Source organism: Pongo pygmaeus, chromosome 2, assembly GCF_028885625.2.
Source record: "Pongo pygmaeus isolate AG05252 chromosome 2, NHGRI_mPonPyg2-v2.0_pri, whole genome shotgun sequence".
Taxonomy (NCBI): Eukaryota; Metazoa; Chordata; class Mammalia; order Primates; family Hominidae; genus Pongo; species Pongo pygmaeus.
The window spans coordinates 136039156-136111244 of NC_085930.1; the positions used below are offsets into that span (position 1 = coordinate 136039156).

The window sequence follows — 72089 nt, forward strand, 5'->3', positions numbered from 1 at the left end:
CCTGGAGAGGAATGAATGAGTGGGCAGAGGGAAGCCAGGAGAGTCTCTAATGAAAGCTCCTCCATCTAGAAACTGAAACTGGGGATAAGCATTCCCCTGTATAGTGCCAATTACATAGGAATTTCTGCCAGATACAGCCACAGAGAAGACCATACATCCAAATTATTGACTATCATATTGCCATTAATAAAAATAAATCAGGGTTTTCTACTGACTTAGAAAGATTTCCACAAATTAATATTGAATAAGAAATCAAGATGCAAATATTTTATAAATGACTGAAAATTATGAGTGTGTATATTCATACATGTATATTGCTATATATTTGTGTAAAGATAGCCCAGAAAAAAATAAGGAAGGATACATGGTAGGTTGTTATTGTGGGTTATGTTTTGGAGAAGAGAATAGGAGAGGAGGAGGACAAAGAGGAAGGAAGGAAACAAAGGAGTGAGGGAGGGAGGAAGGAATGAAGTGTGCTTGCTATGAGTTCATTTATCCAATTGTTTATATGTGTAAGGAAAATGTTAAAAATAAAAATTTTTAATATTTTCATTTATATTTTTCAAACATTGGCAACCAAGGAAATGGTATCATGGAAACTGCTGTCTATGATCCCCACATCCTCTCAGGTCCCTAGATAAGATCATTTTTCAGTCTTGTGTCTCCTGCACATCCCCTGAGCCTCATTCCTAGGTAAGTTTAAGATGTATTTACTTGGGTGACTCAAGTAACTCTGTATGGAGTCAACTTTGCTGCTAGAGCCTGCCCTAACTTTGTACCTCTGTAGTAGGATCAGGGTTCAGCCAGTGCCAAGAAATCCACCTTACCTCCTGCTGGGCCTCCCTGATGCCATCTTCCTGACAAAGACTGAGCTCTAATCAACAGTGGTGATAACTATCTTATTCACCACCATTTCCCAGTCCCTAACCCAGAACTTGGCACATAGTGGACCCAAATACTAATAAACAAATGAATCAATGTATGAATAAACTATGTAACATCAGACACTGAATAACAGATCCAAACCCCTGAACATATTCCCCACACCTACCACTAAGCCTGCTCTCCTAAATTCTAACACTACCTCAGTAAACACATCTAATTTTCACATCTCAGGTGCTTCTGATTTGAGCTGATACTCTTTCTTCAGACTTTTCATCTTGAAAGAGAATATAATTATCAGAGAAACTGAGTTGGGGACTTGGGGTGATGGGGAAAAAATGATGGATTTTGTTTGGATCATGTCAAAATACAATAGACACCCAAGTGAAGACGTCCTCTTATCTGATAGTGAACAGAGGAAAGATAGAAATATAGATTTGGAGGATCTCAAAGATGGCAGAAAAAGTCACAAGGAATCATTGCAGTCTCTGACTAGAGACAAAGAAACAAATACTCACCTATGTCTGATTTCTGCATATAGCCCAAAGTCCCAACTAATCTACTGGCAGTGGCTTTGATAAATTGCCTATGCTGTTCTCTATAGATTATCTGTTTATAGATAACTGTTGGCTGTCCAACTCACTGGTCACTCTTCTTGAAACTAATAGAATTTTAAATCCCATGACCTGGCCTTCTTGCCACACCAAAAGATTGCATTTGAGTATGTTTTTATTTTTGTAACATCTACCAACATTCACCCTAACCCCTAGAAATCATATTATCTTCACTATATGTAAAAGAAAAAAACGCATTGACACAGTTGTTAGTACCTGAAATCACACAGAAAAGCAGCTTACTAAATTCAATTGCACTTTCTTTGACTCTCTCATGTTTCTTTTGACCTAGCTTCTTGAATAACAGTGCTGTATCTGTTTCACTTCTCTCTTTCTATACAATAAATCCCTTGCGGGCAGGAAATACTCCTTGTATTGTCTTGTATTGTTAGAGTGACTGCTTTACTTGCAGGATGGATGAATGGATTAATTTTTTGTAAAAGATTAGATAGTCACTGGCTTTTATCTCTCAAGCTCTAGAAGAACTACAGATAATTCAATTTTACTAGAGGCAGTAAAGTGTTATTTTAAGAAAAACTGATCTTTGGAGCAGAAGGTTTGGAAATTATATTAGTCTCTTACTAGTTATGTGACTTTGGCCATGTCACCTAATCTCACTGAGCCAAAATTAACTCATCTGTTTAAAAATGTTAATTATACCTGTACTTTCTACCTTGGAGGGCCATTGTGGGAATAAAATGAGGTAACACGTGGGAAATCATTTTCAAACCTGTGCTATAGCTCTTCTTTCTCCTTGTCTCCCTCCTCTCTTCTCCCCTCATCTTTTGTAAAGATGAAGTATTGCTATGTTGCCCAGGCTCGTCTTGAAGTCTTGAGCTCCAGAGATCTGTCCTTGGCCTATCAAAGTGTTGGGATTACAGGCATGAGCCACCATCCCTGGCACATTCATACAGGGTATTGCTATGTTGCCCAGGCTGGTCTTGAATTCCTGGGCTCAAGCAATCCTCCTGCCTCAGCCTCCCAGGTATCTGGGGCTTAAAGGTGCATGCCACTGCATTCAGTTCCCATTCATGATTTTAAAAACAATGTCTTATCAAGCCAGAAAGGGCAGTTCCAAGGGAAGGGAAGTTCCTCAAAATTATAAAGGTCATCTACAAGAAAATCTATAGCTAATATCATACTTAACAATGAAAGACTGGTTTCCACCTAAGGTAAGAAACAAGACAAGGATGTCAGTTCTCACCACTCCTACTCAACATTGTCCTGGAGGTCCTAGCCAATGCAATAAGGTAAGAAAAAGAAGTTAAAGGCATACGGTTTGGAAAGAAAGAGATAAAAATATCCCATTCACCAACAACATAATTGTCTATATAGAAAATTCCAAGAAACTTTTTTAAAAAATAAAAAATAAAAAGTTTCTATAATTAATAAGTGAACTTAGCAGGATTGCACTATACAAGCTCTACACAAGAAAATCATATTTCTTTTTCTGTAAGCCTCAGTTTTCTCATCTGCAAATTAGAGAAAATAATAAAATTTGCCCTAAAACTTAATTTTAAGAGATAAACAGTTAATGTATGCAAATAATTCAGCATAGTGCCTTGCATATTGTAAGTGCTTGATAAAAGCTGTCACATCACTATTATTAAATATAGGAAGGCAGATATGAAGGCCTGTGAAGTTGATGTAAAAGAGAACTATGGGTTTTGTGGACTAAAATTTCAATATGAGATCAGTAGATCTAGCTACCAAAAATAGCTAAGGCAATCTTAGGACTGCATTCTGAGATCTCCAGAATAAGGACATACTAAGCACACATATAAGACCCTCAACTTGAGTTCTGTGTTCAGTTTTGAATGCCATACCTTAACAGGTACATTGAGAAAACCAGTGGCCTCCTTAAGGAATATGAGCAGGAGGATAAAGGTTTAGGAAACTATGCCATGACGACAGCAAATAAGGCTGAATGGCAGTGGCTTATCTCCATTGGCTTGACAGTTGGCTTGACAGTTGGCTTGACAGTTACATGATAGTAGCCCACAAATATGCAAAGATCTGTCATATGGTATGAAGATAGACATTCTCCAGAAGACATTCTGTGACCAGAAGGTAGCAAGTATACACTTATTTAAATATAATACTATAAATAAAAATGAAAGATCCTCCCAAATTGGGCTGGTTACCTTGTGGGATGGGATGAACAGAAATATGATCCCCATATTTATAAATGAGGAAAATTAAGACTAAAATTAGGGAACTTGACCAAAAGCTCAAAGCTAGCCAATATACAACCATGATTTAGATCTTGGTCTTTTGCCTCTGTATCCAAGGATTCTTATGCTCTTCAGCAAGTCAAAGACAGGGGCTAGGACGGGAGTCCACAGTTTTTGGCTCAGCTATTTAGTCAAGTGGCCTGGGCCTCATGAGTGAGAAAGGTGGAAGCCAAAATGCAACGTTTTGAAGCAACTTTCTAACTATGTTGGAGTTAGTCCACAGTGCTGAGTTTAAATGCAGAAAGGTGCAGAATTTAACCATCCAGCTAGTTAGAGCTATCCACCACATGAATGTGGGATAGGGTGATGGGGTGTGAGCAGATGCTATTGATGTTTTTTGCCGAGTGTTTGAAAACCCACTATGAATATTGATGCCAAGAGCTTGTTGCTGGCTTTTAAAAACAAACAGAAGATGGAACAGCCATTTTTTTTCTCAATACAAGATACTGTTAGCCAAATACAGAATTTCAGTTTGGTTAAGAAACACAGGTCCATCACACATTTACTCCTATTGTGAAAATGTGGTTGTTGATGCTTTGGAGAGTGAACTCTCCTGAAAGTGTCATAGTAACCTCAGCATACAGAGGCCCAGGCAGCCAGGCCATATGTGTGACGATGCCTTGTCCTGACAGCTGAATCAGCCAATGAATGAATTTTTAAATAATTATTCAATCTCTTCCAACAGAAGCTCATTATCTGCTACCATTGTCACCCTCTATCTTGCCAATGAATTGAGTTTTCAGTTCAGTAAAAGCTTAGAATTTTCCTACTCATGCAGGCAGATTAAAGCTCTCAACTAACTCAGGTGTAACTTATTTAATTCACCATCCAACTAATTACTGCAGATGCAGATAAACTAGGCTAACGGGAAAGAATCCACCTCCTAAAACAAAACAAAGAGCAAGTAAGCATGTTTCTCAATACTCAGCAAAGGCTGTGTCAGATGGCAGACATTTTTTAAAAACAAACAAAAATATGCTCCAATGACTTTGAAAATCAATGAATTACAAAGGGAAAAAATATAGTATGGTCGTTGTGCATTTAGGATCTACTTGGTTCAACTCTGAATGTCATTTAACAACAGAAGTAGAATCAACTGTTTTAATCAAGTGAAATTTGAATTCTCACACAATTTCATTTTAAACCAAGTATTTTTTATTACCAATGAATAAACTATGTAGACTAGAATGAAGGACATTTTTTAATGTGCACTCTCTGCCCTTTAGAGAAGTTAACTTTGAAATGTAAACTTAATTGCATGTCTTTTACTCTAAATAACATTAATTGGATGTATTTTATTTTAGTAAAAATGTATGTTTTGAAGGGAGACAACAAAAAAAAATCAGACTTTGTTTTGACAGGTCATTTTCTCAAAATATATATTCAGGAAATAAGTTATTTGAGCATATGATCTGAAAACAATAGAGAACCAATTTTAAATGTCCTGTTAATTCATTTTTTCATTTACAAATGTTATAGACTGAATAAAAGTAAGTGGTGCTGGGAAAACTGGCTAGCCATATGTAGAAAGCTGAAACTGGATCCCTTCCTTACACCTCATACAAAAATTAATTCAAGATAGATTAAAGACTTAAATGTTAGACCTAAAACCATAAAAACCCTAGAAGAAAACCTAGGCAATACCATTCAGGACATAGGCATGGGCAAGGACTTCATGTCTAAAACACCAAAAGCAATGGCAACAAAAGCCAAAATTGACAAACGGGATCTAATTACACTAAAGAGATTCTGCACAGCAAAAGAAACTACCATCAGAGTGAACAGGCAACCTACAAAATGGGGGAAAATTTTTGCAATCTATCATCTGACAAAGGGCTAATATCCAGAATCTACAATGAACTCAAACAAATTTACAAGAAAAAAACAAACAACCCCATCAAAAAGTGGGCAAAGGATACGAACAGACACTTCTCAAAAGAAGACATTTATGCAGCCAAAAGACACATGAAAAAATGCCCATCATCACCAGCCATCAGAGAAATGCAAATCAAAACCACAATGACATACCATCTCATACCAGTTAGAATGGTGATCATTAAAAAGTCAGGAAACAACAGGTGCTGGAGAGGATGTGGTGGGACTGTTGGTGGGACTATAAACTAGTTCAACCCTTGTGGAAGTCAGCGTGGCGATTCCTCAGGGATCTAGAACTAGAAATACCATTTGACCCAGCCATCTCATTACTGGGTATATACCCAAAGGATTATAAAACATGCTGCTATAAAGACACATGCACACGTATGTTTATTGTGGCACTGTCCACAATAGCAAAGACTTGGAACCAACCCAAATGTCCAACAATGATAGACCGGATTAAGAAAATGTGGCACATATACACCATGGAATACTATGCAGCCATAAAAAATGATGAGTTCATGTCCTTTGTAGGGCATGGATGAAGCTGGAAACCATCATTCTCAGCAAACAATCGCAAGGACAAAAAACCAAACACCGCATGTTCTCACACATAGGTGGGAATTGAACAATGAGAACTCATGGACACACTGGGGCCTGTTGTGGGGTGGGGGGAGGGGGGAGGGATAGCATGAGGAGATATACCTAATGTTGAATGATGAGTTAATGGGTGCAGCACACCAACATGGCACATGTATACATATGTAACAAACCTGCACATTGTGCACATGTACCCTAAAACTTAAAATATAATAAAAAAAAGTTTTCTAACTTAGCAGAGAATGGTATTCTTGCCTATGAAAGAGAATCTCCATACAATATTATTCTATTTTACTAGTAACTACTACACAGTAACATTACATTCATGATACTCCTAGTAACCCATCACTGTGAAATGATTTTGGAAATATTTTATGGCCTCATTGTACAATAACTACACCCATTTTTGAGAAGTATAGCCAAGGATAACATCCATGGGCAATACAGAAAAGTTCAAGTACTCGCTCCATCATTTACTCTCTGTGTAACCTCAGTGAATCCCTAACTTTCTAAGCATCAGTTTCTTCATCTGAAAAGTAAGAGTATCACTGCCGTTTTCTAACATGTAGCACAACTGAGCAGAAACAAGCCTTGATTACCCAAAATTCCATTAAAATAAGCAGGATGTTGGAAGACTAGACATTAAAATCTCGACTCATTATCAGATTATAGAAGTTCATTCCTTCTGGATTTCTACATACCATATAACAAAACAAAAAGGGATGCTTGAAATTAGCATTTTGTGATAACCTCAAAATTCTAAACCAGATATCAGCCTCCAATTCTTGAACTCTCTCTCTTTCTCTCTCTCTCTCTTCCTCTCTCTGATTCTATCTGTGTTTTCTTGTGCAGGTAAAGTCAATAGCCTCCCCAGTTATGGGCCAGTGAAAGAGGTGTATTTTTAAACCCTCTTTGGTTTAAATTTGCTTCCAGCTTGGAGGAAGAAACCATCAACAACAATCCATTGCCCTGGAACATGGATGCCAGGACCCTTCCTGGAGAACCTAATTTAAAATTTCCTCAGCAACCATAACTCATGATATTTCCCTAAATGCGTTCTCCAAAGTTAAATCCCAAAAGGGAAGCTAAGAGAGAGGAAAAAAAAAAAAAAAACAGGCAAGAGGCTCAGTGATTAAATTGTTTGGAAAACTTTACATTTTTAAAACTTTTTTATGCCCCTCATGAAAATTCTTAGTTCTTCTTAGTTTAAATGAACAAATATTTGCAGAAAATAAATCTGTTTAAATTTGTTTAACCTAGTATTTCCCAAACATATTTGACTTTGTCCTCATGGTAGCTATTCAGAAATCCCAATTTAGAGGAAGGCAAAGCAAGATGGCAGACTAGAAACTTCAACTGATCATTCCTCCCACAAGAACGCCAAGTTAACAACTGGCTACACAGAAAAAACAACCTTCACAAAAAACAAAAATCAGGTAAGCACTGGCAGTACCTGGTTCTAACTTCATATCACTGAAAGAGAGAGCCACTAAAGAGATAGAAAAAACAGTCCTGAATCGCCAGTGCCATCCCTTCCCAACCCTGGCAGCAGAGGAGTAGTGGGGAGAGTTTCTCTGGGTGCTGGGGGAGAGAGAACACAGCAATTGTGAGGCATTGAACTCAGTTTTGTCCTGTTAGAGCAGAAAGAAAAACTGGACCAAACCCAGCTGACACCCACCCACAGACAAAGCATTTAAATTAACTCTAGCCAGAAGGAATTGCCATCCCAGCAGTCCGAACTTGAGTGCCTGCAAACCTTGCCACAGACGGCTGCAACACTCTGTGTCTCCAAGCAAATTTGAAAGGCTGTCTAGGCCATAAAGACTGAAACTCTTAGGTTAGCCCTAGTGCTGAACTAGGCCCAGAGGAAGTGGACTGAGGGGGTACATGACATACGGAGACACCAGCTGGGGCAGCCAATGGAGTGCCGGTATCACCCCTCCTCTAATCCCAGGCTGTACAGCTCAAGGCTCCAAAAGAGACCTCTTCCTTCCACTTGAGGAGAGGAGAGGAAAGAGTAGGGAGGACTTTGTCTTGCATCTAAGATACCAGCTCAGCCACAGCAGGACAGGGCACCAGTCAGAGTCTGAGGCCCCCATTCCAGGCCCTAGCTCCCAGACGACATTTCTAAACAAACTCTGGGCCAGAAGAGAACCCATGGCCTTGAAGGAAAGGACCCAATCCTGGCAGCATTCATCACCTGCTAACTGAAGAGTCCGTGGTCCCTGAACAACCAGCAACAATACCCAGGTACTACATTGAGGGCCTTGGGTGAGCCTCTGAGACTTGCTGGCTTCAGCACTACACCAACTGTGGTGGCTGTGGGGCAAAACTTCATCTGCTTGAGAAAAGCAGAGGGAAAAGTAAATGGGATTTTGTCTTGCACCTTAGGTAACAGCACAGCCACAGTGGGGTAGAACACAAGTGGGCTCTTGGGGTCCCCAATTCCAGGACATGGCTATTGGATGACATTCCTTGACCTCCCATGGGCCAGAGGGGAGTCTACTGCCCTAAAGGGTGAGTAATGAGCCAGACAGCATTCATGACAAGCTGACTTAAGAGACCTTGGGCCTTAAGGGAACATCAGCAGTAGTCTGGCATTACTCCTCATGGCTTGGGGTGGCAGTAGCTACAGGGTGAGGCTCCTTTGCCTATGGAAAGGGGAGGGAAGAGTGGGAAAGAATGCATCTTGTAGTTTTAGTGCCAGCTCAGCCGCAATACAATAGAATACCAGATAAACTTTTAAGGAATTTAGCTCTTGTCCCCGACTCCCAGAAGGCAGTTCTGGACCCACCCAGGGACTGGGGGTCCTTGCCACCATGAAAGGAAGGACACAGGCCTGGTTGACTTTGCCACCTGCTGACTGTAGAGCCCCAGAGCCATAAGTGAATATAGGCAGTTGTCATGGAGTGGCTACAGCAGGCCTTGGGTGAGACCTAGTCCTGTGCTGGCTTCAGGTCTGACCCAGTGCAGTCATAGTAGTGGTGGCCACAGGGGTGCTTGTGTCACTTTACCTCCACCTTTAGCTAGCTCAGAACAGAAAGAGAGACCTTGTATGTTTGGGAGAAAGCAAGGAAAGAGAACAAAAGTCTCTGCCTGGTAATGCAGATCTCCCAGATCTTGTCCACGACTAACAAGACAGTACCTCTACAAGTCTGCAAAAACCACAGTGTTACTGGGCTTGGGGCGCCCCCTAAAGCACAGCTTAGACCACAACACACAAGTCATTTCAAATATCTGGAAAGCCTTCACAAGAAAGACAGCTATAAATAAGCCCAGACAGTAAAGACTACAATAAATAAAGAACATCTACTAGCATCAACACCATTTAGGAAAACATGACCTCATGAAATCACTAATTAAGTCACCAGGGAACAATCCTGGAGAAACAGGGATATTGTGAACTTCAGACAGAAAATTCAAATAGCTGTCATAAGGAAACTCAGTGAAATTCAAGGTAACACAGAGAAAGAATTCAGAATCATATTAGATACATTTAACAAAGAAATGGAAATAATAAAAAGAATCAAGTAGAAATTCGAGAACTGAAAAATGCAATTGGCATAGTAAAGAATGCATCAGAATCCTTTAATAGCAGAATTGATCAAGCAGAAGAAAGAATTAGTAAGCTTGAATACACGCTATTTTAAAATACACAATCGGAGAAGACAAAAAAAGAATAAAACACAATGAAGCATGCCTACAGGATCTAGAAAATAGACTCAAGAGGGCAAATCTAAGATTTATTGGCCTTAAAGAGGAGGTAGAGAATAAGATAGGGATAGAAAGTTTATTCAAAGGGATAATAACAGAGAACTTCTCAAACCAAGAGAAAGATATCAATATCCAAGTACAAGAAAGTTATAGAACACCAAGCAAATTTAATGCAAGGGAGACTACCTCAAGACACTTAATAACACTATTCCCAAAGTTCAAGAATAAAGAAAGGATCCTAAAAGCAGAAACAGAAAATAAATAAATAACATACAATGGAGCTCCAGTACATCTGGCAGCAGACTTTTCAGTGGAAAACTTACAGGCCAGGAGAGACAGGCATGACATATTTAAAGTGCTGCAGGAAAATAACTTTTACCGTAGAATAGTGTATCAGGTGAAAATATCCTTCAAACTTGAAGAATTAAAGACTTTCCCAGACAAACAAAAGCTGAGGGATTTCATCAATGCCAAGCCTGTCCTACAAGAAATGCCAAAGGGAGAACTTTAATCAGAAAGAAAATGATATCAATAAGCAATAAGTAATCACCTGAAAGTACAAAACTCACTGGTAATGGTAAATACAGAGAAAAATACAGAATATTATAACACTATAATTGTGGTGTGTAAACTACTCTTATCCTAAGTAGAAAGACTAAATGAAGAACCAATCAAAAATAATAACTACAACAACTTTTCCAGACATGGCCAGTACAAAAAATATATAAATAGAAACAATAAAAAGTTGAAAAGTGAGGGAGCAAAGTTAAAGCATACAGTTTTTATTAGTTTTCTTTTTGCTTGTTTATTTCTTTGTTTATGCAAATAGTGTTAAGTTGTTATCAGGTTAAAATATGGGTAATAAGATAGTATTTGCAAGCCTCATGATAACCTCAAACCAAAAAATATACAATGGATACACAAAAAATAAAAACCAGGAAGCTGAATCATATCGCCCAAGAAAAATCACCTTCACTAGGGGAAAACAGGAAGGAAAGAAGGAAGAAAGAGAAACCAGAAAACAAATAGGAGCTAAAAATAAAAACAATTGAATTCATGGACATGGAGAGCAGAAGGATGGTTACCAGAGGCTGGGAATGATAGTGGGGTTGGTGGGAGGCTGCAGCTAGGGAGGAGATGGGGATGGTTAGTGGGTATAAAAACATAGTTAGAATGAACAAGACCTACTATTTTATAGTACGATAGGGATAGGGTGACTACAGTCAATAATAACATAATTGTAAATTTTAAAATAACTTAAAGAGTGTAATTGGATTGTTTGTAACTCAAAGGGCAAATGCTTGAAGGGATACTCCATTCCCTGTAATGTGCTTATTTCACATTATATGTCTGTATCAAAACACTTTATGTACCCCATAAATGTATACACCCACTGTGTACCCACAAGAATGTTAAAAATAGAAAATAAAAACAAAATTTTGAAAAAGAAGTCTCACTTTAGTATTCCACCAAACACATTTAGGAAATTCTTGTCCAATTACTTGGTGCCCAGTATCACTGGAACCACCATCACACAGCCACTATATAGATCAAATGACGATTCCCAAGGGAAAGAGTTTTTCAAAGTTACAATGTGTTTTGGTGATGATTCAGGGAAATTTAACAAACAAAAGGAAGACAAGCAAGAAAGGAAGTCTACATCAAAATATGAAGACTCTTAGCCATTATATGCTAAGCCATTACAAGGGATAGGAACCTACCCAAAGAGACTTAAGCAAATAAGGACATGTAGTAGTAGTTCATGTATCTTAAAAATTCAAAGGTAGATTAAGCTTTGTAATGTAAATATTATTACCAGGCCTCTTATTTTCCTCTGTGTTAGCTTCATTCTCAGTCAAGATCCTTTTCTATGGCAGTCTCTGACCACTTCAAACTAACAGTCTACCAGTTCAGAAGCCCCAGAAGAAAGAGCCCAACTTCCCAAAGGTCTAGCAAAAGTCCCAGACCTGACTTGAATTGAACCAATTTGGATCACCCACCCATTCCTGAATCAATTTCTGTAGCCAGAATAGACAAAATAACGGATGGAGGATGGGCCTGGCAAGAAATGGTTCCCCAAAGGAATCTTAGGGTGATGTTACCCGAAGAAAGTGGAATAGATGCTGGGTAAACAAAACAACCTGGGTATCCAGAATATCCATCAAAGAAGGCCTACCTGTGTGTATCTCCTTGGTATATACAGACCGTAAGACAATACATTATCTACTAAGCTTTTCTGCCTCATGGCGCTGTCCTGCATCCAGGACTCCCTGTGCAGACTTCCACAAGAGGAGAAGCACAGGTTTACCTAGGATTAAAAGCCATATGAAAGATAGCTATGCCTCTTATTCCAGGCTAGGAGGCCAGAATTGGATGTGTTTATCAGGACACTCATGATGCTTAGTCATGATTTTTAAGTAGTCTGAGCCATGCTTCAGGCATGTTCTGTAGAGGTAAGTGATTTTATTGTCAAAAAAAGTAACCTGCTGACATACATTAATGACGTGTGTGTGTGTGTGTGTGTATTCTTCTGTACCCTTACAATGAATTCCAAACTTCTATCATCCCATGAACCAAAGAGAAAATGACAGATGTTATTTTTTGGATAATCTGCTGTTCTGCTGAATGCTTTAGAGATTCTGAAGTTTAATCTTAATGTAAAATATTCTCTTATCATAAGGTTCCAGTAGTAATGGGGAAGGGTAACTAAGTAATGCTACGTAGTAAAAGAACATGGACTTTGGAACTAAATATATCTTCATCTACTCATTCAACACATATTTATTGAGCAATTAAGAGGTGCCAGATATTATTCTGTGTGCTATAGATAGATACATCAGCAAACAAAATACAAAAATACCTGCCCTTGTGTAGATTACATACTGGTGGGACTTGCATTCAAATTTCAGGTAATCAACTTGATCATCAACTAACCATATAAACTTGAATTTTTTTCATCTGTAAAGTGGAAATGAAAATCCCTTGCTTTTAGATGAACAGTAGGAACTGCATGGGATGATGCAGAACATGTCTCTAGCATGTCATCTAGGACACGGGTCCCCAACCCTGGAACCTCAGACCAGTACCAGTCCTAGGCCTGTTAGGAACCTGGATGCACAGCACTAGGTGAGCCGCGGGCAAGCGAGCATTACTGCCTGAGCTCTGCCTCCTGTTAGATCAGCATTGGCGTTAGATTCTCAGGAGAGTGAACCCTATTGTGAACTGCACATGAGAGGGATCTAGGCTGCACGCTCCGCTCCTGATGAGAATCTAACTAATGCTTGATTATCTGAGGTGGAACAGTTTCATCCCCAAACTATCACCCCGAGCCCACCCTGTCTGTGGAAAAATTGTCTTCACAGAACTTGTCCCTGGTGCCAAAAATGTTGGAGACCGCTGATCTAGGACATAGTAAACATGCAATAAATGGCAGCCACTCTTGTAGCTATTATTCTAATCTGTACAAATGGTTGAGTATCCACAAAAGACCTAAAGTAATGTTTTTGCAATAAAAAGAGAGTACACAAAATTAGATCTAAAAATCATAAATGAATTTTCCCAGTAGACAAAAAACATTGATAGTCATAATGTTTCTTTACATTATTGAGATAGTAAAAACAGTATGCAGAAACAAACGAATGAGAGGCAGAAACAAGAATCATCCGCCATCAACATTCTGGAACATTCACTTTTTAGGACAGTCCTCTGACCTCTGCTCGACCCCACCACTCTTTGCTGTCCCGTGATTTTTCCATATAGTAAATAGCATGTTATTTCGGTTCTGCCTGGCTTTTCACATCAAGAGTTAATAATCGGAGAACTCAAGGTTTAAAAAGTATGGTTACTCTAAAAGAAAAAAAGTGAGAGAGAGAGAAAAAAAAAATGATACCATAAGAAAACTGTTTTTCATGGCCACATAACACCAGCAATAGAACACTAATGGTTGTTAAATCCTACAAGTGAACAGATTATTGAAAATTTCAAAGTGGCAGCTTTGATTTGAAGATTCACCTCATTGACTATCTAATTCATTCCTAATGACATAATCATTGGTGAACAGTAAACGCAATTCAGAGGGTCAGAACTCTCCTATTAGTCATTAGCTTTTATATCCAGAGTACTGTTTTACTACTGAGCCTTGTATTTTACTATTTAAAAGAAGAAAGTATCACAATTTTTAAGGTGATGATAATTAAAGTGCCGCCACAAACTGCACGTGGTTATTATAGCACAAGTAGCTATTTGAGACACACACAAAATACATTTAAATCTGTTTCACATACAAGAAAATTTCTCAAATAAAACTCAGCTAGAGATAAATTAATTACCTTATTATGTTCCACAAGGAAAACAAGTGTTAGATACCCTGCTGCATTGTTTGTGGTAAGCAATCAATATTTTACTGTCTAACCATATTTAACTTTACATGCATATTTAAATCCCTTTCTACTAGGAATTCTAATACAATACTCTAAGCATAACTCATGGCCATATTCAGGTGAATTAAAGATTCCCTGAAATACACAACATGAAGGAAGTAGTATTTCATCTGCATCTGTTTCTCTTATTTATTACCTAATCCTTCAACCCCCAATTCTCCCTACAGTTCTTTATTAATTTAAACAAAATATGTTCAATTTGACTTTTCTTAGTAAGGCACAAATCTGTACACTTACCCTATCACAAACCATTAATAAAGACCAAAAAAATTATATATAGTGAATACTTATATCAAAATCGGTTTCTAAAATGTTATGAGACTAATTAAAGAATTGTTCTTCCTTGTACTAGGCTCCTTTGAAAGGTTTGCTTATAGATTCAAGCAGTTCAAATATTGATCTGTTTCCTGTATTCTGGAGATGGATGGGACAGAACTGTAGTGTTTGGCTTTGCTATAGTTAACCTGAAAGCTTTTTAAATGTGCCTGAGAATTGGTAAGTGGCAAGTTCAAGAGCTCTTTAAACATGGGAGATGTCGTCATACCTACTGTTTGTTTGGTTTTTTTTAAATTTAAAATTTGTGATCAATGCCTCTATATTTCAAAATCCAATCATGGAGCTAATGCTAAAGAAAGCATAGTGGTTAAACAGAAACCATGCATAATGATGATGCTGGGTCCATATATATATTAATGTGATGAGTCCTAGGAAAGGGGAGGAAGGGAAACCTGCCTTTTGTGTCAACTTGAAGTTACTGGACTTGATTTATCTTATTTTGCAGTTTATAGGATTAAAGAGTAATGTTCATTTTGCCCTTACATTTAATGTTTAAATTTAATAAATGTTTTCATCTTCGTGTCCATATGTCTGCTACTTCCCTTTCTCAAAATTTCAAAGTTGAATATTCTCTTAGAGCTTATTTCTCAGTAAACTCAAAAATTTACACTAATATTGTATATTTCCAAGGGTTGCCCACAAATTCACAGAGTAAATCAATAAGTCAATGTCCCTTACTGTATCCATCCCAACTGTGCACAGAACCCTCCCCTATCTCATCTGGAGAGACAGCAAAGAAATGAAAGGCAAGGTTTCCATCTAATGAGGTTGAGTGGACTTGGCACCCCAATATGAATGCAAGCATTTATCCAATCATATTAGTAAAAATGGACAAGTTATTTGATGAACAGGATAGCTCTGAGCAATGTCATCATATAATATTAATTATCATATTTTATAACCCCTAGAGGCAAAGACTGGCCGTTTTGCAGACTTTTTTCCCAAGGGTTATAAAGTTCTCAATCTAGTGCTTTTTCAAAAAAAATTAAAGATATTTTTATTGGAGGAGTAAAAGAGAAGTGTGGAGTTTAGTCAGGGCAGGAGGTTACTCTTTCTCTTTTTCCATGTCTAAAAACATACAGGTACGGATTATGCCAAAAAGCCTTCAGTAACAATTCATTGTCAATCCTAACCTAGGCAATGCTCACAATTATCAGATTTTGTAATTCAAAAATAACTGTAACATATTACATGAAATTGAGTTCTTCTGAATTCTCAACTATCTAAAATTTTTAGGAGGAAAGTGACCCATCAGCGGTGTTTTTTCACGGCACTTGAAATAATTTCTCAGTCCTTTATCCTTTATTTACAGTAAATTTTTCTTTGTTTGCAATAACTTCAGCAATGAAGATCATGAATAAGGGAAAATGCATACCTTAAATTGGAATCTCTCATCATCCTTTGCCAAAAAGCCTCTAACATCTGACCATATTCTATGGACTTCTCACTTCCCACCATAAATTTCTGACCATAATTCTCCATCTCTCTATAACTCACCATCTCACTATAGGCTCTCTAATCTACACATAATGGTAACTCTTAATATTTCCTCACTTTGAATTAATCCAATTAACTTTAACCCTTTTGCTGCCCCATCTGGTTTAATCCCACTTTGCTAATAAGTGAGACCCGGATATTGCCTGAAAAGTTATAATGAGTCCCAAGAAATGTCCAGGTAGGGTTCTAACAAATTTAAAATGAGATGCAACTCATTTGAACCATTTTCATAGAGCTCAATAAAAAAAAAAAATCACATCACAGTCAAAATTGTATCGGTAAGTTATTACTTCAATGCTCCGTCCATATCTCTTGGGATCGTTTTTGAAGAAATGCTCTCGAACTACTGAAACACACTTTTGTGCATTCTAATGACTGAGACGTTCAGGAGTATGAAAGTCCAGCTCTTTTGCCATAAGTTTTGGAAAAGCTGCAGTTGTAAAACAAGAATTGATCGTCATAAAAAGGAATAATCAGAAATGATAAATTTTGGCAATTAAAAATATAATTGCCACAAAAAATTTGATAGAAAACATGGGGGGTGGAAGAAGAGAAAATATCCCAAAACACTGAGAAAAAAAAAAAAAGAAATGGGAGACAAACAAAGAATCAGTTGAGGAGATCCATGAGTGAGATACAAGAAGAAACTAAGAAAATAAAGGAAATAAAACATTGGAGGCAAATTTCCACAGCTGAAAAATGACAGAAGCCATGAGATTAAAGGCAACTGCAAAGCGCCTAACAGGATAACTTTAAGAAGAGCCATCTCTAGGGATAATTTGACATTTCGGATCACCGAGGACAACACGAAGATCCAAAAATAGTCACCTAAAAAGAACAGGTTATCTATATAGGAAGGAGAAGCACAAAGACATCAGACCTCTCATCAGCAACATTAGCTGCTAAAAGATAATGGAGTAACCCTTTAAAGTTATGAGTAGAAATTATTTTGAACATAGAATTCTATTCATGCCAAAATAGCAAGTAAAGCCAAAACAAATACATTTTTAGACAAAAAGTTTACCTCCATCAGTCCTTTGTAAAAAGTAACTTGAGGCTGTAAACAGAAACACAAGAAACAGGAAGACACAGAATCTAAGAAATATTATTTCTAAAGCAAAAATTCGGTGAACCCATACCCCAGATGGAGAGCTATGCAACAAGACTAGAGTACGGTTGTTCCAAAGTAGAATGGGAGGCCAGGAGGATCCAAGAAAAATGTCTTCAAAAAGAAAGTATATTTTATTGCAGTCATTTTAAAATAAAGGAGCAGGTTGAGCTTAGCAATTAAATTCAAACATATGTTTATTTTCTCATGGTGAAGAGAGGGAAAGAATGTCAATGGAAGCTCCAAGAAAAATTACTAGTATCAGAAAAAAATTATTCAAATATTAAACAAGTAAAATATGGCATGAGTTTGAACAATTAAGCTGGGTAAGGACATTAAAGTGGAGAGAAAATACATGTAGTGGATATTTTCACTGAGTGGATATTCACTGTATTGGATATTTTCACTGATATTTTCAAGGCTGACTCACTTATCGCCCGGCTGCTGGCAATAGCAGATGCTGACTGCTCACATCTTTGTTCTTGGCTGGGAATTTCTCTCATCCTCAGGGAACTGTCTAGCCCCAAGGTTTTGTTCCCTGTAGAATTGTCTAAGATCTCAGTTGCAACCACCATGCACATCAGCTCCTTCCTCTGCCCAATCCTGTCTTCCTTACAATGTCTCCTTCCTCAATTCCTTGCAATCTTTCCTTTCTCACTTCTTTGTGAGTGAATCTCCCAAGAGCACTCCCCATGCAATTCTCCATCTCAGAGTCTGTTTTTAGGGAACCCAATCTAAGACACATGTATAAAGTCACAAAGGTGGAAGGGGCATGGGCATTCAGAAGATTGCACACAATTCTCTATGACTGAGCAAAGGATTCATGTGGAAAGCCAGAAAGAGAGGAAATTAAAAGACATGTTATTTTTGAAGCAAAAATTCAATGAACACGTATCCCAGGTGGAGAGCTATGCAACAGGACTAGAGAGTAGTTGTTCCAAAATAGAATGGGAGGTCAGGAGGATCCAAGAAAAATATCTTCAAAAAGAAAATATATTCTTTCCTTTTACCAGTGAGTGAAGGCCAGTGAGTGGTGAAGTATGAGTACCACACTATGGAATCTGCATGCAAAGCCTAAGCTGTATGACCCTGATTAGTTAATCTCTCTGAACCTCAGTGTCCTCCTCTGTAAAATGTCCAAAAAATCATCGGCTCTTGTGAGAAAAATGAGATAGTGTCTATGAAAATGCTTTGTGATGAGATTCAACTGTAAATTATTATTAACAGACATCAGCCTATAATGTTTGAGCATGGTTTCAGGCCTGATAAAGTAGGCTGACTGTGAGTCTATTTATAAGAACTAAGAGAACTTCATCCTAAGGGAAAAGGGAATCAGATATGCATGACAGTCTGATAACAGTGGTTATTGGAGGAGGGAGTGATTCTGAGTTATGAGTTGTCACCTGGATTTACTTACCCTACCCTCACTTTCCTCCACCCCCAGTCTCCATGAAATTCATTTGTGTTTGTGGTGATGGGGGATGGGGGAGAAGGGAAGGGAAAGAAGAAAGAATCAGGGAGGGAAAGCTATGGATGAGAAAAGGGAGAACTATTGCAGTAGAGCTCTTTAAGACAATTGGCACAAATAGCTCTGCTTCATGGTATAACCCAAAACTGGGAGAGAAACATTCTATCTGCTTCTGCCAGGAATATCATGTGGCTCTGGCACCCTAAGGACTCCAGAAAGTATGAGGCCCCATTGCCACCTAAGAACTCCCATGCATCAATGGTAGTGATGCTTAGCAACAAAGGTGGAACCATAAAGGGCAGCTTGGCTGTGGGCCCAGTGAAATGTCAGAGGGGTGGAGGCCTAAGCAGAAGGAGGCAATGGAAGAAATGGTAAGAATATGGGGGCCATATGTGGTACTCATCAGAAACCATGTGGGACTCTCAACAATAAATGCAGGACCTTTTCCAGAAGTAAAGGTCTTGCAATTACAGATGAGAGGAAAACCAAAGAAATATGTGTTGTTACTGTTAATGTCATGCCATTTCAACCAGGACTTATGTCGCCTAGGGAAACATAATAATTACTATTATTATTTACCAGATAATAACAATCTGTATAAGAAAATGCCCTTCATTTCTTACTTACCATTGCCTAGCCTAATCCCCTGCAAAAATAAATTTATGACTACTTCATTATATCAGGTTTTCCTAAAATTAGAACATAAAAGATATTACATTAAGGCCTCACTAATGGCACATCAGGTTCACTATCAAAGGATGACTAGTGAATTAAGTGAAAGTCCAAAGATGCTGGAATGTCCCAGAAGCACTCAGACATCCATGTGTATCATCTATAAATGTATCTAAAAATTCCTCTGGAATTGATAATATTTCCCATCTGCAACATCTCCTTGTGGGGGTAAATGTCATATGCTACTACCCTTTGGGTAAACAGTGTATCTCTCCCTGAGCCTGTCTAAAACTCTAAAGAGTGTTATTTATCATCAAGTGTGTCTTTCCACAAGGCATACTGAGTATCCACATTTGCTAATCATTCACAGCATGCCCTGAGCTGCACTAAAACCTGGATCAGTTTCTCCTGTTCAGCTGTAGTGGGTTACAGCTGATGTGGTACTTCCTTCTTACTGATGTTGCTGACAACAGTGCGCATTGACCTCTGTTATTAAAAAAAACAACAAATAAAATTTTGTAATCTAACCATATTCCCTGCAGATTCAGAGAACACATCGAATTATTTATCTCCTTATCAATAAAGTATTTGTCTGTCCCAAGCAGAACTTCTGCCAGTGAAGTCTCATCTGTATTGTTCCTGACTAGACATCAGGATTCACTCGAGTTTGCGGTCACTCTTTTCAGAAAGTTCAGATTGAAAAATAAGTAAATAAATAAATCATAAATTTAAAGTTTGGAGAATTGTTTTTGTTTTTAGGGTCTAAGGGGAGCTTTCAAATAATTACATAAACCAAAAATGTTTTTAAAATAACATTTTCTACGTCTTTTTTTTAGCTGAGAAAAGTCCTAATTATTCATTCCCCTTTAACATGTCTTTGCAAAAATATCCGAACTAATTTCTTGTAATAAACACAGCTAAACTCATGGTTCTTTTCAGATTTTTTTTTCTCTCACTAAAAATTTTCTTAAATGTGGAACAATATTATTGTCCTCAACTGTAACAGGATCTATTTCTTTTGTGTCTTTTAAGCTGTTTATCATTTGCTTCTCTATTTCAGATGGAATTAATCTTCTACAAACAGATTATGCTCTAAGATGTTTTACAGCTAAAAGCTCCATCAAGACTTTTTCACAACTTGTTAATGGAACAAAAAGCAACCAGGTAAGTGCATTCCAGGTGCTGTAATAAATGCTTACCACTGCATTCATTGAAGGCATCAGTGTTGTTTCACAGACATCTAGGAAGCCTTTTTGTTTCATATATCATTGAAATATTCAGGACCTTTTGTATGAGCCAGAGATATTCTTAGAGTGTTTAGCATCAATAGCAATGAAAACTGGCATGACAACATCTTAAGCAATCTAAAATATTGTATGGGAGTTCCTGCCTCCCTTTCATTGTAGGGCTACTAAAAATAAATTCATTTCATCATCCCTTAACCAACACACACACACACACACACACACACACACACACACACAACCACCACACACACTAATTGCCACCGCTTAGGCAATTTATTACTTTTAGGGCTAAATTCTGCCTTTTTCTTTGACAGAGATACTATAACTAGATTTAATGCATAATGAAAATTTTAAATTTCAATTGACTTATACCCGGTGGATCTAAAACATCAATTAATTGAACATATTATGCATTATGTGTGACTTCAACTCAGAATATTTTACAATGGAAGATCCTGCTCAGCGACAGCTTCTTATTGGCAAAATAGATAAGTTCCTATCAAAAGAAATGAACTTGGCCTTAGTGAGACTCATTTCTCTACTTCAGGTTGATCAGGCCAAGACTCTTGAAATCATCCATAAGTTCTCTCTTTCTTTCACACCAACAGCCCTACTTTAATATAACCAGAATCCATTGTCTCCCTATCTCAACAGCCACCATCTGATCCTAGAGTCTTCAAGCTGGTCTCCCACCTTTCCCCTTTACTCCTCCATAAACTATCCTCTACCAAAAGCCAGAATGTTCCTTTAAAAACATAAGTCAGAGCCGGATGCAGTGGCTCATGCCTGTAATCCCAGCACTCTGGGAGGCCGAGGTGGGTGGACTGCTTAAGGTCAGGAGTTTTGGGCCAGCCTGATCAACACGGTAAAACCCCATCTCTTCTAAAAATACAAAAATTAGCCCAGCATGGGTGGCAGGTGCCTGCAATCCCAGTTACTCAGGAGGCTGAGGCAGGAGAATCGCTTGAACCTGGGAGGCAGAGGCTGCAGTGAGCTGAGATCACCCCACTGCACTCCAGCCTCAGTGACAAAAAGAGAGAGACTCCATTAAAAAAAAAAAAAAGTCATACTATGTCACTCTTCTGCTTCAACATCTCCAGTGGCTTCCACCTCACTATGAATAAAAAGCCAAAGACCTTATCATGGCCCAGAAAGCCCTTCCTGGGCTAGGACCCTATTGCCTTTCTCACCTCATCTTCTATCACCCTTTCCCTAACTGATTCCAATCTAGCCACACTGGCTTTCTTTCTGCTCCTCAAATACTCTATGATACCACCTCCTATTCTTTCCTCACGCTCTTTGCACTTGAGATACTCTCTGCCAAGAATAAATTTCTGCCAGATATCCATTTGGTTGGCCTTCTCACTTACTTCAGAACTCTGCTCAAGTAGCACCTTATCCGAGAGGTCTGCCCACCATAGAAAAGAGCTTATATACCAGATCCAATTTATGTGCCTCCTCAGATTCATTTGTCCTACCTGTTCCCAGACATCAGCCATTTGCCCTACTTCCTAGATGGAGTAGCTCCACCAAATGCAATTAAAGCTCTTCAATTCTTGTGATCAAACCGCTGGTTGACACCTTCATCTGCTCATCTCTTAGCTCTGCTGGCTGAGTTGGCTTTCCCTGTGAAGAGAGAGTCAGCCCTCTACAGCTCCTGAGTCCAGGTCCAAACCAACTTGGGCCATGAAGGTTCTGGCCTCCCCAATAGCTTCCCAGAGAGACCAGATAACACAAACCAGAAGTGGAACATCGTGTTAGGAAAGCTTTGATCGGTGAGAAACAAAAGATGGGAAGAAAGCAACATAAACTGCCCTCCTTTCCTCCCTCCAGCAGACAGTTTTAAAGTGTAAAGCTCCATATAGCCTCTCTGGAAATGTCCTTAGTGATCAAGCAGCCAACTATTCCTTCTGGGGCTGTGACCAAATGTGCCACCTTTTATTCGCTTCCCTGATTTCACTGCTTTATGTTCCCTTTTCCCCTACTTTGGCTGCCCTGGAACCTCATCTCCTAAAATTTTTAGGACATAAGGTGTATCTCAGGCTCTGTGTTTTAGGGAATCTAAGATATGCTTACACACACACACAATCGAGCTATACTCAAAACCCTGATCCTGCTTTATTTCTCTTCTCTGTTTATCACTTATCTTTGTGTCTATTGCCACCAGTAGAATGTAAACTCCATGAGAGCAGAGACTATTTCTTTTGCTCACTGCTGTTTTCCAATGCCTATAACAGTGACTTGCACATAGTGGGCATTTAATAAATATGGGTTTAGGGTCAGGCACGGTGGCTCACACCAGTAATCCCAGAACCTTGAGAAGCAGAGGCAGGGGGCTTGCTTGAGGCCAGAAGTTTGAGACCAGCCTGAGAAACATAGCGAGACCTCATCTCTACAAAAAAAATTGTTTTTAATTAGCTGGGCAGAGTGGCATCCACCTGTAGTCTTAGTTACTCAGGAGGCTGAGATGGGAGGATCACCTGAGCCTGGGAGTTCAAGGTTGTAGTGAGCTATGATCCTGTGACTGCACTCTAGCCTTGGTGATAGAGGGAGACCCTGTCTCTAAATATGTGTGTGTGTGTGTGTGTTTAGACAATGAATAAATGAGAATTTTGTTTGCCTTTGTGGAATTATGCACCATTTTACATTCAAAAAAACAGAAACTTAAGGAGTTCAGGTTTTTATTCATAATCTACTTTTCTATATCAATGTTTCCACATGGAGTATTTCCTGATCTTCTCACTCTCCTAAATTTCACCTAACTTCATTGGTTATCTCTCAACTCAAAGTTCAACTCCTCTTAAAACCCACTTTCCCTAATTAGGCTCCCTAGTGACATAAGTATTTCCTTCCATAACAGTCATTTTTTTTCAATCCCCCTAGATAGTGCAAGTACACCCTTAAGAGTATACTTTATGCATTTTACCCATTCTTACAGACTGCATAATATCCTAAAATAGATTCAGAATGTCTTTAGCCCTTTCTCTACCACACATCTTCTCAGAGATACACACAAGGCTGTTCCCTCCCACATCTAAACCCCTCCTGCTAATCCTGTCAATAATAACTACTAATTGCTGAGCACATACAATATGCCAGGCAATCTGGTAGGCATTTGATCCTCACAAAAACCCTGAAAAGTATAAAATACCTTAAAACTCACTCATATTGAAGTGTTTGGGTCTTACTATATTCTCCTCTGAGTTATTAGGCTGGATGAAGCTGACTTAGTCAACAGAAATGAATCAGTCTGGCACAACTTTATTCATCAAGGAGCAAGTGATTCCATGGGAAAAGCAAGCCTACCTCCTTCCTTATACTCCTCAGTTTACAGTCCTGCCCAAATCAGTGATCCATGGCTTTGTAACTCTCCTGGAATGACTCCATGAGAATACATCCTATCTCTTTATGTAATTTAAAGCTCCTTGAGATCAGACATGTATTTTATTTCTTGGTTGTTTCTGGAAAACTGTACTGTTTCTTGAATCTATTTACTACCCCTGGTGTAAACTCTTGATCAAACACACTATAAGATAAAATCAGTAATAAGAAATTAGCCTTAAAAATTCAAAATTATCTAGAAGACCATTTAAAATATGGATTTAGATATATTTTCATTAACAGTTTCATCCTATGTGTATATTGCATCTTGACATATTGGTTAATGATTATGGTATGCATATACAGATCTTTAAAATAATGGTAATGATAACATGAACCAATCACAATTAACAAACTACTTCAAAAATAAGAAAAAAGAGAAATAATATACTCTAAAACATAGACACAAGCCTGTGCAATTTTTCAAAGATGTTTACGTTAAGTAAAACTCAACTCTTTACTTTAAAAGCCTTCACTAAACATGTAAAGTTTCCTTTTTTTTTTTCAGACAAAGTCTCGCTCTTGTCCCCCAGGCTGGAGTGCAATTGCGCGATCTCGGCTGACTGCAACCTCTGCCTCCCAGGTTCAAGCAATTCTCCTGCCTCAGCCTCCTGAGTAGCTGGGATTACAGGCGCCTGCCACCTGTAATTTTTGTATTTTTTTTAATTTTGTATTTTTTTAAGTAGAGACGGGATTTCGCCATGTTGGCCAGGCTGGTCTCAAACTTCTGACCTCAGGTGATCTACCCACCTTGGCCTCCCAAAGTGCTGGGATTACAGATATGAGCCACTGTGCCCAACCGTAAAGTTTCCTTTTAACAGTGAAAATCAAAAGGCTACATTTTATTATGAAATTCTAATTTTTTGCTTCGGTGAATGTTAAAATAATACATGCAAAATAATTTGGTACAAACTAAAATGGACACCTTTGTCAACAAATACAGGATTTTTTTAGCCAGTTTAAAATCTTTCAAACAAGGAAGTTCAGTGGAATTTGAATCCATTTTCATAAGATTTATAGAAACCATTCCTGAGATTTTATTTTTAATCAAGAATTTGGACAAATTCTACTGTTTTACAAAGTTTGTTATGTAATTTGAATGGGTCCAAATATTTCTTTTTTACCAAGTCTCATCATATGATTTTCACTAGGTTGTGTTTCAATAATAAAATGTATGAAGAACTGCACTTGTTTCAAACAGCCAAAGGTAAGATATGCAGATAAGATGTATTCCCAGGAGTAAATAACTTCTTTAACAGTAAAGCTGTGTAAGTAACAGAGCGAATCCTTTGACCAAAATTTTAAAAGGATTTGGCTAAGTTTCCTGAGACAGATCACATGTGACATCCTGCTATATACAGGCAAGCATTTGCAGCTAAGGAACTGGAGCCAGAAGTGCACAAAATACTGCAAGATGTCATCAGTTTAGTTAATTTTATGTTTAAAAAAACTTTAAAATAGTTAATTTAATTGTTTAGAATAAATTGAGAGAATAAATTAACCTCTCAATTTATATTTACTTATGGATGTATTTTCTACAGCACAGAGGTTTGCTTGTGGCAAGGTATTAAAAATTAGAACTAAAAACGTATATTTACAAAATAGACAAGTGTTCCAAATATGCTAACCTTGTCTGTGATAACGGGGCTATCCATAGCATGCATGCTACCTCTCAAGTATTTTTTTAATATTAATAAACGTGGTGGAGCAACTGGCTTGAGCGATTGGAAACAAGATGCAGGACCCCAACGCAGACACTGAGTGAAATGACGTCTTACCAAAAAGGACATCTTGCCCCCCAAGGAAAGTCTGAAAGAATTGGAAAAGGAGGTGGAAGAGGAGCAGCGCATCCTCCAGCAGTCAGTGGTGACAACACATAAAGATAGGGCTTTGAAAGGGCTGGAAGATCATGAAGATAAGTTTAATGAGGAGGATGAACGTGCTATTGAAATGTACACACGGCAGAGACTAGTTGAGCGGAAAGCATCTAAACTGAAGAATACATTTGGAGAAATTTTGGAGATCTCAGGAAAGGATTATGTTCAAGAAGCTACCAAAGCTGGTGAGGGCTTGTGGGTCATCTTGCACCTTTACAAACAAGGAATTCCCCTCAGTGCCCTGATAAATCAGCATCTCAGAGGACTTGCCAGGAAGTTTCCTGATGTCAAATTTATCAAAGCCATTTCAACAACCTGCATACCCAATTATCCTGATAGGAATCTGCCCACGATATTTGTTTTCTTGGAAGGAGATATCAAGGCTCAGTTTATCGGTCCTCCGGTGTTTGGTGGCATGCACCTGACAAGAGATGAGTTGGAGCGGAAACTGTCTGAATCTGGAGCAATTAAGATGGACCTGTAGGAAAACCCTAAGAAGCCGATTGAACACATGTTGCTGTCCTCAGTGCGGCGCTCCGTCCCCATGGGGAGGGACAGCAATTCCGAGGGTGACTGAGGCTGCAGCTGCTATCACATGCCGAACTGTCTTGTAACAAATTGTCTGGATTTTTTAAAAAAGGAAAAAGCAAGAACGAATCCTTCTGGTTTTTAGCTTTGTATAAATTATGTTTCAAATCTTTACATTTTAGAAATAATCATTGCTGGAATTGTTAAATTTTTTGGAACTCTTTTAATTATAGTATTTCCTCTAAAAAATTAAAAACAGCTATTGGTACGGGAAAAATAAAAAATAAAAAATAAAAAAAACTTATCCCTTCAAGGTGAAAGTTAATGTTTCAATAATGAATTACGAAAGAAAAAAAAATTTTTTTTTTTTTTGAGACGGAGTCTCGCTCTGTCGCCCAGGCTGGAGTGCAGTGGCGCGATCTCGGCTCACTGCAAGCTCTGTCTCCCGGATTCACGCCATTCTCCTGCCTCAGCCTCCCGAGTAGCTGGGACTACAGATGTGATTTAGATGCAAAAACAAGATAAATGCAATCATCATCAATTTTTTTAAATCTCCTATTAGTACATTCTAAAAAGTTGGAAACAAGATTTTTAAACCAGTTTAAAATTCTTCTAAACAAAAAATTTCAGTGGAATTTGAACCCATTTTAATAACAATAAAACAACGGTAATATTCCCTAATTGTCTGTAAGAACTACTGATTGACATCAAAGAAGACGGAAATCTACTAGCCAAATTTTAACATAAGCATTTTCAAATTTGGTGAATGGGAATTACTTAAAATAGCCAGTAACGAAATTCTTCCATTTGGATTTATGCATCTTTGTGAGACATGTTTTTTACTTGCAAAAACCATTACAACAAAGTGCTGAAAAGCTGAATTGAGAAACACATTTGAATGTTTTAACAAAAGTTAAAGAATTTTTTTAACAAAAGTTTGTAAAATAGTGATGCATACTCAAATATAATTATAATTTTAGTGAGAACAAAAACTTCTGTACTATTAATAATTTAAATAAAAATAAAGCAATGATTATCATTAGCATAGCTTTTTTTTTTTTTTTTTTTTTTGAGACTGAGTCTCACTCTGTCACCAGGCTGGAGTGCAGTGGCACAATCTCGGCTCACTGCAACTTCTGCCTCCCAGGTTCAAGCAGTTCTCCTGCCTCAGCCTCCTGAGTAGCTGAGATCACAGGTGCATGACACCACACCCAGCTAATTTTTGTATTTTTAGTAGAGACGGGGTTTCACCGTGGTGGCCAGGATGGTCTCGATCTCTTGACCTCATGATCGGCCCCCCTCGGCCTCCCAAAGTGCTGGGATTATAAGCATGAACCATCACACCCAGCCAGCTCAGCCTTTAGGGTTATAATTAGTATAGGTTTTATGATATACATAATAGATATTGACATGGTAGTTTGTCTATAACTTACAAATGAGTAAAAATACATATAGTGAGGATACACACTCAAAATTCTTCTACTAATGGGACATGCAAACAAAACTTTTGGAAGGCAGTGCTATTTGTGATGTATTTTGTGAACCCACAGCATCAGTGTAACATGTGACATTGTTGGAAATGCAAATTCTGGGGCTCCACCCTAAACCTACTGAATCAGAATCTCTGGGAGAGGGGGACAGGAATATGGGTTTTAACAAGATCTCAAAGTGATTATCTAAGGCATGATACAGATCTAATCAAGACACTCCTCTTTAAAAGCTGCCTGCTGCTTATGAAATTGAAGCAGCCTTCTCACCATATCATTTAAAGGCTTTCCAAATACAGCCAAGCCTCCCTTAAGGGCCTGTGTCCATGACTCCTCACCACGTTGGAAGCCCCAGGTATTCTTGGGTGCACCCTTCTCTTCTCTCCTCTTTTCTTCACCTGGAATTTCTCCCCAGTCCAATTACATCTGCTTAACCAAAACCTTTACAGTATTCAATGCCTACCTCAAAAGTTACCTATTCTAAGAAAACTTGCAAAATCTTAGTGAAAAAAAAAAAACCTACATATTTTTCCCCTGTTCTTTTTTATAATGCCCATGACATCTTTTTTGTTCATTTCTCCCTGGGCTGTATTGCATTGTGCATTATAACCATTTGCGTACTTATCTAATTCCTTCTAAAGATTGTAGGCTCCTAGAGAGAGACTTGCTTAATCTTTCTTTATACCTTAGCTTAGCACGGGCCTGGAAGGCTCTAATTGCTAGATACAGAATTGAAATAAAATTCCACAACTGAACTCAGCCCACATTGTCTTCTTCCTTTATCACTCTATTGGGAACACTACCTCATCATGAAGAACCTGAATTTCTCGAGAACTTTCCACATACTTGGGTCCTCACTGGCTTTCTCTTCCCCTCAGATTGCATTTCTGAGTTGCACAATCTCTTCTGATCACTTAGTCATGACTGCAATTTAAACGCTAGAAAGCAAATGATGATTTAAAAAAAAAAAAAAGATTGCCATGTCTGAGGTCTTACCAGTGCCAGATACTGTACAAAGTGCTTTAGATGATTATCTCATTCAGTCCTGACAAAACCTCTATTTGACGGACATATTACCACTCCCATTTTACCAGATGAGGAAACTGAGGTGCAGAAAGGGCTGCTAGAGTAGTAAGGCCAGGATTGGAATCCAGGCTGGCTAACTACAGAACCTGCAAAATCAACCTCTCCATTACCCTGCTAATAGAAGATACTACTCCACAGCCATCCTTATATTAAATCCAATCCCTAGCCCTCCTAACCACATGAAAAAGCACATGCATTAGAGTCAATCTTGATGACAATATAAAAACTATGATTTTACTATGTAAATTCAATTTAAATCTAGATCAAAGAAATCTAAATTACTCTTCATTTAGGCTGTAATCTCATATTCCAAAGCTTAAATGCTTATAAGAAAGCTTTATCTAATTTAAGATTACTAGCTCAAATATAAGTACAGACTTAATACTACTTTTCCTCTAAAGTAATCAGTACAAAGAGTTCTATTCTTCCCATAGTAAAATATGTCATAGAACTTGAACTACTAGGCAATCACTATCTTTTCTTTATAAGAAAAAAAAGCTTTTGAAATATGTACCATAACCTCTGAAAAATACAATTATCCTCCCAAAGAAATTAGGCATTTTTTTCTGACAAAAACTATGGGCAATTGATCTATAGTTCTTTTCTTCCTCAAAAAATTATTGTATATTGTGTAATGATCATTATAATTAAAAATTAAGATGGCTTGCAATAATTCCACCATTCTTTGATTCAAAATCTTTATAAAATATTGGCATTTTCCAACATTTATTTTTCCTGTCTATGTTCCATTTAAGGCCAAATTTTCAAACCCAGCTGCCAAATTACACATATAATTACTGCATTTGCGCACAAAAATGTGATAATTGCTTACACAATTTCAGAGGCCAGCTTGAGGCTCCTTTCCAAATTTGTTTTACATGTACAGTGCGGTGTATGTAGTTTTATATGAAAATTGGAAAAGTAAAATTCATGGTTTGTCTGGGTGATGTGTGAAAATGGATACAAAATAAAGCCTTTCTATAAATGCCTGGGCCTGTCTTCATATTTTCTCCCAATAGACCTTTATAAAAGTCTTATAGAGCAGCTCAAACTTCAGCTAGTGTTGGAGCAATGGCAATGAGAGGGGATGATGCCTGGTATAATGCCTTAAATAGTTCAAGTGCCCATTTTGTTGATCGATATATTGTCATGAGGCATTCTTCTGTCTATAAACTGCTCCCATCAATCTGGGCAAGAAAGATAAAGGTAATATAAGGCCCGCAATCATACAGTCAGCCAAGATGACACCAGCTTCAATAGGGCAGAGTAGTTGAGCACTGGTGGCTGGGGATTTACCCTTCCAACTTTGCCTGACAGTTGATTTTGCAGCTTGGCAAGCATGCACTATGGATATAGCTCACAATGGGTATTCCTAGTGGAAGCTTTGGTTCAAGAAAAGGCAAAGAAACAAGATGTAGCTAGTCAAACACATTAGTGAGATGATCTAAGATATTTTTGTTTCAAAACAAAAGTGGGCGGAAAATTTTGGCCAGTTGCACATGAACCAATACCTATTCTCAAAAGATCTACTTTCCAAACTCAGGGATTATGAATCTGATCTCTGACTATTACCAAATATCTGACTACAGAACTGACCAGAAGCAATTAGGTAAGAAGCCTATTAAATACTGAAGGAAGTTCTATTTGAGAAATCTCCAGCTATTTTCCATAGAGGTTATACTAATCTACATTCCCACCAACAGTGTAGAAGTATTCCCTTTTCTCAAATAACTAACAACCCCCCTCAACAACCCCCGTAACTGGGCGTCTACCCAAAGGAAGAGAAATTGTTATATCAAAAAAACACCTTCACTCTTACGTTTATTGTAGCACTATTCACAATAGCAAGGTCATGGAATCAACCTGTGTATCCATCAACAGATGACTGGATTTAAAAAAAAAAAAAAAAAAAAAAGGTGCTATAGAGTGCTTGCAGTGCGCAGGCGCAGGGCTCTCTCCTTTTATCAGTCGGCAATGCCCGCTGGGCCTGTGGCTCTGTGACAGCGGCGGTGGCTGGACTCTGGCACCATGAGCGGCTTCAGCACTGAGGTGCACGCTGCACCCTTCTCCCTGTAGTACCGAGTCTTCCTCAAAAATGAGAAAGGACAATGTATATCTCCATTTCATAATATTCCAATTTATGCAGATAAGGATGTGTTCCACGTGGTAGTTGGAAGTATCACGCTGTCTAATGCAAAAATGGAGATTGCTACAAAGGACCCCTTAAACCCCATTAAACAAGTTTAATGTGAAAAAAGAAAAACTTCGTTATGTTGTGAATTTGTCCCCGTATAAAGGATATATCTGGAACTATGGTGCCATCCCTCAGACTTGGAAAGACCCAGGGCACAATGATGAACATACTGGCTGTTGTGGTGACAGTGACCCAATTGATGTGTGTGAAATCGGAAGCAAGGTATGTGCAAGAGGTGAAATAATTGGCATGAAAGTTCTAGGCATATTGGCTGTGATTGACAAAGGAGAAACTAACTGGAAAGTCATTGCCATTAATGTAGATGATCCTGATGCAGCCAATTATAATGATATCAATGATGTCAAACTGCTGAAACCTGGCTACTTAGAAGCTACTGTGGACTGAGTTACAAGGTATAAGGTTCCTGATGGAAAATCAGAAATGAGTTTGCTTTTAATGCAGAACTTAAAGATAAGGACTTTGCGATTGATGTTATTAAAAGCACTAATGACCATTGGAAAGTATTAGTGACTAAGAAAATGAATGGAAAAGGAATCAGTTGCATGAATACAACTGTGTCTGAGAGGCCCTTCAAGTGTGATCCTGATGCTGCCAGAGCCATTGTGGATGCTTTACCACCACCCTGTGAATCTGCCTGCACAGTACCAACAGATGCGCATAAGTGGTTCCATCACCAGAAAAACTTAATGAGATTTCTCTGGAATACAAGCTGATATTGCTGCATCATATTCATCTGGATGGGAAAAGTAGTAGCTTTTCAATGCTTTAAATTTGTAGAACTCATCTAACTAAAGTAAATTCTGCTGTGACCAAGCCAATATACTCGGAATGTTATCTGTTTAAAGCATTTTTCAAATCTCAACTAAGATAACTTTGAGCACATGCTTAAATATCAAAGCAGTTGTCATTTGGAAGTCATGTGTGAATAGATGTGCAAGGTGAGCACATATTGGATGTATATGTTACCATATGTTAGGAAATAAAATTATTTTGCTGGAAAAAAAGTGGCATATATACATCATGGAATATTATGCATCCATAAAAAAGAATAAAATAATGTCTTTTGCAGAAACATGGGTGGAGCTGGAGACCATTATCCTAAGTGAAATAACTCAGAAACAGAAAATCAAGTACCACATGTTCTCACTTATAAGTATCTCTTTAAACAGAGGGCACATGTAAACATGGGCACAAAGATGGAAATAATAGACACTGGTGAATCCAAAAGAGGGGAGACTGGGAGGAGGGTGATGGTCAAAAAATTACCTATTTGATACAATGTTCACTGTTCAGGTAATGGCTACACTAGAAGCCCAAACCCTACCATATGCAATACGTCCATGCAACAAACATGCACATGTACCCCCTGAATCTCTGAAAACAAAAAATAATTGAAGGACGTTCTCCTGCCAAAGGCACCCTGAAAGTATCATATTATCCTCCTCAATGGCTAGTTGAAATAATCATAACTAACATTTCCTGAGCACTCAATATATGTTAAATAATGTTCTAAGAATTTTGCATGCATTAATTTCCTCTTTGCATGCTTACTAATTTTAAGAGGTAAGTACTATTATTGTCTTTGTTTTACATCTGAGGAGACTGAAGCACAAAGAGTTTAAGAAACTTGTTGAATGTCATACAATTAAAAAGTCCCAAATCCAGTATTAGAACCCAAACTTACAATTAAAAAGTAGCAAATCCAGTATTAGAACCCAAGTATACAATTAAAAAGTAGCAAATCCAGCCGGGCACGGTGGCTCACGCCTGTAATCCCAGCACTTTGGGAGGCCGAGGCGAGTGGATCACTTGAGGTCAGGAGTTTGAGACCAGCCTGGCCAATACGGTGAAATCCCGTCTCTACTAAAAATACAAAAATCAGCTGGACATAGTGGCACATGCCTGTAATCTCAGCTGCTCCGGAGGCTGAGGCAGGGGAATCGCATGAACCTGGGAGGCAGAGGCTACAGTGAACCGAGTCTGTGCCAGTGCACTCCAGCCTGGGTGACAGAGTGAGACTCTATCTCAAAAAAAAAAAAAAAAAAAAAAGTAGCAAATCCAGCATTAGACCCAGGCATTCTGACTCCAAAGCCTTTACTCTTAATCCTAATAACATACTGCCTCCCAGACGGAGCCAAGGAAAAGAGTGGGCAAAGGATAGCCTCCTAAATACAAGACCTTGAGCAGCCAGCATGACCATCCAAAGAATTCACTACTGTACTCTAGTCCCCATTACTTCTGTCCAGCAGGAATGATACTGTCATAGACTAATGGCTACTGTGGGTTGTTTCCCACTCTTCTCTTTTCCAAATGGGATTCTTTTTTTAATTAAAGTTATCCTGTTCTTTCTTCATCAGTTTATATAGATTGTGTTATAGATGGATAACATATTATTAACAAAAGTCCCTAAACTATGAGAAGTTTCAGCCAGACATGAAGAAGAGGATCCCACATCACCCAGAGAATCAAAAGGAACTTGGAGCTAACACACTAAATCTTGAGTTGTTTCTAGTAGGAAAACATAAATGTTTCTGAGAGTATGGACAGGAAGAAGGATTTGTATGGGTACTGGATAGCCAGTACCCATTGGTAAATTAGTAATTTATCCAGCAACCTATTCCCCCTTTCTAAAAATATCTACCTCTTTCTCAGATGGTTCATTGGCTGTGGGCACCTGAACCTCATGGCCAGTCCAAGAAATGAATGAGTCCTGATTAGTATGCGAATCAGAATAATCTTACCTTATCCTCACATCGACCTTGACATGACAACTAGCTTAAGAATGGTCAGTAACCCAATCCTACACCAATCAGTACATAGTACCTATTCACCATGATTGGTTCAGTTTAGTCCAAACAATGCAATGAACAAGGATTTTGTTCACTGGTCGGGGAAAAGGTACCACAAAATCAGTCATGGAATGAAGCTGGACCTGGGTAGTAGAGTGAAAGAGAGAAGAAAAAAATACTAAAACTCGGTCCTTGGTGATATCACTGAACAAGATCAACCAATAATGAAACTCTTCCAACTCCTGGACTTCTGACTATATGAGCCAGTAAGTCTCCTTTTCTACTTAAGCCAGTCTGAGTTTTGCTTTCTGTTGATTAATGGGTCCCTGAGTTCAGCAGAGGGTCTCAGGGGCTGAAACCAGACTTCTGAGGGAGCTCCAGCCTCTTCCTAGAGGTGAGTATCTCTGGAGATGGAGCAATGGAGCACTTCTACAAGTGCTAGAGAAACTATAAACTAAATTTAGTTGCTGCTATAGAAAGGAATTTCTCCTGCTGAGGTGAAGTAGCATCATTGGAGTGACATTCAAAGGAACAAGCAGCAAAGCTAGAACAGTAAGAAACAAATCCCTTTTTCCTCCTCCAACCTTGGAGTCACCCTGAAGTGCCTCCTATTAGCAAAGCTTAACTGGGATCAGCTTGCAAAGCAGAAATGTGGTTTGTAGAGTCCCAGTTCTACCATCACAAAGCAGGGGGCAGATTTGGAGCTTAGAGATAATAACTTAAATACTATCACAGAGCAGTTCATTTTTACTGTGTGGAGGAGGAACGCATAGTCAGACTGTCAGAGAAGATAAAAATAAAAATAATCCAGTTCCTACAAGACGTCTCCCATGCTTCTTACACCACCACCTATAAAAGCTTTTTGAACACTGTGAAGTATCATTTAAGGAAAGGTGCTATGGTTATTATTTCTTCTGGATGACAGATTTGAATAGGTCTTCCCTAACAGCTTGGGTGTGAAGAGCTGACCTGTTGACATCTCAGCAGCCATATTTGTATATGAACTCTTACTTGCCAGAAACATCATAGTATTTCTGTTCCAACAGAAATGTGAGAATGCTTTTTCATCAAGAAACGTCCTAGGCATTGTGATTTTTCTCCATAGATATTTATGGAGCCATCATTTGAACATCTCTATTTTCTCAGGGTGCTGAAGGAGAAAATGTTGATTATAGAATATTCTGAAAACCACCCAGTGTGTATAAAGCTAATAAAAAGACATATTGTGGTCATGGTAGGAGTTTCAAAAGGTAATAATTGTGGCTTCACTGTGCCCATATGTTTGGCAGTCTTTCTTTTGTATAAAATGTCTGTTCGTTCCATTGTCCACATCTTTGTTGACTGAGTTAGGACAGATTTAATAAGAAAATTTATATTCTTATACCAATTTTGGCAGCTCTAATGACATAAAAGTCTTTCTGATGTTTTTCCTAGGGCAGTCAAAAGCAGTGGCCAACCAGAAACAGCCTTCAGAAACTTCCTTTAACTGCCAGATTGGAAGATCAGCCTTAGACCAGTGCTTTAAACTCCAGTATTTCTAAATGAGACCTAAAGGATAGGTATATCCTTTAGGATATAACTTGATGGCTTATTCTGTAAAACTTCTTCAGGATAATTGGGGATGTGCAAATCAGAGGGGAAAAGTGACAATCATCTTAGCCTCTCACAAGCCTAGAAGTGACATAAAAGGCAAAAAGAAAAAGAAAGAGGCAAACCTATTTCTAGATCTAAGGGTTAACCTAAACCTCTCCCCAAAAAAGAGGGATAATTTAAAGTGGTAAATGCAACTCAGTCACTAAGCAAAGTCATGTCACATCCATTCAATGTCCTACACATGTGTAGTTCACAGAATGGAAACATATAATAAACGCCTGAGAATTTAAAATGCTTCATCACAACTATTGCCCAAGTGGCCCATGTTTGGTTGAGAGGTCAGTAAACAGGCAGCAATAATTAAAAGTGTGGGCTCTTGGACCGAGTTGCATAAATGCAAAACTGGATGTTTCTTATTAATAAACTCTATGATATTGGGTAAATTATTCAACTGTTTGTGCCTCAGTTTCTAATTCGTAAAATGGGAGGATAATATGCCTACCTCAAATTAATTGGAGAAAATAGAATGCCACAAAAATACAGTGGCTTAAAGATGATACAAGTTTTTTCTCATGTGGCAGTGGATCCAGTAGTGGAGAGGTTCTGCTCTACTCACCCATTCACACACCCACGTGCCCTCCATCTTGTTACTCTACCTTCCCCTAGGTCATTGTCCTCATCTTCTTTGTGGAGGTTGGGTCATAGAATTCCATCTCGAAGGAATGGAAATAGAACACTGACCCAGGACAAAGGGATTTTCCTTTAAGGAGGTGACCTATAGTTGCACTCAACATTTACACTCACATATTGGCCCTAACATGTTCATGTGCTTCAAAGGATGCTGGGAAATATAGTGGCTAGTTGGAAGTCCATGTGTCCAGCTCTATTGTTTTGAGAAAAGGGAGAAATGGATTTTAATAAGCAAGGAGAGTCTGTCATCCTACCTCATAAGGTTGCTATGAAGTAAATGAGATAATGCGCTTAGAAGAACTGAGACATTTAGTGAGTGTTCTATAATAGCTAAATATTGGTATTGCCAGGTTAACAAGCTCCTCTTTCTCCTTATTTCAGGTACAATTCCCTTTTTAATGTTAGCCATTTGACTTTCTTTGGCCAATGAAATGTTCATGGCAGTGAAAAGTATCGTTTCTGGACAGAAGGATTAATAGTCAGTATGCCATTCACCCTGTTTTTGTGTTTGTTTCTCTTTTTGTTTTGTTTTGCTTTCCCCTGCCATGGTAATCATGGAAGCACTTGTCAGCCTGGATCCCTGAGTAAATACGATGAGAAAGGGCCACCTGAAAACTCACAGATATGTAACATGAACAAGAAGTCACTGAGATTCTAGAATTGTTTGTTACTGCAGTATAACCTAGCTCATCTTGACTAATACATGAAGGCCCTGGGACATTTGTCAGAGAAGGAATTTTAGAAGGCTCCTTCACCTTAGAGTTTTGGAATGTCAATTAATATCATTAAAAGTAAACATGAAAACTGGCTGATAAGCTTATGCATCCCTTAGCTACTGTGAAATCATAGTTGATTAAACTGAGATACCATAGGTGTTAATGACTATGTATGCAAGACAAACCAATTTACGTGGGCTTGATATTATACTGTAGAAACACGTTCATTGATTGCAAAGGTCTTCCTTCCAAGACTGCATCTGAAAGCAAACTGACATTTAGAATCTTCTGATTCACCTCCCCTGAAATAGAGAAGATTGCCATCTGGCCACAGCTGTGAAAATGCCAACATCAAAGGGATAGGTCCTGAATGGAAATTCAGGCCCTGTGAAATTTTTTCATTTCCTTGAATTTGGATTTTAGTATTTCTTCCAGATGAATCCAGTATTAGCAATTCAAAGAATATCATGTAGCTGTTAAAGGTTGTATTCACCTGCAAGAACCCAGAGAGCAGATAGTGTAAGTAGCTTGTTAGGATGATAGACATAAAACCATTGCAGCTATTACTTATGATCGTTTACCACATTAATTAGCAAGGTATTAAGTGTTCTACCCACATAATCTCATTTAATCTTCACATCAGTCTTTTTAAGGCAGATACTACTAGTAGTCCCATTTTACAATTGAGGAAACATGAGCTTAGAAAAGTTACGTAGACATTTATTTTCTTGCTCATGTTACATGCCCATGGGTTATGTAAAATGACTAAAGTCAGCAGTCCATGAAAGGAGTAATTGGAATGTGAACTCAAGCATATGACTCCAAAGCCCGTTTGTTGAGCCAATAAGCTGTACCTCCAAGTGAACATAACAAGTGTTAGAACTGAGGTTCGTACAAAGATCTGTGGGAGCAAAGAAACAGCAAAGTACATAGATTAATCAAGGAAGGATTCATTGAGAGTTAGATTCCTATTTGATAGGAATTTGCCACATAGAAAAGGGGGGAGGACATTCTAGCAAAAGAAAAAGTTGTACTTCTCCTAAACAGCTGATTTATTATTAGTATTATTGTCACTGTGACTCTTAAAACTAACCAAATTTCCACCTTTACATTGGCTGCCAGGGAACTCACAGTCACATTTATAATACTTCTTCAGCAACTATATGGAACCTAATGATATAAGCATTTGTATAGCGACCAAACCTTTATCAGAATTCCACACCCACTTTTTCTCTTTATCTAATTTTTTTATCTTTTTATGTTTTATCCTATATTATTAGAAATCTTTTATAAATATCCTCAGATTCAGATTTTTTTTGGAACAATGAGGCATATAGATAAATAAATTCATTAATAAGAAAAATAAATGTTTTTCTTTTTCTAACGTCTTCCTCAGATTCATTTTGTAACAATAAAGCAAAAACATAAATAAATAAATAAATACAGACAGACAGACAGACAGTGCTTTTCCCATAACAAGGCCATGAATTCCTAAAATATAGAGCATCCATGTATCAGGCTAGCAAAACTTCAAAATTTAATAATACCATCTGTTGGTAAGGCTATGGGGAAATAGGCAATCTCATACAGTGCTTGTGGAAATGTAAGTTAATAAACTTATGGAAAGCAATTTGGTAATAGCTATCAAAATTAAAAATTCATAAGACCACTGACCTGGTATTTTCTCATTTAGATATTTATCCTAGAGATATACTGGTACCCATACAAAATGACTATGTACAAAGTTACTCTCTTCAGCCTCATATCTAATAACAAGATACTAGGAAGCAAAATTAACATCCAATAAAGGAATGGTTAAATAAATTACTTTTTTCAGTTCTCAAACGCTTTTAGATCTTTGAAATGCTCATGGTATATAGACACTGGCCTACAATGTACGATGATCAAATTGGCCCTAACAGAGCCAATAAGCTCAATCTTCATTCCACTTTACCACAGTGCCTTATTATACTGCCAGGTCATTTTCTGCTGCATATAAGGAAAGAAAATAACTTGCCAGTAAATAAATATCTGCATTGTTTTCATTCATTCAATGCATTCATTCATTATCTATCAAATACTTACAGCACCTACTCTGTGCCAAGTACTCTAGTAGGCATTTTTTAGGTCACAGATCCAATATGCATATATTTACAGACCACACGGATTACTGACTGGTAAGAAATGAATCAGAAAATTCATGCTGAGTCAGAGCAAAATGGCCAAATAGAAGCCTCTACCGATTGTCCCCCTCGCAAGAACACCAAATTTAACAACTATCTACACATCATAAGATGTGTAGATGTGTAGCACCATCATAAGAATCAAAAACCAGTTGAGCAATCACAGGACCTGGTTTTAACTTGATATCACTGAAAGAGACACTGAAGATGGTAGGAAAAATAATCCTGTATTACCAACAACACCACTCCCCCATCTCCCAGTAGCAGCCACATGGCATAGAGAATCTCTGTACTTGTGGGAGGGAGAGCACAGTGACTGTGGGACTTTGCAATAGAACTCAGTTCTGCCCAGTCACAGCAGAAAGCAACACCAGGCAGAACTCTGCAGACACCTACAGAGGAAGCATTTAGGCTAGCCCTAGCCAGAGGAGAATCGTCCATCCCAGTGGTCAAAACTTAGGTTCTGGCAAGCCTCACCACAACAGGCTAAATGGCTCTGGGATTCTAAATAAACTTGAAGTCTAGGCCACAAGGACTGCAACTCCTAGGGAGGTCCTAGTGCTGTGCTAGGCTTGGAGTCAGTGGACTTAGGGGGCACATAACCTAGTGAAACACCAGGTGAGGCAGCCAAGAGAGTGCTTGTGCCACCTTTTCTCCAGCCTAGTGTAGCTGGCAGCTCCAAAAGATTTTTTCTTCTGCTCAAGGAAAGGAAAGGGAAGAGTAGAGAAGATTTTGTCTTTCAACTTGGATACAAGCTCAGTCACAGTATGATAGGGCATCAGGCAGAGTCCTGAGGCACCCATTCCAGGCCCTCGCTCCCAGATGACATTTCTAGACATACCCTAGGCAAGAAGGGAACCTGCTGCTTTGAAGGGAAGGACCTAGTCCTGGCAAGATCCATTACCTGCTGACTAAAGAGTCAGCAGTGGTAGCCAGGTGGTACTCACCATGGGCCTTCGATGAGACTCAGAGATGTGCTGGCTTCAGGTGTGACCCAGCACATTCCCAGTGTAGTGGCTACAGAAAGAGACTCCTGCTGGAGAAAAGCAAAGAGAAGAGTAAAGGGGACCTTGTCTTGCAGCTTAGGTATCAGCTCAGCCACAGTGGGATAGAGCATCAATTGGGCTCTTGGGGTCCCTGATTCCATGCCTTGGCTCTTGGATGGTATTTCTAGACCTGCCTTGGGCCAGAGGGGAGCCCACTACCCTGAAGAGTGAGTCTGTTAGGCCTGAAAGCATTTACAACAAGCTGACCAAAGAGCCCTTGGGCCCTAAGTGATATTCATTGGTAGCCTGGCAATACTCCCCACAGACCTGTAGTGGTGGTGGCCATAAGGAAAGACTCCACTGCTAACGGAAAGCGGGGGCAAGAGTGGGAAGGACTTCATCTTAGGACTTGGGTGCCAGCTCAGCTGCAGTAGAATAGAGCACCAGGTAGATTCTTAAGGTTCCCAACTCCAGGCCCTAGGTCCCAGACAGCATTTCTGGACCCACCTGGGACCCGGGGGAACTTTCTACCCTCAAGGGAAGGACACAAGACTGACTGGCTTTGCCACCTGCTGATTGTAGAGACCTAGGGCCTTGAGCAAACATAAGCAGTAGCCATATAGTGGCTACAATGGCCTTTAGTGAGATCCAGTGCTATGCTGGCTTCAGGTCTGACCTAGCAGAGTTGCAGTGGTGGGGGCCACAGGGGTGCTTGTGTCACCCCTCCCCCTAGCTCCAAGAAGCTCAGCACAGAAAGAGAGAGACTCTGGTTATTTGGGAAAAACTTAGGGAAGAGAATAAGGGTCTCTGCCTAGTAATCCAGAGAATTCTTCTGGATCTTATCCAAGATCACCAAGGTGGTACCTCTATAAGACTGCAAGAAACACAGCATTACTGGACTTGGGGAGTCCCCTAATGAGGATATGGCTGCAGTGACCAAAAAGATCACAACACCAAACTCCCTTCAAATACCTGGAAAGCCTTCCCAACAAGGATGGGTACAAACAAGCCCAGACTGTGAAGACTACAATAAATATCTAACTCTTCAATGCCCAGACACAGGTGAACATCCACAAGCATCAAGATCATCTAGGAAAATATAACCTCACAAAATAAACTAAATAAGTCACCAGGGAACAATCTAGAGAGACAGAGATAATGTGACCTTTCAGATAATTCAAAAAAGATGTTTTGAGGAAACACAAAGAAATTCAAGATGACCCAGAGAAGGAATGCAGAATTCTATCAGATAAATTTAACAAAGAGATTGAAATAATTTTTAAAAAAATCAGAAATTCTGGAGTTAAAATGCAATTGACATCTTGAGGAATGCATCAGAGTCTCTTAATAGCAGAATTGATCAAGCAGAAAAAAAAATAGTGAGCTTGAATATAAGCTATTTGAAAATACACAGACAGGAGAGAAGAGAAAATAAAAAATAATAATAAAAAACAATGAAGCATACCTACAAACTCTAGAAAATAGCCCCAAAAGGGCAAATCTAACAGGTACTGGCCTTAAAGAGGAGGGAGAGAGAGAGAGAGATAGGGGAAGAAAGTTTATCCAAAGGGATGAAAACAAAGAACTTTCAAAACCTAGAGAAAGATATCAATAGCCAAGTACAAGAAAGTTATAGAACACCAAACAGATTTAGCCCAAAGAAAACCACCTCAAGGTATTTAATAATCAACATCCCAAAGGTCAAGGATAAAGAAAGGATCCTAAAAGCAGGAAGAGAAAAAAAAAAACAAATAACATACAATGGAGCTTTAATACGTCTGGCAGCAGACTTTTTAACAGAAACCATACAGGCCAGCAGAGAGTGGTACGACATATTTAAAGTGCTGAAGATAAATAATTTTACCCTATAATAGTATATTGGGTGAAAATATCCTTCAAACATGAAAGGGAAATACAGACTTTCCCAGACAAACAAAAGCTGAGGGATTTCAACAACACCAAAACTGTCCTACAAGAAATACTAAAGAGAGTTCTTTAATCTTAAAAAAAAAAAAGGATTTTATTGAGCAATAAGAAATTATCTAAAGGTAGAAAACTCACTGGTAATAGTAACTACACAGAAAAACACAGAATAGTATAACACTGTAATTGTGGTGTAAAAACTACATATAGGTAGAATAGAAAGACTAAAAGATGAACTGATAAAAATTAAAGAAATTAAAACATACAACCAGAGACAATCACCTTCACCAAAAGGAAGATAGGAAGGAAAGAAGGAAGAGGAGACTACAAAACAACCAGAAAACAAATGACAAAAGGGCAAGAGTAAGTCCTTACTTATCAATAATAACATTGAATATAAATGAACTAAACTCTCCAAAGGACATAGAGTACCTAAATGAATTTTTAAAACACTGAGTGATCTGTTGCTGACAAGAAATACGTTTCACCTATAAAGACACACATAGGCTGAAAATAAAGGGATGGAAAATAATATTTCATGGAAAATAATATTTCATGCAAATGGAAACCAAAAATGAGCAGGAGTAGCTATAGAGTAGCTATACTTATATCATACTAAATAGATTTCAAGACAAAAACTATAAAAACAGGCAAAGAAGGTCATAATGATAAACTGGTCAATTCAGCAAGAAGATATAATGATTGTAAATGTATATTCATCCAACACTGGAGCACCCAGATAGATAAAGCAAATATTATTAGAGTTAAAAAGAGAGATATGCCCAAATATAGTAATAGCTGGAGACTTCAACACCCCACTTTCATCATTGGACAGATATCCCAGAGAGAAAATCAACAAAGAAACATCTGTCTTAATCTGCACTTTGACCAAATGGACCTAATAGATATTTCAGAACATTTCATCCAACTGCTGCAAAATACACATTCTTCTCCTCAGCACATGAATTGTTCTCAAGTATAGACCATATGTTAGGCCACAAAACAAGTCTTAAAACATTCAAAAATTGGAAATAATATCAAATCTCTTCTCTGACCACATGGAATAAAAATAGAAATCAATAATAGGAGGAATTTTGAAAACTATAAAAATACATAGAAATTAAATAATATGCTCCTGAATGACCAATGGATCAATGAAGAAATTAAAAAGAAAATTGAAAAATTTCTTGAAACAAATATTAATGGAAATACAACATATCAAAACCTGTGGGATATAGCAAAAGGACTACTAAGAGGAGAGTTTATAACTATTAAGTGCCTACATCAAAAAAAGTAGTAAAACTTCAAATAAACAACCTAATAATGCATCTTAAAGAATTAGAAGAGCAAGAGAAAAATCAAACATCAGTAGAAGAAGATAAATAATAGAGATCAGAGCAGAAATAAATGAAATTGAAATGAAGAAAATACAAAAGATCAACGAAATGAAAAGCTGGTTATTTGAAAAGATAAATAAAATTGACACACCTTTAGCCAGAATAACTAAGAAAAAAAGAGAGAAGACCCAAATAAATAAAATCAGAAATGAAAAAGGAAATATCACAGTTGATATTGCAGAAATTCAAAAGACTGTTAGAGGCTACTATGAGCAATTATATGCCAATAAGAAAAACCTAAAAGAAATGGGTAAATTCCTAGACACATACAACTTACCAAGATTGGGCCATGAAGAAATCCAATAGGTGAACAGACTAATAACAAGTAAGGAAATCAAAGCTGTAATAAACAAAAATATCCCAGTAAAGAAAAGCCCAGGACCTGAGAGCTTCACTGTTGAATTGTACCAAACATTTAATGAAGAATTAATATCAATCCTACTCAAACTATTCCAAAAAATAGAGAAGAGAATACTTTCAAACTCATTCTGTGAGGCCAGTATTATACTGACAGAAAAACCAGATAAAGACATATCAAAAAAAGAAAATGAAAGGCCATTATCCATGACAAATATTGATGCAAAAATCCTCAAAAAAATACCAGCAAACTGAATTTAACAACATATTAAAATGATCATTCATCGTAGCCAAGTGGGATTGATCCCAGGAATGCAAGGATGGTTCAACATATGCAAATAAATCAATGTGATGCATCATATTGGCAGAATGAAGGACAAAAACCACCATGTGATCATTTGAATTGATGCTGAAAAAGCATTTGATAAAGTTCAACATCCCTTCATGATAAAAAACTGTCAAAAAACTGGATGTAGAAAGAACATATCTCAACATAATAAAAGCCATATATGACAGACTCACACCTAGTATCATGCTGAATGGGGAAAAACTGAAAGCCTTTCCTGTAAGATCTGGAACCAACAGGGATGCCTTTTTTCATCACTGTTATTCAACATAGTACTAGAAGTCTTAGCTACAGCAATCAGACAAGAGAAAGAAATAAATGCATCCAAATTGGAAAGGAAGAAGTCAAATTATCATTGTTTGCAGATGACATGACCTTATATTTGGAAAATACTAAAGAATCTACAGGAAAACTATTAGAACTAATAAACAAATTCAGTAAAGTTGCAGAATACAGAATCAATGTGCAAAAACCAATAGCATGTCTATATGCCAATGGGAAACAATCTGAAAAAGAAATCAAGAAAGTAATACCAGTAAAATAAAATTAAGTACCTAGGAATTAATTTAACCAAAGAAGTGAAAGATCTCTACAATGAAAACTACAAAGCACTGATGAAAGAAATTGAAGAGAACACCCCAAAAATGAAAAGATAGTCTATATTCATAGATTGGAAGAATCAATATTGCTAAAATGTCCATATTACCCAAAACAATCAACAGATTCAATCCAATCCCTATTTTAAAAATGACATTCTTCACAGAAATGGAAAAAACAATCCTAAAATGTATATGAAACCACTGAAGACCCAGAATAGCCAAAGTTATCCTATGCAAAAAGAACAAAACTGGAGAAATCATATTACCTGACTTTAAGTTATACTACAGAGCTATAGTAACCAAAATAGCATGGTACTGGCATAAAAATAGACATATAGACCAGTGAAACAGAATAGAAAACCCAGAAACAAATCCACACATCCATAGTGCATTCGTTCTTTACAAAGATGCCAAAAACTTACATTGGGCAAAAGACAGTCTCTTCAATAAATGGTGCTAGGAAAACTGGATATCTATATGCTGAAGAATGAAACTGGACCCCTCTCTTTCATCATATACAAAAATAAAACCAAAATGAACTAAACACATAAATATAAGACCTCAAATCATGAAACTACTACTACAAAAAAAAATTTGAGAGAACTCTCCAGGACATTGCACTGGGCAAAGATTTTGTGAATAATACTCCACAAGCACAGGAGACCAAAGCAAAAATTGGCAAATGAGATTACATCAAGTTAAAAAGCTTCTGCACAGCAAAAGAAACAATCAGCAAAGTGAAGAAACAACCCACAGAAAGGGAGAAAATATTTACAAACTATTCTTCTGACGAGGGACTAATAGCCAGAATATATAAGGAGTTCAAACAATTCTATCAGAGAAAAATTTAATAATCTGACCAAAAAATGGGCAAAAGATCTAAATAGACATTTCTCAAAAGAAGACATATAAATGACAAACAGGTATATTAAAAGGTGCTCAACATCATTTATCATCAGAGAAATGCAAATCAAAACTGCAATGAGATATCATCTTGCCTCAGTTAAAATGGCTTATATCCAAAAGACAGGCAATAACAAACGCTGGCAAGGAAGTGGTGAAAAGGGAATCCTTGTACACTATTCATGGGAATGTAAATTCATCCAACCACTATGGAGAACAGATGGGAGGTTCCTCAAAAAACTAAAAATAGAGCTACCATATGATCCAGCAATTCCACTCCTAGGTATATACCCCAAAGAAAGGAAATCAGTATATTGAAGAGATATCAGCACTCCCATGTTTATTGCAGCACTATTCACAATCGCCAAGATTCAGAAGCAACCTAGCTGTCCATCAACAGATGAATGGATGAGGAAAATGTGGCACATATACACAATAGAGTACTATGCAGCCATAAAAAAAAGAATGAGATCCTGGCATTTGCAACAGCATGGATGAACTGGAGCTCATTAAGTGAAATAAGCCAGGCACAGAAAGACAAATTCCGCATGTTCTCTCTTACTTGTGGGAGCTAAAAATTAAGACAAGTAAAATAATGTGGACAGAAAATAGAAGGATTGTTACTAGAGGGTGGGAAAGATAGTTGGGGGAGTGGGGTAGAGATGGTTAATGGGTACAAAAATAGAAAGAATGACTAAGATCTGATATTTGATAGCACAACAGAAGGACTATAATCAATAATTTAATTGTACATTTTAAGATAACTAAAATAATATAATTGGATTGTTTATCACACAAAGAAAGGGTAATCGCTTAAGGTGATGGATACCCGATTTGCCAGTGATGTGATTATTACACACTGTATGCCTGTATCAAAATATCTCATGTACTCCATGAATATATATATATCTATTATGTACCCATAAAAATTAAAAATAAGAAAACATTTTTAAAGAAAATCTGTGGTGTGTACCACTACTAGGCATAAGTTTCAGATGTAAGTCAAGCAAAAGCAGAGAATTAATTCAATCCTTTATTCCTTTCATGAGAGTGATGATGTAACTTGAGAAGAATTCAATCTAAACAGTTCAAAATTATGTAATTAATTACATTTGTTTTCAATTTCAATTACCAAGTGATCCAATACCATTATCATAATATTTGGAAGACATGACAATAGTGGGTTTTTGGAAGCTAAGTTCCTGATGCTCTATCAGCTCATGGCCCTAGTATAAATTCAACTGATATTGGGCAGGAGGTGATTAAACGGAATGTCCCAGTCTACCACTCCCTGCAGAATATTTGATGGTGTTACACAAGTGACATGTTTTCCAAATCGAAAGAATTTGTATTCAGTTTATACTCCAGTAAGAAGAGATCTGTTCCTGCAGTAAGAATGCTATACTGCAGAAAGAATACAACCACCAAAGAGTACAATTTGTAGAGATAGTACATAAGTATCTCTATGAGTGCCTAGGTGGGATTTTGATAGTATTTTGATGGTATTATCATCTGGCACTCAGGAACTCATTTATTCGACAAATTATTGAGTTCCTATTATGTGCCAGGTACTGTGTTTGGCATTAGAGCATATGGGAGTAAACAAAACAAGTATGATCCTTGCCCTTAAGAGTGTGGGAGTCTAATAGCCTGACTCTTTCCCTGCTGGGTGCCCCTATCATGCTGTGATATGCCTGCATCAGCTACACAAAGAAGTAGTCTGTTATTAGCACCTTATTGGTGCCTAATGCCCCAATGCACAGCCTTATAAATGTGGGTTGGACTGCTCATATTAGGCCAGATGCTGAGATTCTGCCCTGCTTCCAATATGTCTAAGCATAGTACATAACACAATCAAAAACAATAAGGACTACCACAATACTCTGCACTCCATGATAAAGCAAAAACAACAGGCTCATATTATTAGTTATCTACATTATAAATTAACCTGAAATTAAGTAGCTTAACAGAAAACATTTATTTTCTCACGGTTTCTTTGAGTCAGAAATCCAAGAGTAGCTTAGGTGGGTGGTTCTGGATCAGGGTCTCTCATGAGGTTGCACTTACATTTTTGTCTGGGGCTGGAGGATCCACTTTCAAGGTGACTCACTCACGTGCCTGATGAGTTAGTGCTGGTTGTCTGTAGGAGGTTTCAGCTTCTCACCACATGATCTTCCCATAGGGCTGCTTGAGTGCCCCCTTGACTTGACAGCTGGCTTCCTCCAGAGGTAATGATCCAAGAGCAAACAAGGTGGAAGCTACAATGCTTGTCATAACCTAATATCAAAAGTCATTCACCATCTCTTCTGCCACATACTATTATTCAGAAGCAATTCATTAAGTCTGGCCCACAATCAGTTGAAAAGAAATGAGGCTCCACCGTTTGAAAGGATGTTTTCAAAGAATTTGTAGACAGATTTTTTTTTTTTTTTTTTTGATACACAGTCTCCCTCTGTCACCCAGGCTGGAGTGCAGTGGAGCAATCTCAGTTCACTGCAACCTCCACCTCCCAGGTTCAAGCGATTTTCCTGCCTCAGCCTCCCAAACAGCTGGGATTACAGGCGTGAACCACCACGTTCAGCTAATTTTTGTATTTTCTTAGTGGAGATGGAATTTCACCATGTTGGCCAGGCCTGGTCTCGAACTCCTGACCTCAAGTGATCCGCCCACCTCAGCTTCCCAAAGTGCTGGGATTATAGGAGTGAGCCACCACGCCCAGCCTGTAGACAGATTTTAAAACCACCATGATCATCTTGTATGCTTCTAGTCCCTAAAATAATAAAGTCTTTAATGGTTCCTGTAAACACGTAACTCTAACGAAAATAATTTTATCTCTAACTTTGCCTAAGCTGGTGTCTAAAGATGTATCATGACCTTTGTGGATATAATCATGTGAGCAAATTGCTGTTTTTGTCATAGATTAATAAATTATTGGTAACTGATAATTTAGCAGTTTTTCCTCTAAGTAATAGTTATGTTTTTGTTATAACTGACTAGCCAGCCAGTCCTTCTGAACTCTGACTCCCTTGCACTCTTTGCAAGTTAATTTTCTTTCGTTTTCTAAATATCTTGATCTCTGAGCATTCCTTTGGCAATGTGTGAGTACAGCCTTCCATCTCTAACTTCCATTTCTTCCTACCAGCCACACAGAGGAAGAAAGTTATGAGAAGTGAGAAATGAGATGTTCCAAGCAAGAGCAGAGAGTGGCAGGAGTCTTCAGAGGGCAATCTAGGCTGGCCCAGTTCAGAGACTCTTCTAATCACACTGATTTCTCTTAGTGAAGGGAAACTGGGAATTGGACTCAGAACCTACAGTATATACTTTATTATGCATTGGATAAAACATGGTGAGAAAGACATCTATAGTTCTCATTACAAAATTCTCAACAAATCCTTTTGTTACCTTCAAAACTAAAAATCCTTCCAAGAAATATTATCTACTGTTGTATGTCCCTGGTAGTCCTTCCCCAAGCTAAGATTTTGGTGGTCAGAGGGGGCAAACCACAGGTAATAAATACCAATCATATTCACATACATATTCGTATTCATCTTTTAATAGTCTTTCTGTATTTGGAGGAATTCCCATGTTATGAGTGCCACTTCCCCAATGGAGTCAGAATTCAAATTCCAAGCCTTCCTGCAGTTAAGACACAGGCAAACAACCCAGGCTCCCCCAAGGGTCCACTCAACAGACACTACAACCTTAGATTTCAACTCAGAAGCATTCATGAGGAAAGACGCTCAGTGTGAAACTTCAATTTTTGCTGGTACAGTGGTGCTGGAAGCATCTGGTTTTCAGTGGTGGCAGCAGCAGTTTCTAAGTTTTGCAAGATTTAGTGCCTGGCCCAGAAGTAACCTCTATGGAATGGCAGCAGTGATGAAGATGTAGGTTCCTCTTTTGCAAATGAGGCAGCAGCAATGGAAGCAGTTTCCTTATCAGGCATATCCTGCAGCATAGTTTTTGTCATTGCTCAATGTTGGCCTAGCCTCAGTCCTGGCTCTCCAGCTATCCCAACAATTCTTGGGCAATCCAATCATCTTTTGTTAAGTCACCCTCTAATTGCTTGCAGCTAAGATTCTTAAATGACATACCAGTTGAACAGCCCCTTCACAATACTTTGCACTCAAAGTATTGTGTAGGTTAATCACTGTCATTTTTCTGAAGGGTCATACTCCGGTGTCAGGTAGGAATTCAGGCTATAACAATGCTGCCCAAGTAAAGATTTTTCCCAAGTGAGGAAGCATTTTTTCCACAGGCCATTTACAAGTCTAATTAAATAACTCCAAATTCTCTGAATCAATTTGACATTCTTTATTAGCAACATTACAGTTGATACTTTATAATACTTTAATAAGCCCTAAAGAAAGTCTGATATGGTTTGGCTCTGTGTCCCCACCCAAATCTCATCTTGAATTGTACTCCCATAATTCCCACGTGTTGTGGGAGGGACCTGGTGGAAGATAATAGAACCATGGAAGCAGTTTCTCCCATGTTGTTCTCGTGGATAAGTCTCACAGGATCCGATGGTTTGATAAAGGGATACTCGTTTGACTTGGCTCTCTTTCTCTCTCTTGCCTGCTGCAATGTAAGATATGCCTTTCACCTTCTGCCATGATTGTGAGGCCTCTCCAGCCATGTGGAACAGTAAGTCCAATTAAACCTCTTTCTTTTGTAAATTGCCCAGTCTCAGGTATGTCTTTATCAGCAGCATGAAAACAGACTAATACAAAGTCCCAGAGCCTTGACTGTGAGCCTAAAAAGCACTGGCCAGGTGCTTTCCTCTCCCAACCAGCCCTATCCCCGAGTCCAGAGCACCAATTCCCCAAGTCTCCAGTGGCAAGGGAGGGGACTTTAGTAAGAGTAAAGAGATGGAGTGGGCCCTGCCATGACACTCATCCAGGCAGATATTCAAATACTTAATGACTGGCATAACTCAGGAACATCCCATTGGCAAACACCAGAAGTTTTCTGGGTTTTTTTGTTTGTTTGTTTGTTCGTTTGTTTGTTTTCTGAGACAGAGTCTTGCTCTGTCACCCAGGCTGGAGTGCAGTGGCGCGATTTTGGCTCACTGCAAGCTCTGCCCCCTGGGTTCATGCCATTCTCCTGCCTCAGCCTTCAGAGTAGCTGGGGCAGGCGTCTGCCACAACACTCGGCTAATTTTTTGTATTTTTAGTAGAGATGGGTTTCATCATGTTAGCCAGGATGGTCTCTATCTCCTGACCTCGTGATCCGCCTGCCTCGGCCTCCCAAAGTGCTGGGATTGCAGGTGTGAGCCACCGCTCCCGGCCGACACACACCAGTAGTTTTTAATCCTAAACTCATACACTTTACCTTATTTATTTGTTTATGGTCTGCTCCTTTCTAGACTGTCAGCTCCATAAAGGCAGGAATCATGTCTGTTTTTGAAATCATGTCCAACACTTGACATAATTCCTGACATATTTATACAACTAATACATAGTTGGTGAATGTATGAATGGATAAATGAATGATTCATTTGTTAACATAATGCTTAAAGTATACAAAACATCTTCCCACCTACAGTTTTCTTTGATCCTCACAGCTTCTCTATGGTCCAGAATTATCTTCCCTAATATGCAGAGAACAAACAGAGCCTCTGGGAGGCAAAAAGGTCAGCCTAAGATTATTCAACTACTTAGTGACAGCCCAGCTCTTCTAATTCCCAGCCCTGATCTCTTTTCATTACCATCCTGCCTTTCATTTCAGTTTCCCTTCAGGTTTCTTTTTCCAGCCCAAATGATCTTCTGAAGGGATATTCCAAATTCTTCTGGCTGCAGGCATGTGCTTTCAGCCAAAAGACTTAATAATTTATACAACATGCAGTGGGAAGAGAAGAGGAAGGTCAACTGTAAAAATACACATACAGGAGTTATGCATATTTGTCATAGAAATCACTACATAGTCTAAAAACAACTCTTTTCATATCTAATTGCTATGGAGACCCAGAGTATATGTATTAGTCTGAATACGTTTTGTTTCTGAGTAATAGAAGTTAATCAAACTAATATAAGCAACAACAAAAAAGTTGGTTTTGGATGGACATTGGACATGTAATCTATGGAAGGGTTGACCAATCAAGTCACAGATGGGCAGGGGAGTAGGAGCAGCTGAGCCGCAGGAAGAAATAAACCAGAGACTCAAGGGCCACCTGGAATCTCTTTTTCTCTTTCTTGTCTCTGCCACTTTCCATGGGCCACCTTCAATCACTGTCATTGTAAAAAGGCTCCCTCTGTATGGCAAGTCACGTGGCAATAAAAGCTCCTGCGCTTTCTATTTAAACACCAAGCATTCCATAAGGGTTGGCTCTTGTCCTCAGCCCCAATGTGAAAAATACCAGGGAATTATTCACAGTAATAGATTGAACTTGTTGGCTTCCATTTTTGTTGCCATGGTCTCACAGAAGTAGAGTATAACATCCCCTACTCCCAAGTGATGTTGGGTACTCAGTCATGTATTTGCAGTGGCCAGTGAAATGTGGGTGAACGTGACAGTATATGATTGCCAAACCTAAACCTTAAGAATCACCGTGTGTTTCTACTTGCCCTCTTACAGTTCTGCCACTGCTTGGAGAGATGCTTTTCCCAGGTAGCTGCTGCTTCTCCAGCCTGGACCCCAGAATAAGTATGCATTGAACAGAGCCACCTCAGCCATCAGCAGACCTGCAGCATGAAGTAGAGCCAGCCCATCTGACCCTCAGACCCATGAGTGAGAATAATTGATTATTATGTTAAGCCACCAAGTTCTCTTATAGTTTTGTTAGACTGCAAGATCTAGCTGATAGGCCAAGTTTTGTTAAATGACCACCACCCCACCAATTAATCTATGACCAGGCATGTGATCATGAAAGAAAACTACATCTTCTGCACAAATCTGGTGTTAAAAAAAAGAAGAAAATGGTTCTTAGAACAAGGTCATGGCAGAAGCAGGGAGGATAGTGGGCACACAAATCAACAGGGATGCAGAGTCTAGAATTTCTGACCTGCATCTCTTTTTATCCTTGTATTCAATATACATGCCATCTATGGATCTTTATTTTTTTTCTCACCTGAAATTCTCCTGCTACAATTTGACAAAATGCTTTTCTGCAGTTGTTGAGTTTCAAAGAAGACTCCAAGGAGGAGAAAGACTGCGTGGTTTCAAGCAAAGAGTTAATTATTATGAGTGGGAAAATGGAACAAAGAGGTGAGATGGAGATTGGAAAGGACTGGAAGCCAAGAGACTGGGGTAGAGTGACAAGTCATACATAAACACCTGACCTGAAGTAGCACCCATGCAGTGGTCTAGTCTTTTTCACTTTTGCTGCATCCTGTGGCATACCCTGGAAGAGTTCTTTAAGGAAGAACATTGGAGAACCCATTGAAAATTGTACCAAGAGAAAGCAAGAGGACTGAGGAGCACAAAATGGCAGCCTTCACTGGTATTTTTCCTTTTTCTTATAAACCACTTGTATGTCTTTCCTTTCTTCTCACATCACAACTGACAGAACTGAATGGAAATTACAAAAAGAATATTTGGAGATTATATATGTTCTACCCCTCAGTTATAATAGCTTGTTCTTTAAACCAGAACTTTACTGCAACATATTACTAATCATTTGGGGGTTTGAGTCCTCTATTTGAAGTGTGCCACATGTCCTGTCAAAATAACTTCTTATAGCTGTGTAACAATTGTGGGTGGCCTGTGATCACCTTGTCAGAGTGCCTTTACACTCAGAGCCGGTTGCCAGATTCCACATTACTTACTTCCCAGCCCTTCCTCCCCACAACTTATGCTCCTTCTATCATCTCTTTTCTCTCTCTCATTTTTATTTTTCTGGCAGTTGCTGGGCCGAACAGCAATTTGCAGTTATTTATGCAGCTTAAACCCTATTGTCAACATCCTTATCCTCAATACACAATCATTCCAGTGGTGTGAGTCGAGCTTTTGGGGAGGGAGCTGGGCTGAGGTTAACAGAAGCAAGGCTTCCTGGGCTCCTCAGCCAAAGCACACATTGTTGCTGAGCTGCTTTTTCTCCTTCTCGCCTCTATTTGGGGTGGATTTTCATTTGGAATTAAAAACAGATCACAGCTTGCTGTTTGTTTGCTATTGTCAGGTCAGACCCAGTACTCAAGGAAAGGGTGGTATTACTGTGTGCATAGAATTTTCTTGGCAATTTAATAAAGATGATGGAATTTGTCTGCGTTTGTACAGCACCTTCCCTCCTGGGCTCTCAAAGGCCTCCCAAAACAGAAGTTAATCCCCACAGCAGCTGGAGAGGAAGTCAGGTATGGCATGGGACATTGTCCCCCCTCATTGCCTCAAGCCCATTTTGGAGGGTATAGTTCAGGTAGAGCAGGTGAAAGCAAACAAGAGGAGGGAGATGAAGGTTGACACTTCCCTAGAGGATCACAGATGGGATGTGCTGCTTATAAAAAAAAAGTATCCCCTCTGGGTAGATAAATTTCAAAAACACACCCCTTCCTCTAGATTGACACAGCCCTGTGCCAGGGGACACAGCTTGGTGAGTGGAATGGAATATGGACTGGATTTAAGCACCTACTCATACCAGGCACTTTTATACATGGCACAGCTGCACAAGTTGGCTCCAACGAAGTGAACTAGGTTTTTGTACTTAAGGTCAGAATTTTGTCAAAGCAGCTAGGTACTTCCCCCATTAAACTGCTGACCAATTGAGCAGACCATCGATGTGTTAACATCTAAGTCTAAATAATGGGTTAGACTTCTAATAGTCTTTGCAAACATCATCTCATTTTTTAAACAAATGTTTATTAAGCCCTTTTATTATGAACAAATCACTAGCCCGCTCTCAGAGGTTAAAGCCCTTTGGTAAGACAACAAAAAATGCAATAAATATCTGTCGATATGGTAGGCAGCTTTTGACATGGTACCCATTGATCCTCACCCCCTGGTATTGACACTATTGTATAATCTCCTCCCTTTGGGTGTGGACTGGACCTAGTGGCTACCACATTCTAGCACATTCTAATGAAGAATACAGCAAAGGTAGTGGGACATCATTTCTGTGATAAGGTTACAAAAAACTGGGTAATTCCATCTTGCTAGTACTCTCTCTCGGTAGAACTTTTCTCTCTTGTCTTCTCACATGCTCGCTCTGATATATCAATCTGCCATAGTGTGACAGACTCTATGGAGAGGCTCACATAGCAAAGAACCAAGGGAAGCCTCTGGCCAATGGCTTGTGAGACACTGGGGCCTCAGTCCAAGCACCCACAGAGAATTAAATTCTGCCAACAACCACATGAGGAGACTAGGATGTGGATCCTTCCCAATCAAGCCTTGATATGACTGCTACCTCCTCACAGAGCCAGAAGACCCAGCCAAGCCACACCCAGATTTCCCACTCACAGAAACTTGTGAAATAATAAAATGTGTGTTCAGTCACGACATTTTAGGGTAATTTACTATGCAGCACAAGGCTATAATCACAAGGTTGTAATCGAGGAATTGGCCAGGACTGCAGTCATCTCAAGGCTCCACTTCCTTGAGTGGGGAACTTGAGCACTTCTAAGTTCATTCACCGGGTTATTGGTAGAATTCAGCTCTTTAAAGGTTGTTGAACTGAAAACCTCAGTTTCTTGCTGACTGTTGGCCAGGGGGAACCCTCAGTCCTTTTACCACGTGAGCCTCTCTGTAGGACAATACACAGCATGGAATTTGTCTTCCTTGACAGTGAACAAGTGAGAGTGAGAAAGAGGATGAGCAAGACAGAAACCAGGGTCTTTTTGTAACCTAATCTCAAAAGAATTATCACATCCCATCACTTTTGCCAAGTAACTAGGTCCAGCCCACACAATGGGAGAGGATTATACAAAGGCATGAACACCAAGAGGCAAGGATCACTGGAGGCCATCTTTGAAGCTGCCTACCACACCATCTCTACGACTCCTCACCCATCCTTCTCCAGGGCCTCACCAGGTCTTGGGGATTCTCTTGGTTCCACCTCCTCCCTGTACACTGTGCTTATCTGTACACAGCCTTTGTAACTCATGCTTGAACTCTGGCAAAGCCTCCTAATGAGCCTACCTACCTCTTTCTGTTCTCCTAGCTGATACCCAGAAAACTGGTTGATATTTCTAATCACATTGTATTATGTCATTTTCCTATTCAAAAATGCCCACTGGCTCCCAAATTCCTCTTCTATTTCTCAATCTAATGGTGTTAGGTCATTTTTGCGTTGCTATTAAGAAATACCTAAAGGCCGGGCGCGGTGGCTCACACCTGTAATCCCAGCACTTTGGGAGGCCGAGGCGGGCAGATCACCCGAGTTTGGGAGTTTGAGACCAGCCTGGCCAATGTAGTGAAACCCCATCTCTGCTAAAAATACAAAATTAGCCGGGCGTGGTGGCGCATGTCTGTAATTCCAGCTACTCCGGAGGCTGAGGCAGCAGAATGGCATGAACTTGGGAGGCGGAGCTTGCAGTGAGCTGAGATCGCACTGCTGCACTCCAGCCTGGGCAACAGAGCGAGGATCCGTCTCAAAAAAAAAAAAGAAAGAAAGAAAAAGAAATACCTAAAGACTGGGTAATTTATAAAGAAAATAAATAATTGAATTGGCTCATGGTTCTGCAGGCTATGCAAGCATGACACCAATATCTGCCTCTGGTGAGGACCTCAAGAAGCTTCCACTCATGGCAGAAGGCAAAGAGGGAGCAGGTACATCACACAACAAGAGCAAGAGCAAGAGAGAGAGAAGGGAGCAGTCCCAGACTCTTAAACAACCAGATCTCACATGAACTAACTGACCAAAAACTCATTTATCACCAAGGGAATGGTGCTTAACCATTCATGAGGGATCTGCTCCTATGATCCTATCATCTCCCACCAGACCCCACCTCCAACACTGGGAATCACATTTCAACATAAGATTTGGAGGGGAAAACACCAAACCATATCAAACTCAATGTAATTTTGCTACAATACTTATCTTACCACTCCCCTCTAGCCAAACAGGTATACCCACTGTCCCTCAATTACAGCTAGTTGATGTGCCTTTCCACGGCTTTGCTCATGATGTTTCTACCTGGAATATTCTCCCCTTTCACTCCACCTATCAGAATTCTCCCCAGTTGTTATGACCTAACGAGTCCTGTCTCCTTCCTAAAATTTATGATACAGTGTCCTGGGTATAGCGGTCCTGGGTATAGCGGTCCTGGGTATAGCTGATAGCTTTGTTTGATTGCTCTGGGCCCAAATGTCCTCTTCCTCCTACTGATCCTTTTTCTTTTTTTTTTTTTTTTTTTTTTTTTTTCTGAGGCGGAGTCTTGCTCTATGACCCAGGCTGGAGTGCAGTGGCTCTATCTCAGCTCACCGCAACCTCTGCCTCCCAGGTTCAAGCGAGTCTCTGCCTCAGCCTCAGGAGTAGCTGGGACTACTGGTGCCTGCCACCATGCCCTGCTAATTTTTGTCTTTTTTTTTTTAGCAGAGACATGGTTTCACCATGTTGGCCAGGCTGGTCTTGAACTCCTGACCTCACGTGATCCACACACCTCAGCCTCCCAAAGTGCTAGGATTACAGGGATGAGCCACCGCGCCCAGCCCCTACTGATTCTTGAACCACCCCCTACTCATCAAATCTCTGATATGACACTTACCACAAACTATCATATATCATCTCACATCCTAGTTTGCAGTACTAATTTTAAAAATAATGTCATCAATATATGCATATTGAGAGAAGGAATAAAGCAAGTTTAGAGTGAAGGTCCACACTGAGATGTCTAGTTTGGGGAGAGTAGAATCTACCATAAATCTTGACCACGGTCATGGTATATTCTAGAGCTGTCCTACTAACCTTTCCAGGGTTCCATTTCTTATTATCCTGTCTTCAGGATATTATTATTAGCCCAATGAAAGTACTACAATGTACATTATAAGCATGGAATTCTTAGGCTTCTCAGACCCTCTTTCTTAGTTTAAAGTAGAATATAGTGGAAAGAGAGTTCCTTTTGAAGTTTAAAAAGAGGGAGGGGTAGGGGAGATTCTGATCCCATCATGATTCTCTGAGACACAAGAGAAAGATGTAAGAATGGCCATGAATACAGATATGTGCGTGGGTGGACAGTTGTGGCACATGGTAAAGTTGCTGATGGCCTACATATTCTCTGTGATAGATATACACTACACAAGGAGTCATATAAGAATGAAATAAGAGCTCAAGAAAAGAGGGAATATTTTTGATAAATTGAATTGGTAAGTAATTAGAGAAATATTCAAAGGCTGAAGTTTCTACCACATACTAACAGAAAACAAAAATTAATAATTACTGATCTTCTCCTAAGTACCTTAGATTATGTTATTCTATCTAATCATCATAACAATACATTTTACAAAAGAGAAGATGAAGGCCCAGAGAGGTTAAGTAATTTGCCAAAAGTCACACAACCAGTAATTGGTGAGACCAAGATTCCAACCCCACCCTGGATGATTCCAAATCCGATGCAACCCCATCTTTGGGGCGTTCAACCTGGGAGATATGGCCTTGCTCATATTTAGGAGACATCATACTATTTTGAATTGTTATCATTGGATGTAAGGCAGCCTATGTCACTCTCCCTAAAATGATTCTATGATCTTTTAGCAGCTATGCCAATCCAATCTGCGCTGGTAGGAAAATCATCCTTCTATACATCTCCAAATGAAATGAAGTGCAGATTAGCCAAGCCACCAAGAAAATTTAATTGTAAAGAGAGGTATGGGTGGTAGAATTTGATGGAATCATCCCATACCGGGTGTTCTAATGTCACATTCTTCATTATCTTGAAGAAAAAGACTTCAAAATAGGTTCTTTTTTTCAGCCAGGTTGCCTTCAGACCCTGAAAGATATTTTCAGGAGAAATTTCAGTATTCTATATCAAAAAAACATGTTTTCTGGAAATGCAAGAGGATATAAGGAACAGCTTCATCTCAAAATTTGCAAAGCTTGCCTCAAAGCTATCTCAAGGTAACTGCTTAATTGGTGCTCTTTCTTGGTCTTTCTAGAACATCCATTAAAAGAATGTCTAATGATAGTGTCTAACTCATGTAATATATTGACAGTAGCCAAGCCCACCTCTCTGACAAAGCTGAGGGTCCAAAGTCAGGATAATGCTGAAACTGCACCAATCAAGGACTGGGAAGTGTGGGCTGGGGAACCGTGAGTGCGGCCTGTGGACAGAGGGGGGCAGCAGAGAGCTGTTGGAGAGGTGAGCATCAGGCAGCTTCCTAGGGGGCAAGTGTTTCTGGTCAACTTGGAGACATTGAACAGGAAGACCCAGCTCCAGCGTCAGTAACACAGCTGAGACATTAGCCCTGCTGAGCTGTCTATCTGGAATCCACAAATAGAACCTACCATTTTCCACACCGTGGTCAGAAACTTTTATAAACCTGCCCCTGGTATGTCATCCCCCTGCTAAAAAGGCTAATCAATGGCTCCCCATTGCTTGAAACACTTTTTCAAGCTTTGATGCACATCAGCATTACTTGGAAGGCCTGGTAAAACACAGCTCATTGGGCTCACTCGCAGAGTTTCTGATAGGTTAGGTCTTGGGAGGTCCTGAGACTTTGCACTTCTGACATTCCTGGGTGATGCTGATGCTGTCAGTTCCCGCTGGTCCAGAAACGACACCTGGCAATCCACTAGTTTAGGTCATACTTAAGCTGCCCACTCTCGTCTTCTCCAGCTTCTCTTCTAGGCACTCACTCCCACGGGCATCCCCCACTCCCTCACACCCTCTGCTCCACCTGGGAACTTCCTTCAGCCCCGCAAGGGAGTTGTGTTTCCCTGCGCCTCTCGGCCTATTCACACGTGCTCTCTCTGCTGATACACTCTTCCTCCATCTCTTCACCTGGCCAGTGATTACTTATCTTTAGGTCCCAAGTAAGAAGCCTCCCTCCTCTGAACTCTCATCATGCCCTGTACCTCTCATCTCACACTGTGTTGTAAATGACACTTGTGTGTTTGTGTCCCAGCTAGTCTATCAGCCTGGGGAGCAGGGGCTGACACACATCTATACCTTTGGAAATTCAGTCGCTAGGCTCATCTGGATTCTTGACTGTGCACAATAACCATGTTACATTTCTCTGCTTGCCCCCCTCTTCCGCTCTCAAAGACTATTTCAAACCATCTTCATTTTCCTCAAATCTCTAACCTTCACGCCTCCTCTATCACACTCAACAGATGGCCTTGCCTACTCCTTCACAGAGAAAATAGAAGCCACCAGACAGAAACCTCTCAACTTCCCGCACCAAACCTACAAACCCACCAGCATCTGCACCCACCCCATCCCCCTGACCTCCTGTTACAATAGAGGAGCTGCCTGTACTTTCTATGGCTGTCTGAAGCCAAACCCTCCAGCTCTGCTATGGTTTCCTCCTCCTGCTTCCTCAAAAACTCCCACCATCAACACACCCTCTTCATGGTAGCTTCTACTTCTTTCTCTCCCCTGATTTTCTCCATCATTTTTAAAACATGTGCAACTCTCTCTTCTATAAATAACCACCCCACTTAGGCCCTATGTCACCCTGTAACTATCCTCTTATTTCTACTTTGCTACTGCACAGCCAAATATGTTTAACCTCATGATTTCCATTTCCTTATTTCCTACTCGCTCCACAAGCCACTTTTCCTCAAAAACTATTTTCACAAGGGTCGACAAACACCCTTCTTTAGCCAAGTCAAATGGACACCTTTCAGTTCCCATTCTGTTTGACGTAGTTGACCCCCTCCTACATCTGGACTCTCCCTCTTTCCTTACCTTTTGTGACATCCCAGCCTGGTCCATCTGACCATTCTTCCTTTAAGGCCTGGTCCTCCTATTACTTATAAATGCCGGTGGTTTGTGGGGCTCAATCCTAGACCTTCTTGTCTAAAGTCAGCCTGGATAACTGTATCCACTTCCTTCAGTTCAGTTACTATATGCTTACCAAGCAATCCCTTTATTGGAGAGGTCTGTCTCTTGCTCTCTGCTGTCCATGTTTATATGACCAACTGCCCAATCTATGTATTTTCTTTGACATCCCACAGGTCCCTCATACTCCACTGAACTTAAGATCTTCCCCAAAAACTGCTGCTTCTAGTTGCTCTTTATTGAAGCAAATTGCCTCAGAGGACACATCCTTGACACTTCCCTCTGTCTCCTGCCCCATATCACACCAAGTCCACAATTCTTTAGTTTCACCAGCCTCTCTCCATGTCTTCCGATACCATAACCCAAGCCACCATTCCATCTCTCCCAGACTGCGGCTACAACCACCGGCCTCCTTGCAGCATCTCTGGCACCCTGCAATCCATTCCTCCCTCCTTATGCTAGAGGAATCTTTCCTTAAAAAACAACTCACTTCCCATTCTTGCTTAAAACCCTCAGTGACTGTCCAATACCCCTGGGATAAAGTTCAGTCTTGTCTTGCCCCCTCACCCACACTGGTCTTCTTTCAGCACCTTCAAAGCACCAGCCCCTCACCCATCGGGGTATTTACACATGCTCTTCTCTCTCCTATAACGTTTGCCCTCACCTTCTTGTTTGGCAACCCTCACCCATCCTTCAGGGCTCAGCTTCAGATTTTCTGGGGGAAATTTCACTGACCCTCTGACGCTCATCACAATTGTGGCTAATTAATTACTTGAAAATTTGTTTTATGTCTTTCTCTCCCTCTAAGCATCATACAGGCAAAGAGCAGATCTTCACCTGAGCCCCAGAAGTCAGGGCTGCAGTGAGCCACGATCATGCCACTTCACTCCAGCCTGGGCAACAGAGTGAGACCCCGTCTCGAAAAAAAGGATTGGATCTTTCTCCTCATTCTCCACTCTCTGTCATATCTCCACTACGTTTCACAATGCCTGGCTTGTAAATAGCTGATGACGAATCTTTGTTGAAAAAATAAAGAATAATTGAAAGAAAAAAGATACCATAATTTGAGATTTGACATTTCTTAGACTGGATAATAACGTAATAACTAATATTTCTCTAATGCTTTCTATTTGTCTGGCACTGTCTCAAGTGTATTACATTATCACAAAAATCCTGTGAGGTATGATACTATTATTATCCCCATTCTACAGTAGAGGAAACTGAGGCACACAGCATTTACAAATCTTGCCCAAGACACAGACAGAGATAGTAAGTAATAAACTGGGATATAAGTCAAAATAGTTTGAGCTACCTACTGTGTTCTTAAACACTGTGATATACTATCTCCAAGATCTCTTTAGTATGTGCAAGGAAGACAACTGTAGGTGTTGGGATGTGTGTATTATTAAGGTTGCTGTTACAGAGAAAAGAAGACCAAAAAAAAAAAAAAAACCCCAAACCTCAACACATTAATGGTTCTCAAATTTTAATGTGCATCACAATCACCTGCAGAGATTATTAAAGCTCACATTATGGGACCCCACCACCAGACTCAGTAGCTGCGAGGGGTGAAGCTCAAGAATTTTTATTTCTAACAGGCTCCCCGATGATGCTGATGCTATCGATCCAGAGACCACACTTGGAGGAGCACTGCAATAAATAGATAAAGCATTTCCACAAGTTTTTTCAATCTTTAAAAATACAAAATACACTTCCCCTGAAATCTGCCCTTCTATAATAATTAAATAGAAAGGAGAAAGCGCTCAAGAGAAAACTTTAAAATGCAAACAAAATTGAATAGGGTTAAAGTGACGTTTCAGGTTCCTCATCCGCTGGACACTCCTCTTTTTTTCCTTCGGCCCTCTTTACCCACATGCTGTGGTATGCACCTCCTTTTGAAGAGATAAAAGTATTTGCCTCTCACTGGTGTGTTACCTAGCTTATCTTGCTTAATGCTCACGACAACTCTGTAAGATCGCTATTATTATGCCCATGTTAGAGATGAAAAAACTGAGACTCCAAGAAAAAAGTTAAATCACTAACCTCCTAACATCCAAAAGATAGAAAATGGCTGAGCTGCGGCTCAAATTTAAGTTGGTGTGACTCCAAATTCTTTATCTTTTCCATTAATTGACACTGCCCTTCATATTTTCATCTACCTTTTTAGTTCTGCTAAACATGCAAATAACAAAAAGCAATTTCTCCCACACTCTTATAGAAAATGTCAACTGAAAAACACAGATCTAAATTCATCTCTCCCAAACAATATGTTTTAATGTCTCTTTTTTTGTTTACTTTTCCTTGGAAGCTGATTGTTATTCATTTCAAATGTAGAGTGAAAAAAAACCCTCAAGATCTTAAAGAATTATTAGAACCTCTCTAAGAAGCAGATAGCACCCCAAAAAACCACGGCATGGTTCGTCTTTCTCCAACCACCTGACAGTACTGAATTTATCGCCTTCCTGGAGTAGCTGAAGAAGCCTTTTAAAATTCCACTGCAATGCTGTGAGGCCATACATCCCCCAGGATTAATCACAAATATTTTATAAAGATGAAGTTTCGTTATATCTTTGTTCTTTGTATCTTGGCTTTTGTTAGCGCATTTTAATTAGGATCTGGTATCTGCAATAAACAGTAAACATAAAGAGCTTTGCAAAAATGTATTAGACTGTTTGTTTTCACACTCTAATGCATATTTGCACAATTTTACCATGAAAAAAGGAAAACATGCTAAGCTCTTGGGCTCTATCCCAAATGTCCTGGAATAGAATCCGGAAATTACTAAAAATGCAACCAAACCTCATCATATTCCAGCAATTAACCTAAGAAACAAGGGTCCATTCTCTGTATGAAAAAAACATTTTTGAGGGGAGAAATCTGTGGCGGAGAATGCTTCTCGATAACACACGTATCGCATTCTCCAAACCTGTTTTGAAATTTGGACTATTTCCCTTTCAGGCTAAAAAAGCTTAATAAATTAAGTTGGGTAATGTTTTATTTTTCTCTTTCAGAGTGTTGAGAGCCTCTTCTACTAAAAGAAGACAAGAAGGACTGCTAAGCATAAAACAAGGGATAAAATAATCACTTGTGGTCTCGTTTTTAAAAGTACCCGGGGATTAATAATCTTCTTGCTAAATAGTTGTATAGTAGAATGAATTATTACAACAGTAGAATCTCGGAGAATGCTGATGACAAAGAACAGTTTGGGGGGTTTTATTTGAACATATCCTAATCAAAAAGTGGCAAAAACTAAAAATCTCCAAATGTGGCTCTTGTGTACAATTATTATTGATATGACACCTTGATAGTGTTTGAATGCGACGCAAAATCATAAAAGTGTGAGCAATTCTGAGGCATAAAGTGATTTTTCCTTCTGTATCTATCCCTTAATATGTTTCCAAATAAAACACAGGATTAAGTAATTTATTTTGTTGCATGATTTATTTATGGACTGAAACACAGCAAACAACAGATAAAAGGCAAAGTCCCGGGCATCAACTTAAAAGATAAAAATCATTACATTTTATTAGAGGGAGACATATAAAAATGCCAACATGAACTGTAAAGAAAGGAAAAGTGTTAGCTCAGAGGTCCCAAGTCTAAGTTATGCTTGGGGTTTCTAACTCCCCCTTTCGGGGAATAATATGCCTGAATTTAATTAGAAATCTGTTTTTTTAAGATTAAATTTGTGAAAAAGTTAAAAGGTTGGATCACACAAAAATAAAAATGACTCTGAGGATCTTAGGGAATTTGAACTGGTAAACTTAGATTCTATTTCCTGCCAGCTGTTTGCAGGAGGATTAAGAGATGTACAAGAATTATTAGTTTTAGATAAAAGCCAGCATTTTATAAAGCAATTAATTTTTCATTAGTTCCACATAATTTTGGCAAAAATAGTTTTGTTCCAATAAAAGTATTAAATTCCAGGAGGTTAATCTAAAATATAGCCATTAACTTCACATTAATTTAATCAAATTTATAGTAGGCTAAACTACAGGCAGGAAAGCAGTAATAGTTAGAATACATTCTAATTAAAAGGAAGAAATTATGATGAAAAATAATTTTTTAAAAACAGGTAATAAAACTTCTAAGTTTCTAAGTATGATTATGCATTTATTTAATATCATTTTTCTATAATGTTTCTTAAGTATACACAATGAATAAAATAAAGTCTACCTCAAATTTTTGCATAGGGTTATCTTGGAAATACCAGGATATTGTTTTTATCATAATAAATTTATCTTAGGCCACCTCAGTGGCTCACACATGTAATTCCAACACTTTGGGAGTCCAAAGCAAGAGGATCACTTGAGGCCAAGAGTCCAGGACCAGCCTGGGCAATATAGCAAGACCCAGACTCTATAAAAAACTTAACCAATTAGCCATGTCTGGTGGTGAATGGCTGTAGTCCCAGCTACTTGGGAGCCTGAGGCAGGTGGATCACTTGAGCCCAGGACTTGGAGGTTGTAATGAGCTATGATTGTACCACTACACTTCAGCCTGGGCAACAACAGCGCAAGACCCTATCTCTTTTAAAAAGAAAATTTTATTTTATGTTGCAATAAATAAAATATACTGCAAAGATTCAAAAAAACTTACTAGTGGCCTGGCGCAGTGGCTCACACCTGTAATCCCAGCACTTTGGGAGACTGAGGCAAGTGGATTACCTGAGGTCAGGAGTTTGAGACCAGCCTGACCAACATGGTGAAACCCCGTCTCCACTAAAAATACAAACATTAGCCTGGTGTGGTGGCAGGCACCTGTAATCCCAGCTACTCGGGAGGCCGAGGCAGGAGAATCACTTAAACCTGGGAGGTAGAGGTTGCAGTGAGCCAAGATCGCGCCATTGCACTCCAGCCTGGGCAACAAGAGCGAAACTCTGTCTGAAAAAAAAAGGAAAGAAAAAGAAAGAAACTTACTAGCACTAAAAACTTTATTCACAGAGCAATAAACCATCCTTCCCAATGCTAGAAGTACCTTTCGTGCATCCACAAAATTCCATGCAGATAGATAGTCCATTCACCCAGATTGCTGGAATGTCCTCACTTCCGTTTTGAGGGCTTCAATCCTTGTCAGAATGACAAAGAAATCTAGTTGATTCAGGATAAGGGATGTCAAAGTTCTGGGCAGAAAATATTTCTTGTCTAGTCTACCTCCAAATACACCTCAATGAATACCAGTCCCCATCTCCATCACCAACAACCTGCTCCAGCCCAGGATTACCTCTCTCCTGCTCACTGCAATTTCTCCTACCAGTTCTCTCAACTTTCATTCTTGTCCCTCAGCCTAACTCAGTTTCCAATCTGTGGACAGAAAGTGCTTGTTAAAAATGTAAATTGAAACCAGGCACCGTGGCTCACACCTGTGATCCCAGCAGTTTGAGAGGCCAAGGCGGGAGGATTGAGATCAGCCTGGGCAACATAGTGAGATCCCATCTCTACAAAAATAATTTTTAAATTAGCTGAGCATAGTGGTGCATGCTTGTAGCTGCTTGGGAGGCTGAGGAGGGAGGATCCCTTGAGCCTAGGAATTGGAGGCAGCAGTGAGCTATCATGGCACTACTGCATTCCAATAAACCAGTATATTGGTTCATGTCATTCCTAAGCTGAAAACTTTCCATTGTCTACCTGGCACCTTGAATAAAATTTAGCTCCGTATCTTGGCCTACAGAATCATGACTTCTATTCTGAGTAACGCTCCTCCTTGCAATCAGATTAGCCCAGCCACGCAAAGTTCCTTCAAGCATTCTACAGCTGCTTCCACCCTGAGTCATGCACCAGGCACCACGTAAATGCTGAATTCGCATATCACCACCACTTTGGTTAAGACATTTGCCCATCTTCTTGATAAGACTTTCTGTCCATCCTGTTTTCAGATTTACTGTCTAGTTCTGTGCACCTCTTTGCCCTTTGGATTGAGTACCTGATTCTCTCTTTAGGTAGGATCCTGCCTTCCCCTCAAGCACCATCTTATTACATACCCTGCCTGGCTCAGCACAGGCCAGAATACTCTACATGGAGGACTGCTCCAATGGAAGGTACATTTGCCTAGTTTATACTAGCCCCATGTGAGCCCAGGGAAGTAATACCCCATCTCTAGCACTAATTTATTCTGTAAAGATTACATGTAAACTCATATTGTCTCCCCCAGCAGGTCATTAGGTCTTCTGGGGTAAGTAATTTACTTATTTAGATTGTGTTCATGGAGTGCTGAGGACTCAGCAGATGTCATATCCAACATGGGTTCAGCTCAGGATGTGGTGGAACCTCATGAAGAGTTGGCTCAGAGAGAGATGTTGAAGCAGGACGAGGGAACTAAACTAGAGGGCAGGTGGGTCATTAATTTATTCAATTACTATCCACACAGCATCTTCTATATTTTGAGGGCTGTGCTAAATGATGCAAAGACAAAAATGAAGAAAACATAGCTATTCACTATTTATTTCTTTCCAAATTCTTGGCTTCACATTATTCCCTCATTGCACATAGTATGTGCAAACACATATAAACACTCTTGTTTCTCTGCTCAGTATCTTTAAGTTTGTTGTAAAAAGAATACTGGATCATTGTCTCTATAGAAAACCCAAGAGACCCAATGGAAAACAATGAGAACTAATAATAGAATTCAATTAAGTGGTAGATTCCTGGGAAAATGTACAAAAACCAATTAATTCCCTGCATACAAACAACAATCAAATAGAAATTATTTCCATTCATAATACCAATGAAATGTATACAATGGCTAAGAATAAACCTAATAAGAAATATGTATAAAGAAAACTCAATGAGGCACATAAAAGAAGTCTTGTGTGATTTGAATGGAACACAATGTTGTGGTATTGGAAAACTCATTATTGAGGTATCAAGCGCCCCCAAAATGATTTAGAAATATTATGTAATGCCAAATAAAATTCTCTAAAATTTTTTGGAGTAAGACAAAATCATGGCCATGTCAAAGGATAACTAGAGAAGAACACCCAAAAAAGAACCGAAAAGAAAACTTCTGTTAGTTATCTATTGCTGCATAATAAATTACCACAAGATTTAGCAGCTTAAAGTAACAAACTTTTATTATTTCAGTTTCCGTGAATCAGAAATACAAGCATGGTTTAGCTTGGTACCTCTAGCTCAAGTTCTCTCACAACGCTGCAATCAAAGTATTGGCTTAGGACTGTTGCCTCACCTAAAAGTTCACCTGAGGTAAGATCCATTTCCAAGCTCAAGCTCACATGCATGGTTGTTGGAAGGATTCAATTCCTCCCAAGCTGTTAGACTGAGTGCCTCAGTTCCTCACTGGCTGTTGTCATGATGCCTCCCTTACTTAGCTCCTTGCCACATGGACTTCTCTACAAAGCAGCTCACAAGGCAGCTGGATTCCCTCAAAGCAAGTGAGAAAATAAGAAAGAATAACCAAGATAGAAGCCATAGTCTTTTTTGTAACTTAATCTCACGAGTGACATACCATCACCTTTACCACACTGTATTCACCAGAGCGTCACCAAATCCAGCCCACACTTAAGGGAAGATCACCCAAGAACATGAATACCAAGAGTCAGGGATCATACGAGGCCGTTTGAGAGAGTGTCCACCCAATAATATAGGGGAATTTGTACTGGAAGCATCAGAACATACCATGAAGTGAGACTAATTAAAACAGTATGTACCTGATGGCAGAATGGACATAATGCAATGGAGCAGAATAGAAACCCCAAAACAAATAAAAGTACACATAGGTAATTAGTACACTAAAATAATGATCTCCAAATCAGTGGGAAAATGATAAATGATTAATCAAATTATGCTGAGAAAATGGGTTATCCATTTGGGGTACAAATTATTTATTGGATCCTTACCTCACTCCATAAACAAAATAATTTCTAGATATTTAAATAGTTAATTACATGCTTTTGGGGAGGGACATAAATGAATCTCCAGTTCTATCAGTAACATTCTATTTCTTAAGCTGGGTGGGGGTACATGGCTATTTGTTGATAAGAGCAAAACTTTTAGCTCACCACACATTGGCACTGTTACTACACATATGTTAATTTATACTTCAGAATTATCTTATAAAGACAGTTCTATTATTTTCCCCATTGTAAAATAAGGAAATTAAGGCATAAGATCTTACAGCTTGACGACTCATGCCTATTATATTAGTCATCTATTGCTACATAAAACATTACCTTAAAACTTAGTACAGTCTTAAACAACAAACATTTATTATCATACAGTTTTTGAGAGTCAGATTCAAGAGAGGCTTTGTTGGATGGTTCTGCCTCAGTGTATCTCATTATATTGCAACTAACGTGCCAACCAGGACTACAGTAATCTGAAGACTTGATAAAGCTGGAGGATCCACTTCCAAGCTTACTTATGTAGCTGTTGGTCTGAAGCCCCCCATCAACTTCCTTGCTAAATGCTGGTAGGAGGCCTTAGCTCCTCATTACTGACCTCTCCACAGAGCTGATTGATGTCCTCATGGCACTGCAGCTGGCTTCCCCTAGAGTGAGAAATCCAAGGGAATAGGGGAAAGAAACAGAGAGAGAAGCCTCAATGTCTTTTATGACATTGTGTCCAAATATACATTTCATTATTTTCATAATATTCTACTCATCAGAAGGGAGTGGCCACATTAAGCCCATATCCATGGGGAGGGGAATTATGCTCCATCTTTTGAAGGGAGTAATGTAAAGAATTTATGGACTTATTTTAAAACCACCACACCCACAAAATCTGGCTTGAAGTCTGTGCTCTTAACCGTGACATATATAGTCATGTGTTTTGGTCAATGGTGGGATGCTTAAGTTATAATGGAGCTGAAAAATTCCTATTGCCTAGTAACATCATAGCTTTCACAGCCATCATAACATGTAGCACAACTATTTTTATGTTTAGATACAGAAATATTTACCATTGTATTACAGTTGCCTGCAATATTCAATAAAGTAACATGCTGCACAGGTTTGTAGCGTAGCAGCAATAGGCTATTCCATAGAGCCTAGGTATGTAGTAGGCACTAACATCCAGGTTTGTGTAAGTACACTCTATTATGTTTGCACAACAACAAAATTGCCTAAGTACGCATTTCGCAGAACGTATCCCCATTGTTAAGTGACACGACTGTACTGCCTCTCTTACATTATTCACACCAATTTCTATATGTGAAATCTTTCATAATACTTTAAAGGTTGAATATAAAAATTAAAACCATTAAATGAATCATGGGCAAATATTTTTAAATTCTAGTATGGATAAGGTCTATCTAAGCATGACACCAAAAGTAGGAGTCAAAAAAAAATTGGAAGATATAACTATATTAAAAAATAAAAATGTCTACATATCAAAAATCATCACCAGCGAAGTTAAAAGTCAAACAGAAAACTTGAAAACAATATTTGCAACATATATGACAGAGGAAGAGTTCCCCCTCCTGAATATCACTAGAGTGCTTTAAAAATCACTAAGAAAAAGATAACTACATTAACTTAATAAGAAATTGGCATACATAGACAAGAAGAAGAAATGGTCTGGGCATGGTGGCTCAGACTTGTAACCCCAGCACTTTGTGAGGTTGAGGTGGGAAGATCACTTGAGCTCAGGAGGCCAAAGCTGCAATGAGCCATGATCATGCCACTGCATTCCATCCTGGGTGACAGACTGAGATCCTGTCTCTAAAAAAAGAAGAAGAAATAGAAAAGACCAATAAGCATATGAAAAAAATTCAACTCATTCAATCTTTAGTAATCAAAAAACAGCAATTAAAAATGAAATCGGCCAGGAGCAGTGGCTCACCCCTGTAATTCCAGCACATTGGGAGGCCGAGGCAGAAGAATCAACTTAAGGTCAGGAGTTTGAGACCAGCCTGGCCAACATGGTGACACCCTGTTTCTACTAACAATACAAAAAAAAAAAAAAATTAGCCGGGTGTGGTGGCATGCACCTGAAGTCCCACCTACTCTGGAGACTGAGCCAGGAGAATGAACCTGGGAGGCAGAGGTTGCAGTGAGCCAAGATTGCGCCACTGCACTCCAGCCTGAATGACAGAGTAAGACTTCGTCTCAACAACAACAAAAAAAAAGAAAAAAAAGAAAAGAAAGAAACCTGTATTTTCTGTATTTTCTTTAAAGTTAGCCAAGATTGGAAAAATTATGGTATTTTCAAGATCTGGAAGGAGAGGGAATTTCATATATCCATTACGTGTATAAATTGGTACAAATTCTCCAAGGAAGTTTTTAATATATACCAAACACCATAGAGCATGTACGCCCTTTCACATAGCAACTTTGCTTGTATCAATCTATCTTAAAAACTAATTGGACAAAGATGTATATATAGAGATGCCCATCACAGCATTTTTTACTATACTCAAAAAATATGAAACAATCTAAACATTCACACACCGAAGGTTTTGTTAAATAAATTATGATGCCACTGTGAATGAAGGAATATGATGCCATTAATGTTTTAGAAGTGTATTTACTGACATGGAGGAAATTCCTGAGGTTAAATTAATAAAAGCCATATTTAAAGACATATATAACATGATACAATTTTTGAAAGAAAAAAGTTTAAACTATATATGCATAGAACATATACTAATAGTGTTAAAATGTTCTATAGAGAAAACTGTTAATAGTGTTATCCTTAGATGATACAATTTGGAATGATTTTTTTTCTTCTTTATTTTCATCTATTTATTCCTGTTTTAAAAATACTATCTATGAAATAAGCCCAAATTAGAAATCCTAAGTTATCTCTTCAGCGACCCCTCAGTCTTTCTCCTTTCTCCCTCACTAAGTGAATAAATGATAGTAGAGACTGGTACCTGTTATCACCAGTTAATAGTCATTAACCCTCTTACCCCTAGCACAGCCTCTGTAATTTGCATAATAAAGAATTGAGTCTAAAATCCTCTGTCCAGGGATCTACAGCCACTTTCATGAATATATGTGTTCTGATTTTAAGTTTGAAGAGCATTAGGCAGCATATCCAAAATGTAGATATATTCACATTTAAAACAAGAGATCAAAAACTTACCTGAATATGAGCCTGTCTTACGCACCCAAAAAACTCACAGTAGCTTTTGCCAATGTAGTCTATCATTATTCAAAACTGTATCTGTGTCATTTGCCACTGTCATTTTAGAGATGATTCAAAGTTTAATTTTGAATATGAAAAATTCGTAGACTACATACACAGGTCTATAATTAACAGTTAATCACTCATATTGAAAGTTAGCCAGGGACAAATAGACAATCCATTTATATCTCTATGTTCTAATGGATTGATGTTTTTAATTAAATTAGTGAAATTCTGGCAAAATTTCTATGAAGAAAAACAGAGTCCAAGAAAACAGCTAGCCACTTTTTGATATAAAAACAGAAGCTGATATTAACTTCAATATTTTTAAAAGTCAAAAAACTATATAATTTGCATAGTAATAATAAAACATGTTTTGAAAGGCAATAGTCAACAAAA

General features: G+C 38.8%; 1 long non-coding RNA gene and 2 pseudogenes across 1 annotated transcript; all 3 read left to right on the plus strand.

Moving 5' to 3' along the window:
- Positions 1-3465: 3465 nt before the first annotated feature.
- On the plus strand, positions 3466-36088 carry LOC129033314 (uncharacterized). Its single transcript, XR_008501571.2, has 4 exons — positions 3466-3566; positions 20500-20603; positions 25219-25274; positions 35484-36088. It is a non-coding gene; the product is annotated as an uncharacterized LOC129033314 (long non-coding RNA).
- On the plus strand, positions 25803-26521 carry LOC129033312 (phosducin-like protein 3; annotated as a pseudogene).
- Positions 31041-31975, plus strand: LOC129033313 (inorganic pyrophosphatase-like; annotated as a pseudogene).
- Positions 36089-72089: the final 36001 nt, after the last annotated feature.